This window comes from Rosa chinensis, chromosome 4 (assembly GCF_002994745.2).
Source record: "Rosa chinensis cultivar Old Blush chromosome 4, RchiOBHm-V2, whole genome shotgun sequence".
In the NCBI taxonomy this organism is placed as follows: Eukaryota; Viridiplantae; Streptophyta; class Magnoliopsida; order Rosales; family Rosaceae; genus Rosa; species Rosa chinensis.
In genome coordinates this window covers 21483353-21555441 of record NC_037091.1, presented here as the reverse complement: position 1 = coordinate 21555441, position 72089 = coordinate 21483353, and the positions used below count along the sequence as shown (strand labels likewise).

Below are 72089 nucleotides of genomic sequence, written 5' to 3'. Positions count from 1 at the left end.
GCTTAGAATATATTGATCTCACATCACAATAGCGAAGACAATAACAAACACGAACAAAACAGATAACTCTAATGCATTTGTAAATGAAAAGAAAAAGTAGTAACCCTTAGCATCCATTCCACTATGAAATCCAAAAATAAACAAATGACACAATTATCCATGGCATCTACCCCAAGTAAATAAGCACTAAGCATAATCCCTAACAACTGATATTATAACTAATGACATACTTCAAAAGTATAAACAGAAAGGCTAGTAAAAACATAAACAAAATGAAGAAATTATACCATGAAATTAGATTGCTAGTGAGGTAAATATGCAGTAACCCAACTTTAGATAACATAATTCTTGTATAAGTCAAGCTTTAGATAACCACTGTCTTTTCCTTGTTTTCTTCCTCACCAGAATTTGTTACCCACCCCCCCAAAAAAAAAAAAAAGGAAAGAGGAAATGCTTAATCACCACACAGAAAAAAGAAAAAGTACAATTATAATAGCATCAACCACTAAACCAGAACCAATGTATTACAATTAAGGAGTTACAATAGCCCATGGTACAACCTGACTCGTGAAGAAGAGTGTCGCGTGGCGTTCATCAGAGGTTGCTGGCGGAATCGCAACTTGCTGGATTTTCATCTCCTTACGGGCTGGGAGTTGTTGGTTGATCAACAACTGACTCGTGCCGTTGGTAAGCACTCTCCGCCATGTCGTACCCTTAAAGAGATTGCTCCATGCTGATGGTTTTGTTGTGTTTTTTTTTTTGTAGAAACTCCGCCGGGGAACAAAGCGAGCCGCGACGCTTTTGCGAAAGCCATGGATTATGCTGAGATCGACAACTTCTTGGAGGCCATGTACGCTTCTGGTCTGGCGGCGCAGAAGATGGTGGTGGACCCAGAGACGCTGGCGCTGAGCCCGTCTGAGGTTCCTGTGGTACTGCCAATGCCGCACCACTCTCATCTTGGCGGTGACGTGTTGCCTGCCGATCAGGCGGGGACCGGAGGGGTGAGTGAGGCGGCGCCGCGGAAAGAGAGAGCGCCGGCCATACGGCGTGGGGTGCAGAAGAAGACAGTGCGCCCAGCGGAGGGTGTCACCATAGCGGGGTTGGAGCCGCTAACAAGGGGTTCAAGGCCTGCCGTCGCTGGAAGCACGCGGCGCTTCAGCGAAAACGCCGTCAACCTGACTCCGGCGGGGAAGAGGAGGATGCCATGGAGATTACTGGGGCCCGCAAGCAGCCGAATAAGGCAAGGCAGGCCCCTCCCGAGGTTCCCGCGGACGTGGCGAAAGCGGCGGGCATGAGTGACCTGGACTCATTCGTCGCGTACGCCGAGTTCCTTAATGACGGTGAGCGGGAGTTCTTGTATCACTTCTGCGAGCGGCTGGGGTTCGGCGGCTTGGAAGGGATTGTACGGTCGACGGCCGTTAACCAATCGCCCTTCAGCACAGCATTTGGACACATCTCTGTCGGGCTGCATGAGATGTTCCTGGCGGCGTCAAAACAGCCCCTGGTTGAGCGGGAGCTCAGGGAGGAGGTGGTGGGCCTGCAGAGGGATTTGGCGGAGGCCCATGAGAGGTTGGCTGATGTGGAGCGACGCTTAACAAAGGCCGGCTGCGATGCAGCAGACGCTCGTGGCAAGCTGGCTGTTGCCATTGAGCGGGACCTGAAACGGAACAAACAATTTGCCAAATTAGGGCAAGATTTGTCCCTGCTGCAAGACCGGGTGGCCGCCAAAGATAAGAAGGTTGAGATCCTTCAGCGGGAGTCAGCCGCAAGGCAGGCCGAGGTTAAGCGGCTGGAGGGTGAAGTTGCTCGGCTGGGAGCTGAGGGAAGCCGTGCTGCGGCCGCCGCTGTGGAGTCATACAAGTAGTCGGCGGAATATAAGAAGGCGCTGACCAAAGCAGCGAAGGCCGGTGCCCTAGCTAATGTGGAAATGCTGCAGCAGAAGGGCGTCATCGACTGGGCAAAGGCGTCGATACTGGTTGTGCCGCCAGCGAAGAAAGCTCCGCCGACAACAAGTACCGCCCCTACTACCGCCCCTGGTCAGGTTGAAGGAGCCTGCTCAAGTAGTAGGGAGAGTGGCGGACTCCCCGAGGGCGACTCTCAGCGGACGCCTACCCAGTCCGAGGCGTCCAGTGCTGGGTTCCTGGAAGCCCACACTCGGGCGGATGGCACAATAGAGACCCCCAGTCCCACAGCCCGAGGGTCCGACCAGACGAGCCGTTCACATCCGCCGCAGGCCGCCAGTGGAGATGCTGAAGGTAGCGGAGCCAACCCCGCCAACCCCTGAAAATAGGAGTAGGAAAATTTTTGTAGCCGCTGAGGCGTAAACATTTGATGTAATTGACTTGGGATATATATGAATTTTCGGAACCTAGGCTCCTATTTTGTTGTTTTATTTTTTGTGATGATGTGTGTACCGCTAGAGGTTTTGACAGTTGCTTTTGCCAAAGAATGAAACATTAAAGGAATTAAAATTGGTCCAAGTGCACAATGTAGCGGACGTGGTCCGCTGACTGGCGTTGCCAGTTGCCCCTAGTGCTAGACTTGGTAACAATGGTTTGAATAATTCCTTGTTTCATTGATAGCTGCCTGAACAGCGTTTACAAAAGCGGGGTCGTACCCGTTGGGTAGCTTCCCTTAGCTAAATATTGAACAAAAATTTAGCTAAGTCAAGATGCTCTTGGGTAGCGGGATGACTATTTGTAGTAATACCGAAGGTGTTCGGTATTCCAAGGGTGGGTCGTTGTGACGCCATCCTTGTCCATTAAGTAGAAGGTGCCTGGGCTAACGACTTCTACAATTTTGTATGGACCTTCCCAAGTTGGGCGGAGTTTTGTTGGTAGTGGTATGACTTCCTTCATTACCCAGTCCCCCTGTTGCAGGTTGCGGGCTTTGACCCTGGCGTTGTAGAAACGCGATACCCGTTGCTTGTTCTGGAGATTGTGCAAATGGGCTGCGTTTCGTTTTTCCTCTAGGAGATCCCTGTCGAGGTTGACGCCGTCGCGGTTGGTCTCGGGGCCGTAGCCTTCGACCCTAGCGGTTGGTCGGGTTACCTCGATAGGCAGAACAGCCTCGGTTCCGAACATCATACAAAAGGGGGTTTCACCTGTGGCGGAAGTTGGGGATGTTCTGATGGCCCATAGAACTTCCAGAAGCTTCTCCGCCCACAAACCTTTTGCCTTATCGAGCTTCTTCTGTAACAGTTTCTTGATTATCTTGTTTGCCGCTTCGACCTGGCCGTTTGTTTGGGGGTGAGCGACTGATGCAAAACGCATCTTGGTACCCAGGTTGGCGGTGAAAGAGATGAATTCCTTGTTATTGAACTGTGTGCCGTTGTCTGTGATGATTGTATGCGGGACACAGTATCGACAATAGATGTTCTTCCAGAGGAAGTGAATTACTTTGGCGGTAGTTATTGCCGTCAGGGGCTCCGCCTCTATCCATTTGCTGTTATAGTCGATAGCAATGATGATGTATTTGAACTGGCCCTTTGCGGTTTGGAATTTGCCCATCAGATCAAGGCCCCATGTGGAGTGAATCCATGGACCAATGATGATCGATAGTGGTTCCGCCAGGGCATGTGGAAGATCAGCGTATTGTTGGCATTTGTGACAAGATTTCGATATCTGTCGGGCGTCGTCACCGAGTGTAGGCCAGAAGTAGCCCTATCGCATTGTGCGATTAGCCAAAGATCTGGCGCCTGAGTTTCCACATTCTTCGCCGTGTATCGTTGCCAGCACGACCTTTCCCTCCTCTGGGGTTAGACAGCGGAGGTTGGGGTGAGTGAATCCCTGGCGGTAAAGTTTCCCGCTCTGCATGTTGTAGCGGGTTGCTCTCCGCTGGAGCTGTCGTGCTTTGATCTTGTCCTCTGGCAATGTCCCGTTGCGCTTGTACTTAATAATTTCGTCCATCCAGCTAGGATTGGCCTCGATGTTGAAGATCTCCGCCAGGGTTTTTGTGATACTCGGCTTGTCCAGACACTCTACCCTTGTGTCCGCTGGACTCTGGTGTGGCTGGGCGGTTGCTAGTCTTGCCAGTGAATCAGCCTTGGTGTTCTTTTCCCTGGGGATCTGTGTGATGGTGTGGAACTTAAATTTTTTGAGCAGTGTCTTGACGTACCCTAAGTATGCCGCTAACTGCTGGTCCTTAGCCTGAAAACTGTCGTTGAATTAGTGAACGACCAACTGAGAGTCGCTGAAAATGTTGACACTGTCGGCCCCTGAATCAATGGCGAGGAGTAGGCCTGCAATGAGTGCCTCATATTCTGCCATGTTGTTAGAAGCTTTGAAGTTAAATTTCAGCGCGTATTCCGCGTTCAGCCCCCCAGGACCTGTTAAGATGATTCCGGCGCCGCTGGCCTTGGGACAAGAGGAGCCGTCCACGTGCAGGTTCCAGTCTGACTGCCGGGGAGATTGTTCCTCAGATACCACCATCTCAATTCCTGGTTGTGCTCCGACCTTGGATTCGGGTTGACGCTCGGTGAGCTCAGCGATAAAGTCTGCCACCGCCTGGCCTTTCATGGCGGTTCTTGGTTTGTAATCAATGTCAAATTCGCTGAGCTCAATGGTCCACTTGCTGAGGCAGCCCGAATGTTCAGGGTTCTGCATCACTTGTCTCAGCGATTGATTAGTTAACATATGGATTGTGTGGGCCTGGAAGTATTGGCGGAGGCATCTGGCGGCCACGATTAGTGCGAGAACGAGTTGTTCCAAGGGTGGGTACCTAGTTTCTGCTCCGTTCATGCCTCGGCCGACATAGAATACTGGGAGTTCGTCCTGGTTCTCCCGCGGGACGATGGCGCAGCTTACCGCTGATTGTGATACCGCTAGGTATATGTATAGTGTCTCGCCTTGCACAGGAATGGAAAGTAGTGGAACTACCGCCAGGTACTCCTTCAGGCCCTGGAACGCCGCCTGGCACTCTGGGTTCCAATTGATGACTTTCTTGTGGGTTGTTTTAAGGACTTTGAAAATGGGGCGCACCTGTCGGTCAGTCTGGAGATGACTCGAGACAGGGCGGTTAGCTTGCCTTGGAGGCATTGGACGTGTACTTTCCACTCTGGGTCCTTCAAGTCGAGGATGGCTTGCACCTTGTCAGGGTTAGCCTCGATGCCCCGTTCACTGACAATATACCCCAGAAATTTGTTGGCGGTGACGCCAAAGAAACATTTTTCTAGGTTGAGGCGCATACCGTAGGCCAAGAGGATGGTTATTATGATTTTTAGGTTTGCCACATGTCCGCTGGCCTTTAAACTCTTGACCAAGTCGTCTACGTAGACCTCGATTATCTTGCCCAGATGTTCTGCGAACATGGCTTTCATCAGCCGCTGATAAGTTGCCCCTGCGTTCTTCAGACCGAAAGGCATCACATTGTAACAATACAGGCCTTTGTCGGTGGTGAAGGTGGTGCACTCCTGGTCGTCGGGATGCATCCTGATCTGATTATAGCGGGAGAAAGCGTCCATCATGCTGAGGAGCATCAACCAGTTGATCAATGCGGGGTAGTGGGAAACTGTCTTTCGGGCATGCTTTGTTAAGATTTTTGAAGTCGACACACATTCGCCACTTGCCGCTAGGCTTTTTGACCATAACTAGGTTGGAGATCCACTGGGGATAGATGACTTGGCGGATGAACCCAATACTCTGTAGCTTGGCAACCTCTTCTCCTATAGCACTGTATTTGTCTTCGTCGAAGGCTCTGCGCTTCTGCTTGATAGGGTAGAAGGATGGTTTGATGCTTAACTTGTGCATGATGATTTCAAGGGAGATACCTGGCATGTCTGCATATGACCAGGCAAAGACCGCAGCGTTGTCACGTAGGAACCGAGTTAGTTCCGCCGCCAGCTCTGGGTCTAATTGAGCGCCTATGCGGACCGTCCGCTCAGGGTGCTCGTCAGAGATGCTGACAATTCTCAATGATGTTTCTGGGTTGACCGGCTCCTTCTTGACGTACTTCTTTTCGTCATCCCTGGGGTCCTCAAAGATATTTGGTGGCGATACCAGATTCCCTACCGCTAGGATCTCATGGCGGCGGGTTGATCGTGCTCTAGTAGTCGAATAACATTCGCGTGCCAACTGCTGACTTCCCCTGACACAGCCTGTGCCGTTGGGTGTGGGGAACTTCATGAGCAGCATGTACCCGGCGATGATGCACTTGAGTTTGTTGAGTGCTGGCCGACCAATGATGGCGTTATATGAGCTGAAACAATCGACATACATGGACTAGTATCGATAACTAGCCGCATGTAGTCAGAACCCAGCGGTTGCGTGACGTCACCAGAGAAGCTGAGCAGTGGTTCATGATCTTGGAGTAGTTTTCTGTTCCGCTTAAGGTCGTTGTAACAGCTACTAAATATGACGTTGACAGCGGATCCGCTATCAACAAGGATTCTTCCCACTGACATTTTGCCAAGAATGGCGGCGATCAAGAAAGGATCGTCATGGGGTAGATGTACTCCGCGTTCCTCCTCCTCTGAGAAGGTAATGGGCTCCCAACCAGACTTGCGGAGTTTTGCGGATCTCTCGTAGCGGATGTTACAGACTTCCTTTGGGTGGTTAGCCCGTGCATAACGCTTTCTTGCTCTGTGAGACATGTTGGTGATTGGAGCACCCCCGTCGATGGTGTTGATGCGGCCCATGGGCTCAATGTCGGCGATCACAGGTGGCGGTTGGGGCACCTTGAATTGCTCTAGCTTGCCATCACGGTACAATGTCTCAATGGCCGTTTTGAGAGCGTTGCAGCTGTTGGTATTGTGACCGCTGTCCTCGTGGTATTTGTACCACTTGCCGGTGTTTCTTTGCTTTCCTGTTTTTGGGTATTTTCCTGGGGGCGGCGGTGGAATCTGATCTTTGCACTGATTGTATATCTCCTCATACGAGGCCGTGAGGACTGTAAATACTGCATACCGCTGGGAAGACTCCGTATGTTTACTGCGGTTGTCCCAATGGGATGGGCGGTTTCCCTTGTAGTGTTGGTCCTTCTGCCGCTTGTTCTGGTACTGGCCCTGCTGCCACTCCCTCTTTTTGTCAGTTGGCGGTGCGCTGGAGGTTTTGTTAGCAGTCCCCTGCTGATTGGAGGAGGGTTGTGTGGACTTTGCTAGTGCTGCTGGTGGCGGTGGGGTTTCTCCATATGTGATGAATTTAGCTTGGGCATGAATGACCGCCTCACTCATGAGGTGGTCGTATACCGTATTTGGATGATTGTAGTTGAGGTGATAGAGGAATGGCCCTTTGAGGAGTCCCTGCTTAAAAGCCGCCGAAGCCATTGTTTTATCAAGATCACGGCATTGAGATGCTGCCGCTCGCCACCTTGTGACGAATGCCTTCAGTGTTTCCTCCGTACCCTGCTTGACGTTGAACAGTTGGCTTGTATTGTGGTGCCCGGCAGACAGTAGGATGAACCGAGAGAGGAAAGCATGTGACAATGCCTGGAATGAGTCAATGGATCCCGGCGGGCATTCGAAGAACCAATTCATTGCCTCATTGTCCAGCATTTCGCTGAACAAGTGGCACAGGGTGGCGTCATCGAATCCCTTGTTGTTGGTGACCTTCTTGAAGGTGTCCATATGTACGAAGGGGTCAGTCTTACAGCTGTAATGTGACATTTTTGGAGTCTTTCCGTACGCCGGTCTGACAGCCAGCAAAATAGCAGTAGTAAATGGTCCTGGCCTGGATGCGAAAAGTGGATTTAAAATTGGCGCTGGGGTGCCTGATTCTGCCCGGGCTAACCTTTGTTCCAACTGCTGCATCCTTTCCAGTATTTGAGCGGTTGCATCGCCGGCGGGGCCTAGCCGGGTACTCCGCTGAACTGATCCTCGCCTGGGAGCGGGTGGGTTTCCCTCGGTTCTTGCCCTAGGTCTCGAGCGGTGGGTGTGCAGTGATGACTCTGCCTCCTGTTCCAGCATTAGCTGGGGTACAGGGGGCAGCCCCATTTCCGCTAGCTCTGGTGGGTGTAGCAGGACCTGCATATGCACGACTGGTGCTGGTACCAATGCACCGGTACCAGGTCGACTGTGCCTGTGCTCCGTGACTGTTCGCTTCGTACCGGGTTGGCGGTTGCCTCCAGCGTTCTCTTTAGTTCGTCAAAGCATGACACAAGCGTGGCCACTTGCTTTTGGGCCTCGGCCTTTTCTTTGCGTTCTTGTTCATGCTCTCTGTTTGCTTTGTGAAGATCCGCCAGTGCCAGCTCATATAGAGAGGCAAGGTCTTGGCCTGGCGGGCGGCTGCTACTTGGGTTTGTCTCATCGCCGGGGTTTACAGGGGTGGTGAATAGAGCGCGGTTGATGCCTACCGCTGGGTTGGTGGGTTGGGGAATGGCGGACTGATCTGCCTGCTCTTCAGCATTTAGCCCGCTATCGTTAGTCATGGTGGTTGTGGTGGGATGACCTTTTGTTCAAGGCTTCCCACAGACGGCGCCAATGTTAATGCTCAAAGTCCGGCGGTAGCCGATCTTTCGTTTAACGAGGGTCCGGTGGGCGGACCGCTACTCTGAGGATCTGATGGCCTCCGCTAGCTGTCACACGAGACAGGGCGTCAGAGGGAGACCGCGTTGGGCGGTCTTCACTTCTCCGATGCCTAAGTCAGTCAATGTATGTAGGTAGCATAACAATAAATGAGTAGTAAATGCGTAATTAATGAGGAGAGAAGAGAGAACCTTTTATAGGTGAGGAAGGAGTTGATCTTCTTCATGTTTTCGATGTGGGATTGATATGCTTCAGTCCCCAGCTTCTGGAGCTTCTGATGCTGTCTTGGCGCGGCGTGTGGCGGCGCTTCAGCTGTGATCTGGGGGCAATCCCGGGCTCGGGCGGTAGCCCGCCTGGCGGTGTATCCACAGGTCATCCCCTTGGTGAGAGTCGGTACCTCTGGCAGTACAATGAGTGTGGCTCATTATAGCTAATTATGCTTGCAAACGTACATGTAGGTACATATGTCAACCCCTAATGTGATTTCCTTTGTTATGTGATTCGTAGAATGTGATTAGAAACTCCTTTCTAATCTCATTCAATTCTTTGGCCAAAGAGTCATTGAATAACATCTTTGAACATCCACCTTATTTACTTAAGGTTAGAGATTTCTTATTGTACACTCACATGTCTCTATGACCGAATTGATTACACCAATGAATGCATCAATCATATCCATTAAGGGACATAATATTATTGCATCATCAAGTGTTAATCCACTCACTCATAAGACAACCATGGTGTCTCAGGTCAAAGGACTAATTTGTATTATTGCAATTTAGAGTTCAAGTTTGACATGTAAGTAAAACTCCATACAAGAACTCTAACGATCGCGTTCAGTGTACCCTTTTCAATAAGAGCACCCACATACTTGGTATTAGTGTCTCCACACGAATGATAAGAGACATATCATCCTCCATATTGAGCATACATAGTATGTGCTAGTCTTTCCGGATTATCAATGTCCAAATGATAATCCTATGACTAGGAACCTTTTAGGATAAGAGTGTAAAAGAGTAAAGGTCTCACACATCTAACTCTTTAGATTACTTTCTCTTTAACTCATATTCCTTGAACCTTGTTCATTCAAATATCAAATATAAGCAACGAATAATAAACTTGCCCTTTTGATTAATAATCATTACAATAATAATTACATCAAAATGATTGTTTTAGGACACAACTCCTTCACAGAGAAAATAGTCACTTTAGTTCCAAGCAAATAAGATCTAAATTTCTCTAAAGCAAAAACAACAGCTAAAAGCTGTTTTTCTGTGGTGCAATAATTCAATTGAGCATCATTTAAAGTCTTCGAAGCATAGTATATGGCGTGAGGTCTATTGTCCTTGCGTTGACTAAGGACAGCTCCAACTACATAGTCAGAGGCGTCACACATGAGCTCAAATGGAAGGGACCAATCTGGTGGTTGCATGATAGGAGCGGTAGTCAACAACTCCTTGAGCTTTTCGAAACCTTGCTTGCATTCCTCATCAAAAACAAACGCCACATCCTTTTGCAACAACTTGCATAGGGGTCTTGAGATTTGAGAGAAGTCCTTGATAAAGCGCCTGTAAAATCCTGCATGTCCAAGAAAAGAACGTACCTCTCTCACAGATGTGGGAGGGGGTAAGTATCTAACATAGTCAGAGGGCGTCACACATGAGCTCAAATGGAAGGGACCAATCTGGTGGTTGCATGATAGGAGCGGTAGTCAACAACTCCTTGAGCTTTTCGAAACCTTGCTTGCATTCCTCATCAAAAACAAACGCCACTATCCTAAGTAGGGCGACACACCGAGACTTTGGAGTCCCCACCTCTCCAGGAAAATGCGAACTCCAACACCACCTCCTTTTCTCCTTTTGATTCAATGTATTTTGCAACTGCCCTCGTGCAGTAATGAATGAAATTCTCTTCCCACAATGAATACAATGCATTCATAATGAATGAAACGCTCTTACTTGCCATACTTTTCACCGCTTCGCGAGTGCCAACGATTATCTCCATTTGATCCTTAAATTGTCATATCGTATCCCTATGCCGGCCCCCATAATGATTACACGCAACAGGCACAAGCACGCTGTATAGCAATCCCAACTTATTGCTTATGCGTTCTCTGTAACGCAAATGCGATATCGCTTTTTGTCGGGTTCTGCTGATACAGCACGATGTTGTCCCTTGCTAACCCTTACCCAGCCGGATGTGATCAAATGAATGAATGTCAACGATACACGATACACCGCGTTAAATAAATGAATGCGATCAAATGAATGAATGTCAACGATATATGACACATCGCAGCAAATGAACAAATGCCTCCAACGACATGAATGATTGTTAATGCTATGCGGTGTATCGCCACAAAAGACAATGCTCATCGATGAAAATGGAACGTAACACGCCGCGATAACGTGATGAAGGAATGAATGCCAAAGTTACGCGATATGTCACCGATAATGACTGAGCAACGATACGTGTCACCTACCAAAGGTGGCACAATCTCAGTCGCCACGAGGCGCGATAAACGATGAAAAAAGAACACAGCGAAAAGGCGAGTACAGAAATGAAAGACAATAGCATAATGAAAGGTGATACATTTTTTCCTCCATAATGGTATACAAAGGAATTTTATTACAGGCTTTGCAGCCAATAGCAATACACCAACTGTTACTCCATGCAAATGCGATACACAATGAAAATGCGTTGCATCTTAATACAAAAGCGATACACGCCCTCGCACACGAGTGCGATACACAATAACTATCTTTATCACCCCTCCAGCCAAGTCTGATTCTTTGGAATATGAGGAGCTCCGGAAGAAGATCACTGAATTGGAAGATTGAAGGGCCAGTCAAGCTCTAGCGGGAAAGACTGGGGGGAGGTACTAATCTCATCCACTCTCCACCCTATCACCACCCGATCTCCACCATTGTAGCCTCTCCGCACCGCCAGCAATAGGTGTCCTTGGGTTTCTGATGTAGGACGAGAATGAACCCAATTTAGCCGAAAAACCATAAAAGTAAAGAAGAGGCGTAGAATCAAGAAAAGTGATTGGAAAATAGGTAACTCACGCGTAATCAGGTTACTAGCCGCTGGAATATTCAAGAAGATTTGGTTTTGGACTTTTCGGGTTTCTCGTGCTAAAAGTCAGATTTTGATTTTAAATCAAATTTGACTAACTTTTGGCCAGAATGTCCGTTTGAGACGCATAATACCTTTCCAGAATGGGAACGACGAGATCTTCAAGACTCACTTTAGTGAGCCCTATCAGATTTAGGCCAAAATGTATAGTCTTAATTATCCGATTCGTGATTTAATATTTTTAGGCTAGTTTTACATTCTTTTTATTTTAGGTTTTCTAGTTTATTTTGGATTTGTTTTGTTTTAATCCGTGGGTTTTAGGATTTCATTGTTAGTCGCCCTAGGGTTTCTTTTTCCATATATAAGCAACCTTAAATGGCTGCAGAACTATCTTTCAACTTTTAATCAATAAAATAGAGATTTTCTCTTTATTCTCTTGTGGACTCCAGAATCCTTTTGTTAGGTTTATTGCTGGTAAACCTAGTTATCAATCCGACTGCGTCAGTTTCTCACTTGACCGGAGACTCAGTTTAGCAGGAGCACCGACTGCTCAACCCGCCAGGGGATGGCGACGCAAAGCCTGCCTGAGATTAGGCTATAAAGCCTATTACCCAGGCATGAGATTAAGCTATAAAGCCCAGAATTCTGGAAAAGCAAACTGCCAAATAGGAGAAAAGATTTCAGAAGCAGAAGCACAATGAAGAACAAGGAGAAGACCATGTTGAAAATGTGATCAACCCACTTCCCTCACTCTGCCTATTTATAAGGGAAAGCCACTGCCATTAACCACCCTCAGATGACAAATGGTCACTCTGCTTTAATGACCTGCAATAATGACAAGGCACCAATCGACAAAGCAATAAATATATTCAACGCACGGGGGACTATCGCTCAAAACTATCGCTCCCAATAAATTTTCCAAATTCCCAACGCAAAACGGACATTCCAGAAAGCAGACCAATTGGTCAATGTCTCAACAAAATTTAAAGCATTTACAAGTCAAGAAAGCCTATCGCTGGCAGAGCAAAAATAGAAAGAGAAATTATGTCTCACCCTCGGCACTGTGCGCCTGCTCCCCTACTCCGTCTCACTCCTCAACATTCTCGCCCTGCAGCTCACCCTCGACATCCACACGCACTTCCCCTTGTTCGCCAACATCGCCACCCACCACCTCGGGATCGCCAGTCTAACCCGAGACATGCTCTGTAGCAGTAGCATGTTCGCGGATCACAACCCCTATGCCACTACCACCACTCACGGCACTGGTTTGCGATCTCGCTGCCTTCTTCGCCTGCATATCCCGAACCATCTTCTCCTGGTCAATCCAACTAGTGGGCAATACCATCGTGGATCGAGTGCTGGTCCTCATCAGAGAAGTTCTTATTCATCTTCTCTTGAAAGGGTGTCGACCGAAGATAGGTATCCACATCCTTATCCGCGCCCTTTCGCTTGGTATCCACATCCTCATCTTTATCAACATGTGTCTCGGTAGTTGCACGCAGTCGAGAGCACTCATCGACAAAGTCACTAGCCCGAGTTCACTGCTCAGCCAACTCCTTCCTCAATTGCTCCAACTCTGCCTCCCTCTCACCAGCCTGGCGGTCAGCTTCTCCTTGCAAAATCCCAACCTGCCCCTCCAACTCCACAACGCGATTGGGATAGGGAGCCAAACTCTCTAGGGCAGCATCACGAAGCTCTAACTCAGCATCCTGCTCTGGGACCTGCCTCCCCAGCTCTTGCAGAGGCTCTTCAGCTTTGAGAACCTGGGCTCTGACCTCCTCTAAGGCTTTTTACCTAACCTCTGCCCTCTGCAACTTCCTGGTCAGGCCCAGGTTTGACTCCCTCAGAGGGGCAACATCATTCTTGGCCTCTTGCTGACGAGACTCCTCCACGGCAAGCGATCGCTCCAACTCCATCCTCCTTGCGATGCCCTCGTTAATCGCCCGCTTCATATCCTCGCGCTCCACTTGTTGCGATCCAACGCATCTTGAAGCTTGCGAGCTGGCTCCCGTCTGCATTCAACTCCCCCTGCAGTCAGGCGATCTCTCGATCGAAATTCGCAAGCAACTCGGCGAAGGTTTGATAATACATGTTCACAGCCTACATCGTACGCCACACAATTAGAACATTCAAACAAATGAAATTATGAATGATGAAAGGAAATGAAGGCATGCAAAATAGTAGCGGTACATACCCTCATTAACCTCTCCTGAGCTTCCCGATACCCAAAGCGAGGATCCTCAGCATTGACACGGCTGCGATCGCAATGGTAATTGCACAAATCGGCAACCATATATAGAATGGCCCCATCTATGATCCCAATCTCGCCAAGGATGCATGTGAAACCCCCAGCAAACTCGTCACGAGACACCCCAGAACCCTTACTAGTAGATCTCGAGCGCGTTACTCCATCAATCCGAGACCTCTTACCTCCACAGGTATCAACACTAACACCCACTGGGGGACTCCCGAGACGAAGCTGCGAAGCAACCCTTTTCCTTGACCCAGCTCCATCAGTGCGAGTATAAGTATCAGACACTCGGGTCCCGTCCACCTCACCAGCCTGGGCAGGGGTCTTCGTCTTGGCAACCTGCGTACCCCTGACATCGCCCTCTCCAACCTCCTGTTGCACTTTAGGAGCCTTAACAACCTGTATTGCATCACCAGCAGCTTGGCTAGTCACCTCAGCTTCACCGCTGTCGACAGTAATAATGTCTCGCGACACCGGACCCCCAATGTCGCCACCAAAAACGGCATCTAGCTGCTCCAAAACAGCATCTTGTACCAAGCTAGCCCTGGCACAAGATGCTGTTTTGGAGCAGGATCTCCATTTCGGTCACCGGCTCCGATGGTTGATTCACGGCGCCACGCTCCACCCCTCCCATCGAGACTCGGGGGGACTGCCTTACACCTTCCTGAATCTCAAGGGACTGGTGCTAATCAACGAGTGCCTGGGAACACTGACACGCCTCACCCCCTCACTTCAGATAATGCATCCCAATCTCAGCACCCCGCTCTTGATGGCCCTAAGCTATATTTCCTTCAACACCTACCTCCTCCTCGGTTCGCTGGTTGAGATACTCCAACACAATATATGGAAACCTAAGGTACATCTCATCAGGTAGTAGCATATTCAACTAATGACCAGTCACATGTACCTCCTTACCCGGAAGCTCGACGTCACACCGCCTTGCCGTCTCCGATTCTCGCAACAACTCAATGATAATGACATCGGTATCCACCTTAGCGTATGGCGCTTCGCTCTTGCTAGCAGCCTCACTAGGCATATCGGCTACAAAACAAACAAACAATGTTAGCGAAATCACAAATGAATGAACAAACATACATGAACAATGAAACAGCCCCTCATCCAGACGCCTCCCAAGTTCAAACCTCTCGTATATCGGAAACCTACACAGGTAATAGAACCCCTTTTTCCCCATGGGGAACACGCCCAAATCCCTAGCCTGGCGCCGCAACATCAAATCCAACCAAGCCCCAAATTTACCCTCCCTAAAGATTAACCGAACCCACAACAGCCTAAAGCCTACCGGTAACTCTCACCTCCGGCAAACGACCCCTCAACAAAACCCACACTACCACACAAATGTTCTCAGACAGAAACCCAGGAAAGTTAAGAGACAGCGTACCTGTTCACTCCTCCAACCAAAAAACAGTGACAACGACGCCAACAAAACGGAATCCCGACCACCAATCACAAGATTCAAGCTTTCTGAACACTAAAGGCCCTAACTTTACTCACCTCTTATCTCAATCTCCAACAAAAACAGAGGAACAATAACCACCCCATCTCCCTCCTCTGTCCATATATAGAGACCTCAAGAGTACAGGGACCGTTGGACGTGCAAGGACGACGACACCAGATCTCACCACGTGTCCGACATCTCTGCGCGGTCCAGAGGTCATGCGCCGTCGCCTTGAATCCTTACCACTAAGCCATTATTACATGTTACGGACTCCAGTACACCAAACTTCCCGCACACGATGAAACCCTAACACAATTGGCAATAGCGACACAATGACGATTGCGAGAACGATCTCCTCACCCCAGCCAAGACTCCTCTTATGTGGGGACTTGGGGGACTCGGGGTAATGGTTGTACGGAAGCCAAGTGGCATAAACTTTCCTTGAACTTCCGATACTTTTACTAGAGACAAACTCCCCACCCAAGAGAACTCTTGGCCGGGGACTTAGGGGACTTGTTGGTATGCATATACCTCCTAGGCATAAGTATCGGAAGCACAAGACTCTTATCGCCAATACAAAAGTAAGGAAAGCTCCCAACTGAGGGTCTCGATACCCCTCGGGGCGATATCGGGAACCCCAATCATCCCACACCGAAAGAAACAAAACCAGGTTCCCACATATCTGCTATATTAAGGTCATCTATAACAACCCAAATAGGTAACTGTTTACTATGCTTTCCATTATCATTATCTTATAACGATACTGACTTAGACATCAGAGAGTTGAAGGCCGGCACACCCGGTCTTCCCTCTGACCTTTGTCTATTTTACATATAGGCGAGACCGATAGCGATAGTTGTAGACCTAGACATCTCGTGGTTTAGCTGGATCAGACCCTCTCGAGACAGCTGAAACATTGTCGACATAGCAAGAGATCCTTCTTCAAGTCTGTCTTCTCAGATGATCCAAATCCCTCTGATGACGACTGAAACTCACTCAGCTTAAACGACGATGTCCCTAGAGCTTCAGAGGTCTTGTGATGACCCTGGTGACAAAGTATAATAGCAATTGCACTTCAACACTCAGTATACCCACTCGTCAGCATAAAAAATGTATAAAAAAAAAATTCACAAAAATAAGTTCAAGTTTGTATGGCCGAGCTTCATGTATACTCATCTCCAAAGGGTAACCTGGTGGTTGTGTACAAGATGGACTATAAAAGGTTCAACTGAGAGATAAAGTATTATTGTGCTCGTTAAGCTGTACAAGATGGACTATATTTGTTTGTCCTTTGCAAAATAATGTTCTTATTTATGTGAATCTATGACTACTATAGGTTTTCAATTCATTGACAGTAGCTTTTTCAGACGTTGGTAGTAGCTTTTCAATCAATAACAACAGTTGTTTGAATACAGTGCGGTGACATTTTTATAAATATTTATATTTCTTATATTTTTGTGGCTTTAGGAGGGACGAAAACATATGTGGCTTAATTGATAATATAAGTTTCAATATAAGTTTTAGTTATGATTAATTTACTATTTCTTTGTATTTCATCAAATATTAATTTAAATATTCGTCGGCCCTAATGGAATTCTAGATAAACTATTAGCTTATGCATTTACTGAGGTTATTATCTTAGTACACTGGCTCAAGTTGGAATCGAAGAAATTTATCATATAACCGAGGTTATTAATTTATCAAGGTTTAACTGGTACACTTACAGGTTTAATTATTGAGGTTATTAATTAATATTGTAGACATTAAAATTAGCAAATAAATCACAAATAAAAGCGGTTTCAATGATAATTTGTACTTTCAAAAAAGGAGTATTGACCATTTACATAATTTGAGCCTAAAAATTGTCCACTTGCTCTACTAAGAGTTTTTTACTCACATTTACCCAATTTAACATTTATTGACGATTTTGCCCTCATGATAATTAATAAACTACACTTCTCTCAGACTCTCTCTCTCTCTCTCTCTCTCTCTCTCTCCACCGTCGCTAGACTTCGGCCAGAAATTCGACTCCAGACCAGAACTAGACGTCGCCAGATCACCAGACTACAACCTAGACCACTGGAAAACCTATTTCTGCTCCACTCCGGCATGATCCAACAAATGCTCGACGCCGACGACTACGCAGACCTCGATCAGCCTGCTATCGATCTCAGGCGCCGATGATTCCTAGCCGCCGACGGCCACCTGTATCTCCTCCTTTCTCCTGAATCTGCTTCATCCCAAACGACGCATTGTCCACATCGCCCGAGATCCACCGGAGCAGTGACTGGTCTTGACCCGAAGACACTGCCGTCTCGGATAGCCTGGTCTCCCAATCCTCCAACCCAAGCCGGTGGCATCTTCCGTCACCCAATCCGGTCACGACCTCTAAATCGCCGCTAGGGGAGTAGACAATCTCGAAGTCAGAGCTTCGAAGCACCGACAAAAAAAATGAGCCAGTCTCACACTCCAATGAGTGCCTAGAGCATTTTCTGGGTGGCCAAATTTTTTTTGTTTTTGGTAAACTGTGACCTCCGAGAATGGGGAAGAAAAGAAAAAAAAAGTGAACATGTAGAATTGTACATATAAATTGATCAATTTGGTTTTGGGAGTTTATGCAATTTACTGGAGAGCAATAATATGATGATTGGAGGGTAATAATATGATTATTGGGGGCACTAATATGATTATTAGGGGTAATAATATGATTATTGGGAGGCAATAAAAAGAGTATTGGGGGGCAATAAAATTGGACGCCGGAATCCAGCCACCAATCCGATGGCCGGATTTAGGTCACCAGTTGCCGGATTCTGGTCACCGGAGTCCAGCAAGGTCTCTGATGACTTCTCTCTCTAAGTGACAAAGAAGAAGATGGTAAAATTGTCCTAAAAATAAATAATAAATAAAATAAAATTCTTAATTGGGTATTAGGGCAAACTATATATAAAATATTGTGTAAGTGGGTAATCTCTTTGGGTGTTTGGGTAAGTGAGGTTAATTAACCCCAAAATTGGGTAAATGATCATTTTCCCTTAAAAAGAAACATATGAGTTTCATACAAGATACCTCCCACTATGCATGGAGGATTTGCAACATCACCAAGCATAAGTAACACCCTCTTTGGAACACCCACAAGCCATGGTGAGGCCCAACCGAAACATGCATCCCATAGCCCTATGTTCAAGCTACGCTACGGTATCCGGAAGTGGCAAATACGTCGCCAGGAAGCCACCTTCCCGGCCTTGCCAAGTTGCCTTCACAAACATGCTTTCTAGACTAGAATAGTGATTTCTACATTCCATATCTAAGAAAATGTAAAGGAGATGGCTTCCTTCACCTATAAAAGGAACTCTCCTCCCACATAAACTCCATCCAATTACATCTCTTGTAATCTCTCTTGGGCCGCAAGGCTCAACACACTAGTTAAACATTCAAGTGGACGTAGTCTCCCGTTAAGGCGGGAGACGAACCACTATACTTCTCATGTGTGTCTCTCTCTTGCTCTCTTTCTTTCTCTAAAACTAATTAGAGACCCCCTCGGAACCCTAACGTTAACATTGGCGCCGTCTGTGGGAAGCCAACACAAAGGCTTCGTCATGTACCGTGAACTTTTGGTCCGCTAGCGAGTCCCGCGGCGACATTTTTCACTAGCAAGTTCGGCAACGACTCCGGCGGTGGCATCTTCCGCTAGTGAGTCCGCGGCGACATCTCCTGCTATCGTTTACGGAGGCGACATATCCCGTGAGAGAGTCTAGCGAGTCTGGCGGCGACATATTCCGCTAGCAACTTCGGCAGCGACTCCGGCGGTGGCATCTTCCGCTAGCGACTCCGGCGGTGGCATCTTCCTCTAGCGAGTCCAGCGGCGACATATTGCTCTAGCGAGTCTGGCGGAGACATTTTCCGCTAGCGAGTTCGCAGCGACATATTCCTCCAGTGAGGCTAGCGTGTCCGGAGGCGACATCTTCCGCTAGCAAATCCTGCGATGACATCTTCTGCTAGCGTGTCCCGCGATGATATTTTCCGCTAGCGAGTCTGACGGTGGCATCTTCTGCTAGAGAATCCGCGACAACATTTCCCTCTATCGTTTCCGGCGGTGACATATTCCGCAAGCGAGTCTAACTTGTCCGGCTGCTACATTTTCCGCTAGCGAGTTCGGAAGCGACATTTTCCACTAGCGAGTCCGGCAGCGACATATTCCTCTAGCAAGTCTGGCGGAGACATTTTCAGCTAGCAAGTCCGATGGCGACATCTTCCGCTAGCGAATCCTGCGATAGCATCTTTCTCTAGCGTGTTCCGCGACGACATCTTCCGCTAGCGAGTCCGGCGATAGCATCTTCGACTAGCGAGTCCGGCGGTGACATATTCCCCTAGCGAGTCCGGCGGAGACATTTTCCGCTAGTGAGTCCGCGGCGACATATTCCTCCGGTGAGGCTAGCGTGGCCGGCGGCGACATCTTCCGCTAGCGAATCCTGCGATGGCATCTTCTGCTAGCGTGTCCCGCGACAACATTTTCCTCTAGCGAGTCCGCGGCGACATATTCTTCTAGTGAGGCTAGCGTGTCCGACGGCGACATCTTCAGCTTGCGAATCCTGCGATGGTATCTTCTGCTAGCGTGTCCCGCGATGACATTTTCCGCTAGCGAGTCCGGCGGCGACATATTCGGCTAGCGAGTCCGGCGGAGACATTTTCAGCTAGTGATTCCGCGACTACATATTCCTCCAGTGAGGCTAGCATGTCCGGCGGCCACATCTTCCGCTAGCGAATCCTGCGATGGCATCTTCTGCTAGAGTGTCCCGCGACAACATTTTTCGTTAACGAGTCCGGCGGAAAACCGAGACAACATTTTTCACTAGCGAGTCCGGCAGAAAATTTTCCGCTAGCGAGTCTGCGGCGACATATTCCTCCAGTGAGACTAGCATGTCCGGCGGCGACATCTTCAGCTAGTGAATCCTGCGATGGCATTTTCTGCTAGCGTGTCTCGCGACGACATTTTCTGCTAGCGATTCCGGCGGAAACATTTTCCGCTAGTGAGTCCGCGGCAACATTTCCCGCTATCATTTCTGACGGCGACATATTCCGCGAGCGAGTCTAGCAAGTCCGGCGGCGACATATTCCTCTACTAGCGAGGCTAGGACAACTCCAGCATAATTTGGGCACTTACATCAATTCCAATGCCTACTCGCTCCAAATCGGCATAAGATAAGTAACTATATCTTCCTTTGCTCTTTCAATTTGAGCTAGTGCCATGCCAATGCCATACTTTTACTACTTCTAAGCATGCCTACAATATATCACACTTGATATGCATTTACATGTCTTCATGATCCTTAAGCATGTTCACAAAAATGCAAAAATGTTATTAGCAACTTTACTACAAGTACATGCTATACAAATATGCCATGCTTCTATTTAATTGCAACTCAATTAAATAAACATGTGACACTTTGCTTAAACAAACTATGCCATGCTTATTTGTTGTTCATACAATTAGCAAGATTTACATGTACACTGTGTCAATACTTTGTCTGGCCTCTTGGCCACCATATGTTGCCAAACTTTCCCCACGGGAAAGAGACCTAAACCGGTCTAGACTCCACGAGTCTATGGTCTACGACCAACCGCCATGCGGTAAGGTAACGCCTCATGCTTGGATATCAAAGATTAGGTTCGCTACCTAACACCCACTGCTTAAACGCAGTTCCCCTCATCAAACAATTTTCCGACCATACGAAGGTCTATAGCCAGGAATTGGGGACTCCTTGGAGGGCCCAGCAGGGGCCCACCCGAAAGGGTATAAGCGCTCACTCCGACCAATTCTAGATGGACGATGCACTTGCACTAATGATGCTCGCAATACGGCACAAAGCCACGCTTTGGTATCAACCCCGCTGAAAACCTTCCTTGATCGGGGACTTCGGGGACTTTTACATACAGCCCAGCATAATTAGCAACGATTACGCTCATGCCACACGGCATCACCTTCGAGCTACCTGTTAATGCCTCAGTGGCATCCTTGAGCTTTCACGCTCCTGCCTCAGCGGCATCTTCGAGCTTCCGCTCATGCCTTCGCGGCAACCCCGAGCTTCCACTCACGCCTTCTCGGCAACCCCGAGCTTCCGCTCATGCCTTTGAGGCACCCTCGAGCTTCCGCTCACGCCTTCGTGACACCCCTGAGCTTTCCGCTCATGCCTTCGCGGCAACCCCCGAGCTTCCCGCTTGCATCTTCGCGGCACCCCCGATCTTTCCGCTCATGCCTTCGCTGAAACCCCGAGCTCCGCTCACTCCTTCACGACACCCTGAGCTTCCCGCTCGAGCCTTCGCGGCACCCCTGAGCTTCTCACTCAAGAACTTCTGCTCACGCCTTCGCAGTACCCCCTAGCTTTCCACTCATGCCTTCGCGGCAACCTCAAGCTTCCGCTCACGTCTTCGCTGCACCGTCGAGCTTCCCCCTCTCGCCTTCGCGGTACCCCCGAGCTTTCCACTCCCGAGCTTCCGCTCATGCCTTTGCGGAAACCTAAGCTTCAGTTCACGCCTTCGCGGCACCTCGAGCTTCCCGCTCACGAGTTTCTGCTCACGCCTTTGAGGCAACCCGGAGCTTTTGCTCATGCCTTCGCGGCAACCCTCGAGCTTCTGCTCACGCCTTCGCGGCACCCCCGAGCTTCCCAATCATGCCTTCCCAGTAACCCTCGAGCTTCCCGCTCACGCCTTCCCGGCAACCCTCGAGCTTCCCGCTCACGCCTTCTCGGCAACCCCCGAGCTTCTGCTCGCGCCTTCGCGGCACCCCCAAGCTTCCGCTCACGCCTTTGAGGCAACCACGAGCTTCGGCTCACGCCTTTGCGTTACCCCCGAGCTTCCCGCTCATGCCTTCCCGGCAACCCTCGAGCTTCCCTCTCACACCTTCCGGGCAACACCCGAGCTTCCGCTCAAGCCTTCGCGGCACCCCCGAGCTTCCGCTCATGCCTTCGCAGCAACCCTCGAGCTTCCCGCTCACGCCTTCCCGGTACCCCCGAGCTTCCCGCTCACGAGCTTCCGCTCACGCCTTCCCAGCAACCCCAGAGCTTCCCACTCTTGCCTTCGAGGCACCCCGAGCTTCCCGCTCATGCCTTCCCGTGAACCCTCGAGCTCCCTGCTCATGCCTTTTCGACAACCCCCGAGCTCCCTGCTCATGCCTTTTCGGCAACCCCCGAGCTTCCCACTCACGTCTTCCCAGCACCCCCGAGCTTTCATGCTCTTGCCATCCGGCATTCCCAACCTTTAGTCTCACATCCACTTGACATCATACACATTAATGGAACATTGAATTTTTCTACCATTTGTCGCTCGCGACAAATTGAATTCTTTTCACGTTCCATTAATACGAGCAACAACTAAACAAACACAAGTGTTCGCGTATTCATCATTCACGAATTACAAACACTTGCCTTCATGGCATTCATGCAACTTACACCAAGCGTAACCTCGTCAAACTCGACCCCGTTCTTTTTCTGGCGCGCATCACGCATTTATCATATGCAATCCGTTTGCTCACACAACTATATGCGTTCTCGAGTTTCTACGTCATAATCGATCATACTCGGCGCCATTTACGTGCATACATTAATATGTATCATGCACCTCGTACATTCATATATGCCATTGCATATCAATGCAACTCACATACGTTGCTCAAAACGACAAGCATTCTCCATATGCGTGTTTTTGTCTTTGTTGTGCAGGTTAACAAGTCCCTTCTTGCTTACGGAGTTCGGGGACTTGTAGGTGCTCCGTGCCACTCGGTTACTTATGCTTGATGACTTCATGATTATAACTCCCCAACCAAGAAGATCCTCTTACTTGGAGACTTCGGGGACTTGTAGATACCTCCCACTATGCATGGAGGATTTGCTACATCACCAAGCATAAGTAACACCCTCTTTGGAACACCCACAAGCCATGGTGAGGCCCAACTGAAACATGCATCCCGTAGCCCTATGTTCAAGCTACGCTACGGTATCCGGAAGTGGCAAATACGTCGCCGGGAAGCCACCTTCCCAGCCTTGCCAAGTTGCCTTCACAAACATGCTTTCTAGACTAGAATAGTGATTTCTACATCCCACATCTAAGAAAATGTAAAGGAGATGGCTTCCTTCACCTATAAAAGGAACTCTCCTCCTACATAAACTCCATCCCATTACATCTCTTGTAATCTCTCTTGGGCCGCAAGGCCCAACACACTAGTTAAACATTCAAGTAGACGTAGTCTCCCGCTAAGGCGGGAGACGAACCACTATACTTCTCATGTGTGCCTCTCTCTTACTCTCTCTCTTTCTCTAAAGCTAACTAGAGACCCCCTCGGATCCCTAACGTTAACAATACCCATCTCAAATGACTCATCAAATGAACTACCTTAACTAACTCAATTAAATCCAATCAAGCTACTAAATCAACATACTTTTTTTTTTTAAAGATGATCAAAGGATTTCACTACTATCTCATGATGGCTTGAAACCATGACCTCTATTTTAGGTAATGAGTTCTCTAACCACTGAGCTAACACCACTTTCACTAAATCAACATACTCCAAATCAAATAAGATCAAGGTTGAATTACATTAAATCTGCATGGCTTCATCGACACGATATATATTCTACTCACAATTTGCTTACCCTTAATTGATTTTTTTAGGTTTTGAAACAGAAAATGGAAATGATCAAACGATCATAGAAATAATATATAATTTTTCAAATACAATCACATAAAATCATCCATTATTCTTCAATTTAGCATGAGCACTTAATGGCAATTCCCACCCTATACCTTAGTGTGGCACATCCTTACCAATTCAGAAGTTTTCATGCTCCATGAATAATTTCAACCACCTATTCCGTATAATAAATATATAAACCCCGTCTCATCTATAAAAATGCTTCACTTGATAAAGAGATCGAAAAGAATTTTAGAAATAGATATGAAATTTGTGACATATTACATAACTCACTCACCTTGATTCCAAAAATAATTTCTGAGCATAACAATGATATACGCTTCTAATAATAATCACAAAAATGACTACAACTTCACATGCATGGGAATATATTTATCTAGATGGATAGATCTTGTCAATATGAATATGTAGGCGAAAATGGATCGTAAATCAAACTTTTACCATTCTAAAGATATGTTAAAAACAAATTCTAGAGAGAGAAAATGAGGTGAGATAAATTCATCTCCGACAACTGTTCAAACATAAAAATTCGCAGTTTTAAAAAAGTACTCATAAGATCTAATATGTACAAGGCATGATGTTTACCCACAGAAGTACAAAACTTCTAAAGAAAAAAGATTGATGAGTTGGTTATAAAATTAATAACCCAAAGCATGGACAAAACTCTTCTTGCATGCATGTTGTCAATGTCAAATTCAAACCAGCTGGAGTCATTCAAAATTTCAAAAGGTGTTGATTTATTTAGATCATGATCAGCCCACCTCTTGGAATTAATATTAAAATTCAAATATATGCAAGGTGAGAAGTATGGTGGCTTAGAACTCATACACGTTGCAATGATAAGGAGATAGGAAGCTATCTAGCTCAACTTCAAGATAAACGGTTGCTCAAGATTAGAGATTTAAAATTTGAACAATTCAAATTCAAAGTTGAAGATATAGCTTATCCTGGCTGAGCTTGAGTGCCTATATATAGAGTGCCTTCAGATACGGACGAAAAAAAAAAAAGAGGAGGAGGAAGGCACTGAATGGCTAAAAAAATAGATAGTGAAGAGCATAAAAGAAGAAGAAGGGAGGCGAAAGAAACAGAGTAATCCAACAGGAGCCGAAGCGCTACAGTCCTTATTTACAAGCTTTCTATTTCTGTGTGAGAATACAGAACGAGAACTAAGTATGAGGCAAGGTAGAGAGGGAGAGAGAAATGACACAAGCATGTATAGTGGTTCACCTTGCCCTTGAGGCAAGGCTACGTCCACTTAGATATTTTACTATGAGTGAGGCCAAGTAGCCTTTGAAGTGATACAAGTATGGGGATCATGGATCCATCCTTTTCCAAGAAGGGGAGGACTTCCTCTTATAGCTAAAGGAAGTCTCCATCTAGTTTACATTTCCGATGTGGGACATAATACACCTATTTACTTCTCTTGAAGGCTTTTGTAGAGCATGGGAGGGTGGCCTCCTGGCAAGATATCGGCCGACCTCCACCATGGTGAGGTAGCTCGGGTGTCAGTCTACCGGATGCATATCGTAGGCGGGACCTACCATGTCGTGGGGACCACGTACGAGGTCATTGTTTATGCTTGGAGGTATGTACACTTTCTGAGAGAAGCTGTTCACCGAAAACCCACATTCCAAGAGCAAAAACTTCTAGTAAATCACAAGTATATGATCTTGGCTATCACCTAAAATTACTTATCTTTTCTTTCATGATGCAGACAAAAGAAAAGACGTGTTCCTTCTATGCTCTGCTCTCTCTAGCAATGAAGTCGTTTGTTACTTTCGTCTTCATAAATCTCTACCAATGATCAATGGTTTTTGGGAAAGATACGAAGTCTACATCAAGCCCTCATTCACAACTACAATGTCATTTTCACGCTCGCTTTATTTTTTGATGTCTATATGGCGGTGCGTCCTGCATATAGGCGGCGAAAGCAAAGTATGAACCCATTGAAGGGACCACGTGATAGACGGCTTCCTGGCAAGACACAAAGTCGACATCAAGCTCTCATTCACAACCGCAGTGTCATTCCATGCTCACTTTATTTTTTGATGTCTATATGGCGATGCGTCCTGCGTATAAGCGGCGAAAGCAAAGTGAATTAAACCTAGCATGGTGGATGATGCCTCTCCTTCAACCACATGATCATCCATTGCACGACGACTACATAAATGCCTAGCTTGTACGGAGGATTGAACATGTCTATTCAATCCTAGCAAAATACATGTCAAAGCCTCAAAATTGTGGGACTACCTCTGTGAAGCAATGGCTAGCATAGTGTCTGCAAAAAGCAAGTCAGAATGGTGTTCGCTTCATGATGTTCTCTATACACCAAGGCTATATAATAACAAAGAAATAAACAACAATTGGAAAGCAAGAAGACCAACCATGAATCTTGCGTGGCTTTTCTACTCTTTGTTCAAATGATAGGGATGAGCATAATCAATTTAATGGCAGCAAGTCACTTGTTGAGAAGCCACACTTACATTCAGCATCATTATCCACTTGCACACCAAAAACAAAAACTGCAATCATGCATTACTTTAATTAAAAGAGCTGGAGTGGCCTCTTGCTTTAATGCTCAAGCGGTTGAATCTCTCGAAGACTCTTGAAGTCATGGTGCCGCAAAGCAAATCAATCAAATGGGTGAACAAATTGGCTATTTAATTGTCAACACTCTGTCGGTTTTATTAACCAAGTCAAACTACTATAGTCACAAAAATGGAGGCGAAAAATAAAAAAAAAGTGAAGGTGTCTCCTTTTGAGTCAAGTTTAACTGATAAGGTGTTACAAGGCAACTAAGCATAAGTTATCGTATAATTTGAAAAAGCTCAAGTCAAAACTTTGTGACTAATTGGCATTTACAAATTTGGAAGCAAACCCAGCTCGTCAGTTACGAGAAGCTGGCCCATTTCAAGTTAAGTTGGGGCCCCAATTCAAATTGTCATCTCGATGGTGTCCAAATCAAATACCCATCGCAACCTTCGGAATCCACAATGCCAAACAGTTCATCAAAACTGGGGTGTCCACCAAAATGTTCAACTGACAGATCCACCAAAAATATATGTTAGTTACTCGGTACAAAACCAAAAAATTCATATTCAATAAACTACAGTGGTTTGATCTCTTCATAGGGTATGTAGGCAGTCTAGCGACCCACTAGGTGCAACCACAACTCCAAACAGAATCGCTGACTCCGCCAGTCAAATTCAGCCAGTCCCAAATGAATCACTGACAGACTGACTCCAGTCAAATTCTCCCAACACCAGAAAGTCAAATCATTTTCAAACCACACAAAATCCAAAGGCTCTAAACCTTTCAAATGTCCCAAAGACAAATTCTAAGTAAATTGGTCATCTACCCATTTAAATCCCAAACACTAGAACTACATGTGGTTTGATCCCGCAAAGGGTATGTAGGCAATCTAGAACCAAATCTATCTAGATGCAACTACATCCTAAATACAAAATCGAATCCCCGGTCCACTTCAACCAAATTCGTCTCAAATACTATTCTCACTCCAAAATCAAAGTTTTCCAATGAGTCATCCACTCATTGGAACTCTTGAACTACGAGTGGTTTGATCCCTCTCCAAGGGTACGTAGGCAACCCATTCAAATATCTGAGAGCAGCCAAAAACAAACAAACACACATCCCATCAATTAGTTTCTTCATAAATGGAATTAAAGGGTGTTTCCCTGTAACAAGGGACTGTAATTAAGAGACACATTCTGTCTTGAATGGGTCGAACCCAAAATAATAAAAGCTCTATTCTTTTAATGAATACGAGTGAAATTATGTTGGGTGACATTTTCGCTCACTATGTGCGAATTTTACAGAACAATAACATTAGAAAAATGATTAAAACTTGTTACTCCCTGTACTTTGCCCCATAAAACAGTACGTTCATTCCAAAATTTTAAAATTAAACATGTTAGTCCTTATTCTCTCTAATTCTAAGACAATACATCCAAATTCTCACACAATAAGTCCAAAATGACTATTTTACCCCTAAGTCCTCTTTTTTTTAAAAAAAAATTCTCTCTTTTATTTATTTATTTTTCTGCCTCTCTCTCTCTCTCTCTCTCTCTCTCTCTCTCTCTCTCTCTCTCTCTCTGTGAGATTGATTCTTGTTCTTTGGTCTCGCTAATCTCCGGAAGATCCATTTGTATGAGAGAAGCTTGCGAGGGAGAAGAAAAAAGGGTCTCTGATTGATTCAAGCTTTTTTTTCGGATCGCGACAAAGCTCAGTTAGAATTTCAATCTCTGCCTACTTTTCAATGGTGGCCTCATTGGACTTTACCGCCGCCGCATTTGGGTGGGCTAGGGTTTTGCTCACTGATGTCGACTCTTCCTCCACCATGGCTGGTATTCGAAACAATCAAAAAACCTTTTTTCTTCTCCCTAACAAGCTTTCTCAAAGCGGAGCCTGGGCTAGTGCCTCTCGTCGATGGGATGAAGTCACATAAGGAGGAGGAGTCGACGACTACACCGAAGATGAAGACGAGGTCGTTGAGGAGGTGGAAGCTAATGTTGTGGCTAGGTCCGATCAACGATCTACGTTGACCAAAAAATAGGTCACCATCTGTAGTGTGGATAAACTCGAGGTTAGAGACAAACTTGGGGAGAGAGAGAGAAGGGGAGAGAGAGAGAGAGAGATCTGTTTAATTTTGGAGAGAAAAAAAGAGAAAAAGAAAAAGTTTAAAAAAAAAAAAAGTGAGGGGTAAAATAGTCACTTTGGACCTGTTGTGTGAGAATTAAAGAGAATAAGGACTAAATTGTTTAATTTAAAAGGTGAGGGACTAAACTGTTTTACGGGGCAAAGTACAGGGAGTAACAAGTATTTAATCCTTAAAAAAAATAGTTGATCTTGGATGCCCTATTTATGGGGTCGAGTTGCCGACATAATGGGTCGGTTTCGCATGGATGGCCCAATGGAGAGAAGCCATGTGTCCTCATCATCTCAAATTTTGGATTAGTGGATGCCACATTTCAAATTATCATCAATGGGTTTGCCATTACTAGACACATGTCTAATGACTAATTAGGATATGCCTGCTAGAATAGCTGCACCAACACATGCATGTCTCCTTTGAGCCGATCGACGCTTGCCATGCCAACATATCTAATTTCTTCAAATGAAACTTACAGAAATTCATTAAGAGCAAGTTCACTCGTTGGGTCACTAGGCCAGAACATTGTTCACTAATACTGGACGTCTGTTTTCTCCCGTTGTGTCTAAGTCACTAAGTCAGTTACTGTTTATTGAATACTTTATTAATTTGTTATTATGAATGAGAAATATATGATTCAAATAAACAGTAATGCTGAACATTTTGAAAAAATACCAACAAAACCATTAATAATATAGAGAAAAAATTATAAATTTTCATTATCACTGCAATAATTTTTGGAGAACTTATCTCTATCCCTTTTTTAGTTATTCTGAAGGTCTATTTGATGATTCTTGATTCATATACGACTTGATCCTTATCCTTTTTTTCTCTCTTTTTTTTCGTTAAAAAGAAAATTTATCTTCTATTTAATCTTCATCCTATACATGCAAAGTTTACACAAAGTGAATAAACACAAAGTGAATAAAATTAATCTTCTATTTGTTCTGCACATCTATGTTACACGAGATGAAATTGGAGAATCAATAAGTGGTTATTCGTGGTGACGTGCTGCTCTCTTTCCATCACTACGCCACAAAAATCCTTTTTCACGCGCCTTAGATAATTTTAGCTCTAGAAGACAAGAGAATCACCTTCACGTTGTTGCCATGGCAGGTCTGTTCAGGTGTCCTTCCTTTGGGCCACGTTGGAGGCCCAAGTCAGTCTGGGTTATGATCTGGGTCAACAACTTGACCTGGGATGTGGCCTGGGGTCTTCAACTGTTGGGTTGCCCCAAGGCCATGGAAGCTTGATTTTGAAAAATTTTCTGACCTGGGACAAGATCTGACGTGGTGCCCATGGCAAGATCCCTCCCGCTGGACTTACTCTAAAGTCTAAAATAGCTCGAAAGTCTGCAGAATAAACTAAAAAATACCATGAACTCTTGAAAATTACCATGAACTCTTAAAAATATTGATCTACTTTTTTTATATGTTTAATAACCCGAATGTCAGTATTAATTCCGGATGAATTTATGAAATTAATAAGTGGTTAATTAGTGTGATCATTAGCTTTATGGTGAAGCGAAAGTGTTTCGGACGAATAATTACTCGAAATGTTTTATTTCCGAGGGGTCAAGGGTTGGCTTTTTAGTCGTTGAGTTTCTCCAAATACTTTCTTCGCGGAAATCGTAGGGTGTGATGATACGAGTTCATGGATAAGTGTACGCATCTAAAGAGTTGACCGTTTTATTCGATGTCAAAATGACAACATAATGAGTTAATTTTTTTACACAATACTTATTAATACATTATAAATAGATGGGTAATGTCAAATTTTTTTATTATCAATTTTGATTATTTGGATCGCACAAAATCCTTACTTGTCTACTAATGTTGTCTAACTTGTTTATTAGTTGTGTTAAATAATATACATTCCATGAGGAACAACGTGGAGGAAATAGATTTTATCAAAATTGACCGTTGGATGTTACCATAATAAGAAGAAATGATCATGGTCAAAATTTCAGCTATTTTTGTCGTTATTTGGGTCTTCATCTACTAGGTCAACCCTAAACCTAAAATACTACATAAAACTAAGATGCTCATAATTGCTCATTCGCAACTTATTTTTTCGATCTGTCAACTCTTACACTCTCGTGGGTATGAGTTATATAACCTAATGTACAAATTTTGGGAATTTTATCTCTTCATGATTCAGCTCTCCTTAGGGAAGTAAAAGTGGATAAAGGATTGACCGATATATTTAATGTCGAAATGACGGCTGATCGAGTTAATTTTTTTAAACAGTACCTAATAATACACTATAAATAGATTGATAATGTCAAATTAATCGATTTTCAATTTCGATTATTTGGATCGCACAAAATGCTTACATTCCGACTAATGTAGTCCACATATTTTTTTAGTTATATGTTAAAGTATACCTTCCATGACAAACCAAGTGGAGGAAATATAATTTATCAAATTAGACCATTAGATATTATCATGACATAAAGAAATGGTTATGGTCAAAATTTCAATTTTTTTCGTCGTCGTTTGGGTCTCGATCTACGTGATCAGCCGTAAACCCTAAATACACATAAAACTAATATGCACATAACCACTTATACACAACTTCTTTTTTCGAGCTGTCAGCTCTCACATTCTTGTGGACGTGAGCTATATCAATTAATGTAAAAGTTTTAGAAATTTTATCTTCTCGTTGTTTTGCTCTCCTTAGATAAGTATAAGCCTATAAAGGGTTGACCCTTTTTTTCGATGTCAAAATGACAGCGGAGCGGGTTAATTAATTTTACACAGTACCTACAAATACGCTATAAATAGAACTATATATAATGTCAAATTTATTAATTTTCAATTTGGATCCCACAAAATCCCTATATGTCTATTAATGTGGGCTAACTTGTATATTAGTTGTATCAAATAGTATATTGTGAGTCCCGAAAAATAGTTAAGAAGTGGAAATGCAATTAGTCGAGATTGATTTTACGATCTTGGTAATTATAAAAGGTGCTTGAGAATATTTTCAGAATTTTTCACAAGGTGAAATCCTCGATTTAAAAGTTGGATAATAAAGAACACAACACTATGAGTTCATGGGAAATTTTTCGGATACCCGAGCTATTTATAGTGATTTTTCAAAGTTTTGGAATTATGGAAGATCATTTAAGAAAAACAGAAACTATCGCGGTGCAATCTGAGCCATTGAAATTATTCCTCGCTTGATCTTAACCGTCGAAATTCATTTTAGAAAGGGGTATTTAAAGACCAGATGGGAACGTACGACCTAGAACCTTCGAGCGTCTCGAACCCGATCTCACGACCCGGCCATGCTGAAACTTGAACCGACCACATCTCTCAATTCCGGCCACCTTACATCTACAGACCATTGGCGATTGAACCCTCTCGGCGGCATGGTACGAACTATGACCTCAGATAATCCAATTGGCGACGGTACGATGTCGAGAAGCCGCTGCAACTCCAGCTAGTTTTCTAGCAATTTCTGACGACTCCCGCAACGGTTCGGCTTGCAAGGTATACAAAAGTTGGTCTACTCCTCGTGCTCTACACATCTATGTAAGTAGTTTTTCGATTCGATTAAGTTTTGGGTGCTTCGGACTTTTACTGTGATTTTGGTTTCCTGCAACAATTCAAGACTTGTGACTCTTATCTGGTAGTTATCATGGTCACAGAAGTGGGAAGGATGATAGGTCGAACCCAGATCGTTGGCCAAGCTGAGTTGATGATTTGTGTTGTGAGTTGTCTATTGATATTTGGTTGAATTCATAAACACAAAATTCGTTAAGTTTGGAAAAGGAGAGCAAAGGGAGAAGACACACGAAAGCGGCCAAAGATTCAAACTATGGTCGAACCCAATTACAAATGTTCGGAGGAAGTTGAGTCATGAGACCCTTCCAAGGAGGTGATTCAGGCAATATAGTAATAACCTTTATAGCTATCTGTCCAAGAATCAGACCGTTCTTCCACATAGCTTCTGGGTAATAACCTTTAAATGACCATTTCACCCCCCTCTGTTGAGAGGGATGGTGCCACAGTAAAGAGTTTTTTACCCACTGCAACTACCTTGTCGTTTGTGAAATATTTAATAACCATATTGTCCCTCTGTTAACGTCCGTTTGTGATGCACCCTACGTAAGGGATGAAATCAGCTGTCCTCATTATTCTATCATAATTATGTCCCCCCCAATATGATTGGTCCACATATATTAAAAAAAAAAAATTTCTTAATTTTTTGTTCTATTTTTTAATCTCTGTAGACCAATCATGTTGAGGTGACAGAATTGAGACATAGAAATCTGGACAGCTGATTTCATCCCTACGGAGGGTGCATTCCAGAAATTGCCAAACTGCATATCAAATAATAATGGCATCAAATAAATGAGACAGTTGGGCGCGGGGCAGATTTGTGATGGAACTCTATTCTATATATAGAACAGAGTCAAGTTTCAGTTCTCATTACTGAAAACAAAGAAATTAATTAAATGTACGTTATCTTTCACCATCAATTGGTAGCCAGGTAGCTGCTAGCTGGAATCCATCAAATTCATATATATGAACCTTGATCTGGTATGCAGCTGGGGACACCAACATGCAACAGTAATTGTAAATCTGATTCGATCAGCTACTTTTATCGTCAATCATTTCTTCACGAGTATCACAGGATCCCACTGTTCAACTGTTCAAGCTAGCTAAGACAGTTGGGTTCCGAGTTCTTTTTTTTTTTCAATGGCCTTTAATTTTTGTTTTTGAGTTACATCGGAGGGAAATTGAACCCTAACCTAATTTAATGCTAACTTAATTTTCAACCCTTCTTCATCCTTGGCGTTAACACTAAAGACTATGAGTCAGGTTTAATCGACTCAAAACGATGACTCTCTTTTTTTCTTCAAATGAGAAAAACTCGAAAAACTTTGTCATCAGGGTCTTAAAATGTTTCCTTCTTAGACAATGACTTTTTGTTTACATTATAGACCAGCAATAAAGTGCCAATTAATAGAGAAAAAAAGTAGGCGACCTAACATATATGAATATATGATCATGACTTCTCCACCAATCACCATCTTTTATTTATTTGATCACCATAATGAATGTTTTTCGATACTCTAATATATGAAATAATTTGTTAGGATAGCATGTAGAGCAGTAGAGGGTAGAGACTACGTTCAACTTAAACTAATTAGCTATATAACTATGATTGGAGATGCATGCTAAGGATACTATATATAGGAGGCCGGCTAATGTAATCTAGTTCCATGTGCATGTACACATATACATTATACGTACACATTTTATAACGAACATCTTATTGTTGGACAAATTTTTTTTTTCTTTTGAGTAAGCCAAATATTTAAATGTAAAATTTCTCAACCACTGCTGTTATAAAACACGCGCAACATCTTTCTTGACTTCTAAAAACTATACGTAGACAAGAAATTAATATCGATCATTTGTTTTTTTGTCCTTCAAAAAAATATCGATCATTTATTGGTTATTACAACAAACGCTAGCTAAAGAAGAGTATACAAATGTATTTGTTTGTTTACTTTTAGCAAAGAGTTAAAAGAAAAGAGAGAGAGAATAGAGGAAACCTTAAGAGAGGAATTCTGCTCGTCCGGCTGCTCCGCCATGCCTGGGCTGGCCTATGGTCTCGCCGGCGTGCGCCGAGTGTAGTCGGACGGGATGTTGGTGTAGATAGTCAGATTTTTGGGTCGGGGGGATTTCTTTTGCCTAGTTTCCAGTCGATGGAGGTGGCTGCACTGGTTTTGGTTTCGGGGCTGATGGTGATCGGTTGTGTGGGTGGGGTGCGTACCGGATCTGGATCTCGATCATGGGTTTGTGGATGGTTCCACTCGGATCTCGCTGCAAATCTGGTGGAGATTGGTGGCTTGGTGTCCGATCAAGCAGCAGAGGGCGGCGGTGGCTGTTTCAGTGCGGGTTTCGCTCTCTAGGTCATGGCCTCGAGGATTGGGGCGGTGTTGGTGGGGGACGTGATCTACTTGTTCTCTATCGGCAGCATCTGTGCTATGCTGTAATCGAGTTTCAGATCGAGTTATCTTTCCGTTGTGTCACCGCTGTAAAGCAAATAGAGTCGCCTGTAGAGCGCTCTTTGCTAATTGGTGCGTAATTGAATACAATTGTTTAGTAGAGAGTCATGATATTATGTCAGGATGTTCTCTAGGTGCCGATTGTAATCAGGGGTTTAGGCTCAATGTCCCTCCCCTTTATATTCGATAGTTTCATTAATCAAGACTTGAGGGCAGCCGCACCACCCTTTTATTAAAAAAAAAAAAAATGAGTATAGAAATACATCAGTGATGAATCGGTGTTTCATTTAATTAATATGTGGGACTCAACAATAAACTCTGCACAACGTGGACATTTTCGTCACCAATTAAGGCTGTCCGCAAGTTGGCATGCATCCCAGCACTTAATAAATGGAGCCATGAAGCTAGCGCACTTTAATTAGAAGTTTAGAACAATGGATTAGATATGAGTAGTTCAGAACCATTACTTTGAGAAAATGAAGTATCACATGGAGAACACAGAAGCCTTCCTGAGGCTCTCTTCAGTTATCCTCTTGGTCCTCACTGCGTTACTAGTAGGACTTGATCACCAGACCAAATTTGTCTTCTTCGCTTACAGAAAAGCTTCTTTCGACGAGGTCAATGCCCTCCTGTAAGAACTCTCTCTCTCTCTCTCTCTCTCTCTCTCTCTCTCTCCCTCTCTCTCTCTCTCCACCATGAAAGTGAATTTGGTTTGTTGGTAAATACATATAGGGTTCTAGTTTATGTTGATGCTGTGGTTGCTGGATACAATCTGGTTCGACTGTTTGGCAAGTGTTCAATGTCAGCTGGTTTAGTCAAACAAAATCCACAAGGGTCCAGCCTATACCTAGCTTGGCTTTCTCTATTGCTCGATCAGGTATTACACTTCGTCACTTCCCTGGCTCCTACTCTGTTTACTCTTAGCCATAATACCACTGAGGGCTTCTTCATACAGTTACCGGAAGGGTTGACAATTCCGGTTAATCGCACCTGATAATTCTCCGTGTATTACTTCAAACGGAGATAACTAAAAATGATAACCGACTTTTTGGGGAATAGTAAAATATTCATTTTTTCAAAATTAATCGACACTTCTTAAAAAGAAAATGTTCATCTTATCCTTAATGATCATTCATCTTATCAAAAGCTCTCATACCACATGTATAAAGAAAGTCATCCACGCGTGAAGTTTTCGTCTCATTGGTAACATTTTTAACATCGAGAAAGTTTTTTACAAATGTGCGACTTACAGAATCCTTATGCTCAGCTATCAAATTTCTAATAAAAAAGTTAATTACTAAAAATAAAGTAAAAAGATATCGTCAAAAAAGTGTTATGAATTTTTCACTTTTGATCTATTTTTTATTTTCTAAAGTTCATGGTATACCAAATCTTTACCCTGACCCTTTTTCTTCTATGAAATTGGTAGCTTGGTTGCGACCAAAATCACAAATGGTCACTGAGTTATGACACATTCGACACTTAACTCACTGTATTTTCAACAATATCACTTAACACACTCACTTTTACATCCGTCTTTCACTTAACCAACTGTCGTTAATTCTACCGTTAAAAACTATTAAAATTGAGGGTGTGTTTCTAAACACTAAAAAAATGCATTTCTAATTCTTGAATGGGGAAGTTTTCTATCCCATCATCTTTTGTAAACTTTCTGACGAAGGTCCGAAAAAGAAAAATTGAAACTACTTGATTACGTAATTGTTTATAGGACAAAAATACTTTCAAGTCATTTGGTGGCTAAGAGTTCATAGTTATTAATCATTACATTTATCATTAATGGTATAGATTAGATTTATTCAGGTTTAGAAATCAATCGTTAATCTTAAATCTTAGGTAGATATGTCTCTACATTTTTTAGCCCTTTGATGACTAAAAGATCATTACTTTACAAGATCAACCTCAGAATATGGTCTTTATACTCGTTGAGTAATAACAAGTACTCTAGAATATTTTAGTTTAATTGTAACTCAATTTCCCAACCTCCCTTGCTTACCTTAAGAACTCAATAATATATTGATAATTCGAACTCTTCCCTGATGTTTTGATATTAGACGTGCGAGGTTTCTCTAAATAAGTTTTGTTTTATTTATAACTGTAGATTAACTCTAGACCAAGCTCTAAAGCAATTATCAAATTAAAAATCAATCCCAAGAAAACAGATTATCCAGTTTCTACATACGATCAGGATTTTAACCTACAAATTGAAATGCATGAATACTAGGCAACCTGCAGGGGAGTAGCTGGTTAGTGGTTACATGCTGTTTTGGTCTGAGCAGTTATGCATAGATCGCTAGATTCAAGACATGTAGTTTCTTTTCTTGATGAAGAAACTTGTGTTAGTTTAATTATTAGAAGCATATGATTATACAGATGAATTGAAATTATGAATTCGACCACAGATAGCAGTATATGTGGCGTTTGGGGCAAACTCAGCTGCGTTTCAGGCTTCAGTGATAGCATTAACAGGCATATCAGAATTTCAGTGGATGAAGTTGTGCAACAAATACTCCAGATTCTGCCTTCAAATGGGTGGAGCCTTGTCATGTGGATACCTAGCATGCCTTCTCTTGATTTTCATATCCTTCATCACTGCCTTTAATCTGTTTAGGCTTTACTCACCGAAGAAACTGTTTCTCTTAAAGAGCATATCAGGGTGAGACCAATATCTGTATGCATATAATTTCTGTTATGAAAGAAATAATTTTATCCTATCAGCAGGTTGAACTACATATATATTTTGTATAATTAATTAATTATACGAGTATTAGAATTTTCTGTGCTTGAATGTTTTTGGAATTTAATCTTACCATTTCTTCACAAATTTAAGGGTGTCTGGATAAAGGAAAAATATACAAACTAATTAATGTACAATTATTAGAACTTATAATGAACTTATGCACTAAGGCCTGATGGAATGGGACTGTTTGTTAAATACTTATGCAAATTGATTTGTGGTATTTCTCTCACATTGTCGAAAATGTTCAAATCCTAGCTTGAAGACTTAGTTCCTACACCTCCTCTCCCACTGCTGCCTCTGAAAGCCACGCTCATTTGTTTGAAAATTCAAGAATTTCTAGTAGCGGTAGAGGTGACAAACGGGCCGCTAGTCCAGACTCCGGTAAGTTTAAAATTAGCCCGGCAGAGCCCAAGAATTATTAAAGGTGGACAACGTCCAGCTGGCCCAAGGTATATTAGCCATGCCTAGCTAGCCCAAGGTATATTAGCCCATGAGTTGGCCCGGCCCGAGTTTGTTATAGGCTCAGTAGGGCCTGAGCACGATATATCACAGGTCGGCCCATTACAAACATAAAATTCCATTTACTTCTAAAATATAAAAAATTTACATAATGAGATTTGAACATTAGACCTCTCTGGTCAACATTTCTTGACAATTTGTCCAATGCAATTCCATTAATGTTAACAAAGTAGTGAAATAAATCATTATATTTTTGTTTTAACATTTGTCGATCCCGTTTCCAAGAACCTTACCATGTCATTGATTGATGATGTCATTGCTTCCTTGGCCTTAGCCGAATCCAACGTCATTGACATCTTGCACAAAATTGGAAGAGCACAGCAACGTGCAACGTAGTCGTACCTGGTGGCGCGACCCCTTGCACCTCAGCCTGCAACTCTGAACGATCTTTGGCTCTTTTTCAAGCGTGTTTGGGCCTTATATTGTGGCTTCAAGATTCAGGAATGAGCACACAATCACTTCATTCTTGCTTTTGATCTGCTACGGCATCGCAACAATGTCATACATGGAGGACCTTGGCGTTTCAACCAAGCCTCCATCGTGCTCCAAAAATATGACGGAGTGGTTCCATTGCAATCTCTTGTCCTAGATTCACTCTTCTTCTGGGTCTACAGCTCCAACATCCCTTCATTGTTTGAGGTACCCAAAAACTTCCCTAATATCGCTTCTATTGCTGGAGATATATCGAATATGATGACAAGCTGTTTACAAATCGAGGCAAGGTGAGAGTTAGGATTTCACATGAAATATCGAAACTTGTTCTTTTTTTTTTTTTTTTTTCCTTTTTTCAAAAACCCTAAAATTGGTGCCTAGGGTGGAAGCTGAAATCGACTTCTTGTTGAAAACCTTGTGGGGAAGTGTAACCTTTGCAATATGATCGATTTACCATGAGGAAGGCATATGTCACTACACCAATTTTTCAATCAGACGACAGTGTTTTTCACTGTCGTCTAATAATAGGCGCTGCTGTTGTCTATCTCAATGCCGTCTGATACATGAATCAGACAATACCACAAAACTGTCGTCTGACAAAGTTTACTACAACAGCAGCTACTACACTGTCTGTTGTCTGAATACCACGAAGAACAATAGCAATTGGTACCGGAACTCTTGTGCAAAGTAATTTCAGATGGCAGACCCTGGAAGAATGTTGACATGTAATGAATATTTAGAGAACATTGATTTGTACAAAAACTTTTGTCTGAATGAAGCTTGTAGATCAGCAATGTAATTGAATACTATTGACTGACTTTGAACAAGACAACAGGAAAACTATTAAAGCTATTGTGTGTCATTGCTTCAGACAACAGTTTTTTCTTTCTTTTTTCTTTATGTTCCTTTGTTAGACAATGGTTTGCGATTGGTATTGAATTGTCTGAGATAGAAAAGAAGATATACATTCTGCACAATTGAACAACATATCCTTAATTCCAAAAACCATTTCATTCCATCAGCAGTATTCATCCTAACATTTACATAGGAATTAAGATTGCCCAAGTGCCTATATCTATTTCATTAGCTTAACAAGCTTTCAAGTTTCATGAGCTTTACATGATAATAAAAAAGAATACAATTTGCTTGATCTCCCAAGATAGTTGTAAGCAAAATCACTGCAAGCTTGAAGCCCATTCCTTTAGTATTGTACCACTAAGATAGTTGTAAGCAAAATCACTACAAGGAAAGAAAAGTAGATGCAATTAATGAACTGTCAAAACAAGTTACAAATGTAGATCATAATCAATTTCCACCTCTTGCCAACTGTTATCATGTAGAAGAGATGTAATAGTTGCAAATATGCACTAGTTTATAACAGTTCTAAGCGTACAAATGCAGCAAATACAATTTGATGTACCAATTCTCTTGTTCTCCAGCTAGAGTTCTCACATCCAAAAATCCTGCACATAATAAATTGCAGGTTATAGATGACATATAATCTTAACAGGAAATTGAGACAGCTAAATTATGTGCCTGAACCAATATATAAAAGTCAATGAAACTAGGATAAAAAATAGAAACCACACACACAAATTTGTTTTAGTTTCAGTAGTTTCGTAAATGATGTGTCATACTATATCCCTTAACAAAAACATAAACACAGAGCCCGAGCAAAGCCTTAAAAAAATCAGAAGCATACCAGTATCAAAACTAGGAAAAAAAGAGGGAGTAGCACAAGTGCGAGTGGGAGCAGCCAACAGGTGCTTTTGCCTTGATATCTACATTGATAATTACAAGAAAGAAAAAAAAAAGGTGCTGATGTCAGAACCCAATAAGACTATTGAATAATAACAAATATATGAACAGAAAGTCATAACAACAAAAATGCATCTTTGGTTTAATGTACAAATGAATTTACGAATGCAATGAAATTAATCAATGATCTCATCAACAATATCTAGTTTGGTCAGAGAAGGTATCTACACAACAATTATTATGCAATGCATCATGCACTAACAAAGAATGGCTTCCTCATAAACCTCCTAAAACCAAAGTCAAGAGCATACTAGGAGCACTCCTGATAAGAATTTATCAAAAGAGAAAGGTTCACTAGGAGCAGCCTTTAGTTCTTCAGTCTTGCTACCCATTTGCTAACAGTCCTACATACTTCAAGTTATAGCTAACAATTCAATTCAATCATAGCTTGTTCAACTACAACCAGTGTTCAATGCAATGCCTAAAGAATAACCATTGGGGGGGGGGGGGACAAAGTCAAAAGCATGCCATGAGCTAGGGAAAAGCAGGAGTAGAATTAGTGCCCGCCATTGTTTCTGGAGCCTTCACCGTTTCTATTTGCAGTAAACAATTACATTCATATTAGCTTTCGTCATGCAACTAGCCTCATGCTTCAATCATTTGACTCAGACAAAACCCAAGAATAAACTGAAACAATGAAACTTCATAATCTAAGCTAACAATCAGCCAAGTATCTATTGTCAACTAAGCAATCAACATAACCAAATCGAGCCATAAACCCTAACCAAAATCCAATAAAATCTACAATTAACAACAAAATAAAATGACAAAATCAAGTAAAACTACCTTGGTGGTTACTCGGTAGGAGAAGTAGGCCTGCACGCCATTGCCCAATTACACAGAAATAGTAACAGAGACTGACAGGAACGGCTGCGATGACGGCAATCCAAGGGCTCGTCAATATACTTGTCTGCTACTCCATTCAACCCAATTGCAATTAAGATCAACCCAAACTCAAATTTACAAACAAATTCATAAAATCAAGGCCAAATTGGGGAAGGGAGAGTGGTAGATTGTAATTACCGTGACAAACGCGAGCTTCAGGATTGAGGCCAAACCTTTGAAAGGGTTCGATGATGAACTGCTTCTTGCCTGGCTGAGGGGGCCGGGTCTTTTTGAGGGACAAATTGTTGGGCTGGCACGGCGGCTGTCATCGTAAATGTCAGAGTGGTTATGGTAGCGTTGGGAGAGCCAGAGGCGGTCCATATCAGCTAGAGAGATTAGATCTGAGAGAGGTTTACGATGATAGGCCCTTCCCCCTTCCTTGTGCGGCCGCCCTCTCGAACACCTGATGCTTAGATCTAATCTTGTTCAGTATAAGAGAGAGAGATAAGAGGCAGATGACTGGCAATTTGGGCGAGGATAAAGAGAAGAAGAGAAAGAGAGATATAGAGGTATATGAATTCGTGAGAGGGAAATTAGAATTCGTGGTCTGGTCATCTCGATCGACGAAGGGATGGCTGGGTTTTGTTCTCCGTTGCCTAGGTTATCTTTTGGTGGTGGCGGTGTCAAAAGATGACATACGGAAGTCGAGCTTTCCAGCGTGACAGAGAGAAGATGAGAGGAAAGGGGAGAGAGAGAGAGAGGGAGAGAGAGAGGTCTGCGGCCCGAGCAAGGAAGAAGGAGCAAAGGAGGAAAGGCTAGGTTTACATTTCCCTTATATACTGCTCAAACATTTCACCAAAATTTGGTCGGACGGAGGGAAGTGAAATTTGAAAATTTAATAAAGTGTTAAAAGCCAATTATTGGGCGCCAACATATATATTGAACCCTAAAACTCACACAACATAAACTCAAGTGCATTTTCTGAAAAAGAGTGGCACAACAGAAAACTAAAAACTATTGTGTGAATCAAAACAATCACACAACATCTTTTAGCAGGCAGATGACTGGCAATTTGGGCGAGGATAAAAAGAAGAAGAGAAAGGGAGATATAGAGGTATATGAATTTGCGAGAGGGAAATTAGAATTCGTGGTCTGGTCATCTCGATCAACAGAGGGGTGGCTGGGTTTTGTTCTCCGTTGCCTAGGCTATCTTTTGGTGGTGGCGGTGTCAAAAGACAACATATGGAAGTCGAGCTTTCCGGCGTGACAGAGAGAAGATGAGAGGAAAGGGGAGAGAGAGAAAGAGAGAGAGAGGTCTGTAGCCCGAGCGAGGAAGAAGGAGCAAAGGAGGAAAGGCTAGGTTTACATTTCCCTTATATACTGCTCAAACATTTCACCAAAATTTGGTCGAACGGAGGGAAGTAAAATTTGAAAATTTAATAAAGTGTTAAAAGCCAATTATTGGGCGCCAACATATATATTGAACCCTAAAACTCACACAACATAAACTCAAGTGCATTGTCTGAAAAAGAGTGGCACAACAGAAAACTAAAAACTATTGTGTGAATCAAAACAATCACACAACATCTTTCAGCAAGCATTGACTTAAAATATATCAGACAACAGACACCTAATAACAGTTGTGTGATTGAAAATAATCAGACAACAGCAAAAATCAACCATTGTATAAATGAACCTTGGACAACATCACATAATAACTGTTGTCTGAATTAATTCATTCAGACAACATTAAAAAATTCAACCATTATCTGAAATGCTATTGCACAGGAGCTAACAAAAAACTGTTGTTGGATTCGAAAACTTAGATGACAAAATATTTCTTGCTGTCGTCTGATTATTTCATACGACAGTTAAAATGTTTGATGTCGTCTGATATGTGTTGTCTGATTCCGAAATTGGTGTAGTGTGTCTTAGCTCTGGGAATATAACTGAACCAACCCTGATGCACAAATCAGGAGAGAAGAGATTGGAGATTACCAGTCCATCCATCAGCTTCACTGCAAACCAATTTGTTAATGGAACTTTTAAGTTTCAGAGCCTTCAAACTCCTATTCTGCCTCCAGTGGGAAGAAGTCTGTTTGGCAAGGAACATAGTAGTGGACGCAAGCCACTGGTGATATGCGGGAAAGGTAGCAATGGCAGCTTAGATGACACGCTGGCCATTGTACCCATTGAGCAAACTAGGTCGGAAGTGCAAGTTACTAGGGTCGTGGGCTCTGAAACTAAACTAGTGTCTCTGGATGATGGTAAAAAGAGAGGCAGACCAACTTCCCATTATTCCTGCCCTAAAAAGGTAAAAATTCTTCGTCATGAGTTATTCCAAAAAACTTTAGTCTATGGCACTTCCCAGGAACTTTGTTTTGCCTATCTTATAAAACCTCCTAGCCCTAGTGTGAAGGGCAAGGAGAAAATTTAAGTTTATTTTTTCTGTTGACTTAGCTTATCTACTGTGTGTTCTTCATAGTTATAGGATCACATTAATAAGTGAGCATTGGATGTTTGAATGAGTTGTGCCTTTTATGTGCCATTTTTTTCTAGTCACCGTATTGAGCAATGGAAAGGTATGTAGCATTGCCATTTTGACTTGAGTTAATGAAAATCGTTGTGATTTGATTCAAAAAAAAGAAAAAAAAAACATAAGTATTTTTTTCTAAATATTAAATATATGTTTATTAAAGAAGATTAATCTCACAATAATACAATTATAGAATTTCAATAAAAAAAATATGATAATGATTCACTTTTAATTGAGCTGTACTCGCCAAACAAGGTTGGAGAATATTGCAGAGGCCCGATTCTATTATGTTGAAGCTTCTGAAGGCTAAGTACTTTCCCTCCACAGATTTGTGAAGGCTAATTGCATCTTATGCATGGAGAAGTATTCTAGCTGGATGTGAAGTCTTGTTCAAGGAAAAATTCAGTTTCAAGTTGGTGGTCGCTATAGCATAGCGATTTGGAAGGATCCTTGGCTCCCCCTTCCTCCTCATTTCAGACCATATTCATTGCCAAAGGAGGGCACAGAGGACTGGAGAGTTAGTGATTTAATTGATACAGAGACAATGGAATGGAATATGGTTCTTTTATAGGAGCTTTTCACGGTGGAGGAGGTTAACACCATTTCTCGTATCCTACTGAGCGTAAGACGGTTGAATGATAGGCTGTTGTGGCACTTTGATAGACATGGCTCCTACAGCATAAAAAGTGGGTATCATCTTGAAAGGTAGGTTGCGCAGCTCTCGGTCTATGCCTGGCCATTAGGTATTTCAACCAAGCTGGCTTGAAGCTTCTGGAACAAGGTCTGGAGGATCAGGGTACCACCTAAGGTCTGGAGCTTCGTCTGGGCACTATGTAAAGATGTCCTTCCTACTAGGGCAGCCTTATGTAAGTGCATCTCTATCCCTAATACGAGGTGTGTATTCTGTCATGATGGTAATGAAACTAGTATGCACTTATTTCGTGAATGCACAGTTATGAGATGTTTTTGGGCACATATCCCTCTACACCTCAAGCCTTTGACATTTTTGGCTTCTACTATTGTCGATTGGGTGTTCTTGATCATGGATTCCCTCACTTCTCAACTGCTGGAGATTTTTTTCATATCTCTGTGGGCTACTTAGTGTGAAAGAAACAATATTTTGTGGCGAGAAGGTGACTGTAATCCCATTCACATGTCTGTATGGGCTCTTAAGCTCCTGGATGACTACAAGATGGTCCATCTGATCAATGTCAAAAAGAGTTGCAAACTCAAGGCTAAGTGATTCTACCCCTCAAGTGGGAGGCTTAAAATCACTATAGATGGGGCATTTATGGTGGATTATGGAAAGGGAAATTTTTAAGAACGGAACATGAACTTAAGGCCACTCCGAATTAAGGTGGCCAACTTTTATATAACTCAACATAAGTACATGGACTATGAAACCCGACACACTTTGTGTGCATGTCGTTATCTCCTCCGTTAACCCTCATGCCATTATTTATTTTTCAAGGGGTAATTTAGTACTTTCGTCTCTCCCTCTCTCTCTCTCTCTCTGTGATGCCAACGGAAACCAAAACTCATATCCTCTCTCTCTCTCTCTAATGCCAACACAAACCAAAACTCATATCCTCTCTCTGTCTCTTTCTTTCTGATGCCAACACAAACCAAAACCCATATCCTCTCTCTCTCTCTCTCTCTCTCTTTCTGATGCCAACACAAACCAAAACCCATCTTCAAAATTGGATCGAACCAAAAACCCATCTACCTCCTAACGAGATCGAGACGAGTTGGGTGTCGTAGCGATATGGTGTCCGTGACGACAATGCATGGCTAGGTTCCAGTAGGTTTCAAGGCACGTCACCGGCATCAATTGAAGGCGGAGGATATGCACCAGTGAGGCCGGCTATGCAAATATTCTACAGGGACGCCGGAGAAATTTCTTTTCTAGGCTCAAAGGCCAATTGGGATTGTATTTTTAGTCTAATTGGTTAGTGATGGTTTGGTATTTTGATTAGAAAATATGGGTTGAGGGTTGATGTCGGTGTTGTGTATTGGATTTGAGTGACTAAATGAGTGAGATTGTTGGAATGGTTTATGTGGATTGAAGGGTATATGGAGTTGTTGCGGTTCAAAAATAACGGCAGGATTGGTTGAGGGTATATTTCGGCAGTTTGATATTGGAGTGGAGAAGTGTGGAGTTTCTGTTTCCCATTGGTTCGACAACAAAAATTGGTAAGAGATGGTGGTTGTTACTTGTTAGGGTGAGTTTGGAGTGTGGAGTGGACGAGATCGGTGACGAGTTCGGTTTGGATATGAATCTGAAATTGGGGCAAATCTCACGTTTTTGGTGCTCCGACGCCGTGCTCGACGGGTTTTGACTAAGACTGGCGGTTGCGGTCTTCAATTGAGGCCATCGATAACAAAAGTCACAGTTAGGTTTGATTTGGTTTTGCGGGAAAGCTTGTGAGGCTGAGTCGGAAGCCACCTCCACCACCAAACCCGAAGCCACCGCCACCGTCAAACCCAAAGCCACCCCAATTCTTGATTTCGTGCTGGGATGTACTGAAGGAAGATGGTGAGGAGAGAGAGAATTGGGTGTAATGTCCATAGCAATTGCTACACACATACCAGTTTTTTTTTTTTTTTTTCAATCAAACTTGAAGAGACCAAATTGCCCTTGTAAATATGACAGGTGGCACCCTCCGTAATAGAGGAGATAATGGCATGTACACAAAGTGTGTCGGGTTTCATAGTCCATGTACTTATGTTGAGTTATATAAAAGTTGACCACCTTAATTAGGAGTGGCCTTAAGTTCATGTACCGTTCTTAAAATTTCCCTTATGGAAATGGAGGTATTCGAGTGGTAGCCAGGGATGAGTTTGGGAATTATGCTGCTGCCCTAGCTCGTCATATGCCCTTTGCAAATTTTGCACTATATATGGAGGTTGAGGAGCTGCGTGCTGGTCTGCTCATTGCTATTGATCGAGGTTGGACTTATGTGGAAATTGAAGGAGACTGTGTGGTCCTCTTACATGCTATGGCTACTGCGAATATGGATTTGTCTGAGGTTAGTTCAATTCTAAATGATTGTCACTATTACCTACAAGACTTTCATTTTATTTTGATCAGGCATATCTTTTGGGAAGCAAATGGTGTTGCAAATAGACTTGCGCACCTTGCTCTTAATTTTACAAGAGGTTTAGGCTCTATGTCCCCTTCATTGTATTCTCCTATTAATAATATAAATATAGGTCGGGGTGACTCTACTCCTTCCTAGCGGGCAGCTTCACCAGCTTTCCAAAAAAAAAAAAATATATATATATATATATATAAGAGGGAAAATTTCACAAATGGTCACTCAACTATGACTCATTCGACACTTTGGTCACTGAAGTTTCAAATATATCACTTTGGTCACTCAACTATTACATTGTCAATCACTTAAGTCACTTTGTTAATTTTTTTCATTAAAAAAAATTATAAAAAATACTCTTTGGGTGACTTAAGTGATTGATAGTGTAATAGCTGAGTGACCAAAGTGATATATTTGAAACTTCAATGAACAAAGGGTCGAATGAGTCATAGTTGAGTGACCATTTGTGGAATTCTCCCTCCCTATATATAATACTAAATCTTTTGAGTTTTGAGTTTCCTTTCTTTCTTTCTTATAGTAGAATATAAAAACTATAAGAAAACTAATCTTAAAAAACTAAGATTTGAAAAACTGTCTGAGCTTTTTTTCTTTTACTTTTTTTTTAGGTGAATAATGAGGTCAATATTTTATTGAAGTAATGCAAAATTAAGAACTACGAAGTTCAGCTGCTATTACAGCAGTAAGAAAAGAAGGGACAAAATTGAAAGCCAAAGATTATCCTAAAATACTAGGTTGAGCAGCCACCAGATGTGCTGCCATGTTGCCTTTTCTATTGACATGGGTAATGCGTACAGTTGGCAAGTCAGCCAATTGCACCATTAAATCCTCATAAACACGTCCCGACAAAGAAGAGTTGGAGTCCCCTTTAGTGGTTAATTGTTGTTGCACAACCAATAAATCCGTTTCCAAAATCACAGGTTGAACAACTTGCTCCATGATAAACTCCACTGCACATTTACAAGCAAGCAGCTCAGCATGCTCTACTGACAACAAACCAACAAGTAGTATACCGATTCCAGTTATCAAATGTCCAGAAGCATCCCTGAGCATCAAACCGGTGCCCCCTGTTTTGGTCTGCGAGTTGTATGCACTATCCACATTTATTTTTACACATCCACTCAAAGGACAACTCCATTTTGTCACTCTCCCACTCTGCCTTGCACCTTCCATCTTCTTTTGGTTATGGAAAGTATAATCCTTAAGTCTAGAAGTGGCCATTAATACCACATCACAATCATTCTCACCCAAACTCTATAATTTCTCTCCCTCCACACACTAGCTCCAAAGCAAGAAAATTAAGAGTGAGAAATGAGTAGCATCTAACCTTGTAGAGCAATAGTTAAGCCAAGCCAAAGCAGTCATATCTTCTGTTGCTGAGGTAAAGCAAGTTTGCCTTGGAATTAAATTAGAACAAATGATTTCCCTAGAATAAGCACAGTCTCTACACAAATGTAGTATTGTTTCATCATTGTCATCACATAGCACACAACTTTGAGATTCAATCTGAACTTGTTTAGATGCTAGTCGGTCCTTTGTGGGAAGTATAAATATTCTGACATATTTTCCAAGTGTTCACCTGAGCTGTATTTGGGATCTTAGAATGCCAAATTTTTTTCCAAAAGCAAGATGTAATATTTCCCAAAGCATTTGCCCATTCTATAGAATTAGAGTAAGCATTTGCTTCTTTTTATTTTTTTAAGTAGTTAAATAAAATTAATTTTCAATTACAAATAAATATACTCAAATTAAAAATTTTAAATTGTGCCTAATTTTGAGATGGCCTGTGCACGGCCCGTTTATTTGCCCGACAAGAGCCCGAGCTAGATAATAAATGGGCTAGTCAGAGCACTACACGAAGCACGAATATGCCTGCTTTAAATGGGCTGTGCCGGGCCAAACAAGCCCATTTGCCACCTCTAGGCAGCGGTAGGGGTGGAGAGCTAAAGAGGGATCAAAGTTATTGTTCTTGATCTAGACCCAGGCCTAAATAGCATCGTCTTACCGTCCACATCTTTTTTATGGAAGTTCTTGTGGCAATCACAAGTGACTCATTTTAGCGCTTTGAGGCCATAAGGCTTTGACAAAGCCAAAGACATTCCAAAATGAATTCAATCTAAGATGGCGTCAAATTAGAAATTGAATTAAAGGAGAGAAGATAGATACATACTCGAATCAACAAATTTAAACCAGTGCCTGTAAATATTCTACTGTTATTCCGAGAATGATCTGAACAGATTTGACCCAATCTCCATTTCAAACGACAATAAAGAGACGTAGGCAGAGGTGGAGGTGAAGTTGGTAGAAAGTCAGTGTCGTGGAACAGAGAGAGAGAGAGAGAAGGGGGGGGGACAATAAAGTTGTTCATAAGCAACAATTAGGGCTGTATTTGGAAAAATAAAATGAAAGTTAGCTTTGACAATACTGATATCATAATTTTGAGTGAAATAGGAGGACACGTGGCAATAAATAAGTAACTAATATAAAAAGAAAAAAATAGATGAGAAAGTTACTAGCATTTCTCTTATATAATACAATAGAATAGGTAATGAGAAGCCAATATGATGTAAATGCAATCAATTATTTCTTTTTATGTTGTAAATGCAATTAATGACTAAAGACATTTGATCATTTATATTTGACTAATCGATCAAAAATAAAAATTTATAATTTGTATAAGATGCTGAAAATCCTAGCAACTAGAGAGAAAAGGAAAAGAAAAAAACAAGTCTAGCCTCATCCCTCATTCTTTTCATTCGGCGACACTTATTTGCATTATCAGACGGACTATCCCTATGAGATGTGGTATCAATTTGATGTTGTTTGCTGTCGGAGGTGATTTGTAGATAGAGAGTGAGATGTCGGACAGGAAACTATAGAAATTGGTGGATTTGCAAGTGCAGTTCACGATTTGTATAAAGCAGTTTGAAGAACCTGTGGTGATCGGTGGATCAACAAGTGCAGATCATGAATTGTATGGTATAGATCGACGTGGCCTGGGGTAGTTGAATCTAGAAATTGTTATCGATCGGTAGCTTGTACGAATCAAATAGAGTATAATAAGATAAAGGCGTCTTTTCAGTTTATACTTAATTATTGTTTGTGTGAGGTTTTAAGTTATCTTTAGTTTTTTTATCAATGTCAGATCTCAAATAAGTTCATACTCTTTCAAGTTAAGGTTATCATCATGGATTTTGGTGGGTGTCGTGATTTGGGTAGCTGGTTTATTGTCAATAAAACCCAGTTTTCTACTTTTAAGATTGTGTGTTTCATTACCTGCTTGCGTTGATGTGATCAGGAGACCTTGGGATCACCGGCTCAATAGTCTCTACTGTGGTCATTATCTCAGATACTGCTGATTATTTTTGTCAATCTAGCTTAGTTAGTTGCTCAATGATGTCCTCATCATTAGATCTAATGATATGTCACTCTATCCTCTTTCGAGTGACGATATTTAGTTTTAATTTATTGATGTCTATTGTTGGTTGTAATCTCTCAGTGGGTGTTGTGGTCAGTTTATAATTGCAGTTTATTGAAATGAAATTTCTTTAGATTAAAAAACAAAAATATATGTGTAATGGGGTAGCGTAGAAGAGATGCCTGTTATTATTCGGGGCGTTCTCTATGAGGATATGTGTAATGGTTCTAGGGGTTCAGGCAATATGTCTCTCTCCCCCCCCCCCCCCCCCCCCCCCCCCCCCCCCCCCCATTGTACTCTTCCCCTATTATTAATAATATGAACTAGGCACCTAGCTAGATTGGTGCCTCTGCTATTTTCAAAACAAAAAACAAAAAATTTATTCAAATATAGAAAAAAAATTTAGTAAAATTGTTGGAGCAAATTTCAAAAATGTTATCTAAAATAACTTCAATCTATATATATATATATATATATATATATATTTTAAAGGGGTTTGGAACTCAACCTAGCTGGGAGGATCAGCCACACACCCGGTTCCATTTATTATATTAATATTAGTACTTTGCAACAGGGGGGACATAAAACCTGAACCCCATGTGATACGCTCAATTTGAGTGTCAATTTAAAACCCTATCAATGTAGTAAGAATAAGTAGGGATCGTTCTCAACCGGAGATTAGGGCCTAATTAATTCCTGAAAAATAAAACGTTAGTAAAACAAATGAAAGAATACACACACACACACACACACACATTATTTACGAAAAATATAAATAAGGGGATTTAAGATTTATTTTATCTAACAACTAAGTATTTATCTACATGTGACACATCAAAACCAAGAATCAAATCGAAATTAAATGAATGGAACGAAAACAATATGTAATTAACTACTACTAACACGTTGGCAAGGTTTCAAACATTAAATCACGAATCAAAATATGTTTAAGCATAGAATTAATCAAGAACAAAGATGAATGCATACAAAGTTCTTTTTACTTCCTTTAATTAAATTAACTAGATGAACGCACCATAGTTAACCCTATTAATCATGCAATCACTAGTGGTAGCTAATCACTAACAAAAACACTCATAATGCGTTAAGAATCATGAAAGTTTGATCAATTCAAGTCAAGAACACAAGTTAGAACGCTAATCAAGCAAAACTCATTATTAATTCACCTAAGTATTTTTAGATTTTCCACCGAAATTATTAAAGCCTAGAACGCTAGCATCTTAATATGGATTCAATTACATGTTCATCAACCTAAGTATGCATCCAAAGATCAATTAACACATAAAAGATGAGATTGAAGTTCGAAATTAACAATTATGCAAGCATATAATGAAATCGCAATTTTTCTTTTGAAAACATAAAACCGAATTCATGCTTCATAGTATTTGGAAATCACATAACTAAATTCAATCTTTCATCAACACAAGTAATCGCAAATCACCAATCCAAAACAGAAAATAAAATCGCAAGTTCCATAAAACCCGAAATAGAATTCTCATACAAAACCGAAAACATAAGTGAGGTTCCATGGTTACACTTTTTGATCCTCAAGAATGCAAGAAGCTTCAAAAGGTGGTGTAATGGATGAGAGCTACGGCAAGGATGCTTGAATGGATGAATGGATGCTTCACGGCCTTGAACTTTGGATTTCTTGAATGTTGCCGAAACTTGGAAGAGAAAGGGAAGTGTTTGTGTAATTTGATTTTGAATTTTGTGGTGTGTAGAATGTCTTCACAAACTCCCTTAATATAATGAACGGCAAGGGCTTGAGAATCTAGGTCGAAATCTTCCTGTGACATCATTCAACCAATAAGAAAATTGCATTAGAAGTAGAGAACAAGTCACCTCCTTGCTTTGCCGAATTCTTCCATGTACTTAGAGTCAATTTCGGCCTCCTTGAATGTAGAGTCATAAATCAATTCTTATTCCTCTATTTCCTCTCATAAAATCCCAAGAAAATCTAATAATATCCCATAATATCTTTTGCCGAAAATCCTTGAATATTTCTTTTATATATTACTGCAAAAAGCATGTAGAATGGGCCAAGAATACCTCAAGACGTCAAGGAAGGTTCTGGAGACTCATGTGCAAGTCACATGCTTCAAACTTTGGGCCAAACTCTCCTAAAATGGGCCAATTAAAAATTAATCTTCATATTGCCGAAATTCCTTCTTTATTCTAGAACATTCTTGAACTATCTTGAGTCATCTTCAAGACACAGCATCTTCTAGCACCACCAGGACTCCTAGTGTGAGCAAGTTTCCTAGTCCAATTAGGACTCTGTCATTTCTCATTTCCGAACATCATTTTTCCGAGCTCACTCCGAATTGTATTAGAATTCCTACTTCAACTGGGATTCCTTCTCCTAGTAGAATTGGGAAAGCTTCATTTCTCCATTTCTTTGTCATTTCTAAGCCACATTTCCTCCTTGCCTTCATTTCTATCATTTCTAGCTCTTCTTAGCTCATTTCCTGCGTTTGAAGCTCAAATGTACCTAAAAACACAAAACTAAGTCAGAAATGATATTGTTAAGAGAATAACTAAGTAAAATGTAGAGGAAATGATACTAAAAACATAGAAAATATTACTCCGATCGCCGTATAGAAGCATCACAATAATCCTCGTAGAGAACATCCTGAATAATAGCGCGCATGAGTTTGATCTAACCAAACATGATCAATCAACAAAGAGCTAGCAAGGTGTGCAAGCCTATGTGCAACACCATTTGTTTCACGGAAAATATGTCGAATTTCAACATATTCAAAAGCAGATAAATAATCTTTACAATCGTCAAAAACTCGACTTACCTCCAAGAAATTATCCTCCTCACTCTTGAGTACAGCAATCAGAAGGGCAGAGTCGCTCTCAATAACTACATCAGACCAACCTTGGGGAATACCAAGAATAATACCCACTCGGCATGCCTTGGCCTCCATATTAATCGCCGAGTGAGCATGCAAAAAAGGCTTAGCCATAGCGGCAATACCCATGCCCAAGTCATCTCTAACCACCACACCAATGCCTCCAACACCACTCTCCACTTGAAACGCTCCATCAATATTAATCTTAAGTCTACCTCGAGGGGGGCCACTGCCATTTTGTCAATGGCCTCTTCTTTTTACAAGCAACTTTCTGGTGATATTTTTGGAACTCCTCCAAGATTCTAGTGCACTATTGGATCATGTGCATGGGTTGAAAACTCCCATTATTCCACACTATTTTGTTCCTTTCAGTCCACACCGACCAAAGAGCCATGAAGAGAAAGTCAATCACTACTACACAAAGTGAATCAGACAACAGTCAAAAGCCTGTTGTCTGAATGAAAATGGAGATGTTGTAAACTGGCCTGCCGTCTGATCTCCCTCATCAGACAACATTTTTTTTTAATTGTCTCTCTGGTCATTCACACAACATTTGTACCTAAATATGTGTTGTCTAAATTCACCAAATTTCAATTTATGACAGTAGTCTGTTGTCAGGTATGAACTCAGACAACAACTTACTGCCGGGGTGTTGAGTGAAATTCACCAAGCACAACAATCTTTCCAAGCCAGTGTTGTCCCCTAAATATCTTCAACGGCAATAATGTACGAGACCTGATATGTGAAGCAGACATCAAACAAGCATTTTTGATTACCAGATGTTGTGTCAAATGCATTACAAATATCAATTTGCTCGAAATGGTGTTGTCTTGAATGAACCTCAGACTACACTTTCGATTACCTTATGTTTTCTACATCTTATCTAAGATAACAATTTTATGGATTCCGGTGTTGTCTGAAATTCAATTAATATGACTAGCTCTTGGATGCATGTGTTGTACCGGATGAATTTCAGACAACACATTTTATTTTTCTTGTTGTCTGAATTAACGTTATATAACAAGTTTGAGGATGTCAATGTTGTTTGAATGTTATTTAAGATAACATTAACGTTGATGCATTTGTTGTCTTGAATGAACCTCATACCACACTTTGCTGGATGCCAATGTTGTCTGAATAGTTTTAAGGTGACAAGTTGCTAGATAATGTTGTCTGAATTTTCCGCAGACAATATGTGTTATGCCTTTTTGCTCTTTTGTGTTGTGTGATAGTTTGCATTACAACAATTACTAATCCTATACATGTTGGAATCGAATCTACACAATTGATATGGAAATAGGCTGATATGAAATTCGAAGTTCCAATGTCATTGACTACATTCTCATACATCATTCTCACAAACCTTACATTATCAATTCAATGTACTAGCATCAACTCATGTCCAACCAAATCTAAAGAACAAAGTCTCAACTGAACTAAAAAAAGATATGCATGGGTACCCAAGTACCAAGCACAATGCTTACATATGTCTTTGACTAATACCCGATATAATCGACTAAAAACACACTCCCCTATTTCACATTTTCGGTACAAGATACTTTTTATTGCGAAAATATAATTCAATTCAGGCCAGACCTTTCATTGCAGGGCAGTACTATTCCTTCTTAAAGAAAGAGAGAACAAGGTCCGTATGTACAGAAAAGGGTTGGGTGTCCACGAAAAGCTGCATCGCAATAAGGGGGGGGGGGGGGAAGATATATTAATAAGCCTTCAGCTTTATACCATTTAATTTAAAGAGCACCCAGAATAAGCATTGAAGCAAGATTACAAATCACTGTCAAAAGTAAAGATTGCGGAGGTTAGTATCGGGCATAATATCTACATGAATTAATTTAAAACTTATTTTATTCATTGTGACATCTTACTGGAGTCATTCAAAAAAATAATACAGAAACGAACACCATCAATTCTTGGCCAAGGCTATGGCCCAATTTCAGAAAGATGAACTGGGTTGTGTCTCTTATTTATTTTCTTTTGGCAATATTAATTTTAGAAATCACGAAAAAGCTATAGTATTGTGTTCATACATGCATGCATTTAAAACAATTATATATATATATAGATATATATATATATATATATATATAGAGAGAGAGAGAGAGAGAGAGAGAGAGAGAATACATAACAACTAGCAAATTCTCCAAGTTAAGACGATAAGCAGTTTAAGTTTGATCATAGTCAACAAGAGAAAATGTCAAGGAACACACCTTCATAAATGGTCGATCACGACTAGGAAATGAGTCAATGAAACTCTCTTTCAAAAGTAGTGACACCTCTAATTGAAGTGTGTGTCAGATATGCAGCACTTAATTTGATTATTTGATAAATCAAGTACATGATCATACTATGAATATGCCTATACATAGTGTTCACTGCATCTGCAAGTTGACAATTTTCAAATTCAATCGGAATAGGCTATTTGATCTGCATTTTATTCTGTACAACATTAGGACCCAAACAACTAGTATATGCAAGATGCCAAGGTTCCATAAACTGACACTCCTCCATGATTATATATGCCTATCCCTGTGAAACTTTACGTCAGAAAGTAAAGCATAGAAATGTACCTATCTGTTGTATTTTTTGGCTCGTTGATATAATCTGGAAATTAGGATGCAGAATTCAAATCCAATCTAGAAAGGAAAGAGGTTTGCGCGCAGCGTTTCTATAAGTTCTAGGAAAGTTAGTCTTTCAAGTTCTATTAGGATTTGTATTATAGGCTTAGAAAGGCTTAGTCTATTAGGATTAGGAATCCTAATCCCATGTTGTATCAGCAGCCTCTATGTCCTATAAATAGGAGCTGCAGTGGGTTTTCTAGAATTAAAACAGAGAGTGCAGGAAACTGAGAGTCAAGGTGATAGAGAGATAAGAACTAGTCTAAGGGGTTTGAGGGATCTAAGTACTTGTAAACACCTAAATTCTTTATAGTGCTAGTGAATCCTCAAGAGAGATCACGAAGTGGACGTAGGCTAAAGTTTTGGCTGAACCACTCTAAAATCTGCTGTGTTGTTTCTGTTTTCAGTTCATCTATTTTTTTATTTTGCTTTAGTAAAACACAAAGATCCTAAAGGGGGCTTACACAATAAGTGGTATCAGAGCTTAGGCTCAAGGTGTTTTGCGATGGTGAACAGCAAAGTCATTGTCAAAGCAGGAGATGTGAAACCGTCCATTAAGCCCTTTAATGGCAAGGACAACTTCACGCTTTGGCAGAGGAAGATGAAGAACGTTCTGGTTCAACAAGAGGTTGATGAGGCAATTGGAGATAAGCCTGCAACAATAACTGAAGCAGATTATACGAAGAAGAATAAGAAAGCAAAGAGCTCCATTGATATATTAATAAGCCTTCAGCTTTATACCATTTAATTTAAAGAGCACCCAGAATAAGCATTGAAGCAAGATTACAAATCACTGTCAAAAGTAAAGAGTACAGAGGTTAGTATCAGGCATAATATCTACATGAATTAATTTAAAACTTATTTTATTCATTGTGACATCTTACTGGAGTCGTTCAAAAAAATAATACAGAAACGAACACCATCAATTCTTGGCCAAGGCTATGGCCCAATTTCAGAAATATGAACTGGGTTGTGTCTCTTATTTATTTTCTTTTGTCAATATTAATTTTAGAAATCACGAAAAAGCTATAGTATTGTGTTCATACATGCATGCATTTAAAACAATTATATATATATATATATATAGAGAGAGAGAGAGAGAGAGAGAATACATAACAACTAGCAAATTCTCCAAGTTAAGACGATAAGCAGTTTAAGTTTGATCATAGTCAACAAGAGAAAATGTCAAGCTAGGAACACACCTTCATAAATGGTCGATCACGACTAGGAAATGAGTCAATGAAACTCTCTTTCAAAAGTAGTGACACCTCTAATTGAAGTGTGTGTCAGATCTGCAGCACTTAATTTAATTATTTGATAAATCAAGTACATGATCATACTATGAATATGCCTATACATAGTGTTCACTGCATCTGCAAGTTGACAATTTTCAAATTCAATCGGAATAGGCTATTTGATCTGCATTTTATTCTGTACAACATTATGACCCAAACAACTGGTATATGCAAGATGCCAAGGTTCCATAAACTGACACTCCTCCATGATTATATATGCCTATCCCTGTGAAACTTTACGTCACAAAGTAAAGCATAGAAATGTACCTATCTGTTGTATTTTTTGGCTCGTTGATATAATCTGGAAATTAGGATGCAGAATTCAAATCCAATCTAGAAAGGAAAGAGGTTTGCACGCAGCTTTTCTATAAGTTCTAGGAAAGTTAGTCTTCCAAGTTCTATTAGGATTTGTATTATAGGCTTAGAAAGGCTTAGTCTATTAGGATTAGGAATCCTAATCCCATGTTGTATCAGCAGCCTCTATGTCCTATAAATAGGAGCTGCAGTGGGTTTTCTTGAATTAAAACAGAGAGTGCAGGAAACTGAGAGTCAAGGTGATAGAGAGATAAGAACTAGTCTAAGGGGTTTGAGGGATCTAAGTACTTGTAAACACCTAAATTCTTCATAGTGCTAGTAAATCTCTCAAGAAAGATCACAAGGTGGACGTAGGCTAAAGTTTTGGCTGAACCACTTTAAAATCTGCTGTGTTGTTTCTGTTTCCAGTTCATCTATTTTCTTATTTTGCTTTAGTAAAACACAAAGATCCTAAAGGGGGCTTACTCAATAAGTGGTATCAGAGCTTAGGCTCAAGGTGTTTTGCGATGGTGAACAGCAAAGTCATTGTTGAAGCAAGAGATGTGAAACCGTCCATTAAGCCCTTTAATGGCAAGGACAACTTCACGCTTTGGCAGAGGAAGATGAAGAACATTCTGGTTCAGCAAGAGGTTGATGAGGCAATTGGAGATAAGCCTGCAACAATGATTGAAGCAGATTATATGAAGAAGAATAAGAAAGCAAAGAGCTCCATTGAGCTGCATCTTGCTGATAATGTCCTGCTTCATATTGGTGAGAATATGACTGCAAATGAAGCATGGGAGAAGCTTGGAAGCGTCTACTGGGGTAAAACTATTAGCAGCAAGCTACTCTTGAAGAAACAGCTTTTTGGCCTCAAGATGGAGGAAGGGGATGATCTTAATGATCACATATGCAAATTTCAGAATTGCATATCAAACTTGGAGAAGGTTGGAGCAAAGATGGATGACGAAGACACGGCTGTCATGTTACTTCATTTGCTTCCACCTTCATTCAAGCACTTCAAAACCACCATGATATTCAAATATACTATCACAATTTCTAAAGTGTGTGAGAACCTGGAATCATATGTCAAAATGGACAAAGAAGAAGAAAGTTCTCAAGCACGGGGACTTCATGTCAGAGGCAAGGAGAGAGGAAGGTCCAGGAATAGAGGTGGTGGATTTAAAGAAAGAGGCAGGTCTAAATCCAAGGGAAAAGGCAAAGAAAAGAAGAATGGTTGCTTCGAATGTGGTTCACTTGACCACTAGAAAAGGAATTGCAAACAATGGAAGGAGAAAAAGGCGCAGATGTTAGGAGAAAGCTCCAAGTCAGCCAATGTCGTTGCTGGAAATTATAGTGATGATGGAGAACTTCTTGCAGTAACACAACCAGCTCCAGCGCTCATAAATATTGGACCTTGGATACAGCCTGCACATTTCATATGTGTGTGCACAGAGATTGGTACGTCACATATGAAGAGAGGAACACCGGGGAAGTGTTGATGGGAGATGATTCACCTTGTAGAATCATGGGAATTGGAACAGTCAAGATCAAGATGCATGATGGAATTGTTAGAACGCTGGGAAACGTCCGACATGTCCCAAAATTAGCAGAAACCTGATTTCATTGAGCACTTTGGATAGGGCTGGATTTTGGTATAAATATGAAAAAGGAAAGCTCAAGGTAGGAAATGGACAAATGGTCTTCATGAGGAGTGTGATGCAACCAGATAACATGTATAAACTTATAGGTTCTAAGGTGGTTGGTGGAGCTGTAGTTTGTACAGAGGAAGACAAGACTAAGCTTTGGCATAGACAGCTAGGGCACATGAGTCAGAGAGGGTTACAAGAATTACACAAAAGGGATCAGCTGGAAGGTGTAATGAGCTGCAAACTTGAATTTTGCAAGTATTGCACACTTAGAAAGCAGACCAAGGTGACGTTCAATGTGGGCAGCAGTGAGAACAAATCCAAAGGAGTATTGGACTATATTCACACAGATGTTTGGGGGCCTACACCAACAAAATCAAAGGGTGGAGCCATATATTTTGTCTCTTTTATAGTTGATTTTTCAAGGAAGGTTTGGGTATACTTTATGAAAACTAAAGACAGGTTTTCACTAAGTTCAAGGAGTGGAAAGCTGAAGTTGAAAACCAAACAGGCAGAAAAATCAAGTGTATGAGAAGCGACAATAGAGGTGAATATAGATATAATCAATTCTTACAGCTGTGCAAGGATGCAGGCATCATAAGACACTTTATTGTTAAGAAGACTCCTCAACAAAACAGTGTTGCAGAAAGGATGAACAGAACTCTCATGGAGAGAGAAAGAAGCATGAGACTTCATGCGGGGTTGCCTGAAACTGTTTTGGCAGAAGCGGTTAATCATGCATGTTATTTGATTAATCGATCACCTTCTAGGGCTATTAACTTTAAGTGTGCAGAGGAGGTATGGTCTGGAAAGCCAGTTGATTATTCCAACTTGAGAGTGTTTGGTTGCAGTGCTTATGCACATATTCCCAGCGATGAAAGAACCAAACTGAAACCAAAGTCCCATGAGTGCTTGTTCATTGGCTTTGAGAAAGGGGTGAAAGGTTATAAGTTGTGGGATATAGTCAACGACAAAAGAGTGATCAGCAGGGATGTAATCTTTGATGAGAAGACTATGCCGTTAAATGAGGAGGTTACTAGCAAGAGGGAGAAGAGGGCTGTTGTTGAAGAAGAAGCAATCAAGATTTCATTAGCTAAACCATCAGATGAAGATTCCTAAGCTCAGGTGGAGCAAATTGAGCAAGTAAGGAATGATCAAGAAGCTATTGAAGAAACAGAGCAGCAGCAAAAGTCACAAGTTAGGGCTCAGGTGGAGCAATCCCCACAGAGGGGTCAAAATTCCCTATCCCACAAGCACTTGAGTCTTTTAAAAGATGCATAGAACTTGACAAACCTAAGAGGAATCCAAAAAAAATACAAAGGTTTGGGTTCGAACAGGAAGAAGATGTGAGTCATGCTCTGAGTATAAGTCAAGGAGATCCAACTACTTATCAAGATGCCATAGAAAGCGAAGAACGGGCAGGTTGGATTGGTGCTATGACAGAAGAGATGGAATCTTTGCATAAGAATTCTGTGTGGGAGTTGGTTCCTAAGCCCAAAGAAAGAAAACTTATTAGGTGCAAGTGAGTGTTTAGGAAGAAAGAAGGATACATGATGCTGATGCCATAAAGTACAAAGCACGTTTGGTGGCAAAAGGGTATTCGCAGAAAGAGGGAGTGGATTATGACTAGATTTTCTCTCCGGTCGTCAAACACACTTCAATTCGGTTATTTTTGTCTATAGTAGCTCAATATGATATGGAGATTGAGCAGATGGATGTGAAAACTGCGTTTCTTCATGGGGACCTCGAAGAAGACATTTATATGTCGCAGCCGGAGGGTTTTGTTGAAACAGGAAAAGAGGATCTGTTTTGTCGGTTAAGGAAGTCCCTATATGGACTTAAGTAATCACCGAGGCAGTGGTATAAGCGTTTCAACACATACATGCTGATAATACGTTACACAAGGTGTCTATATGACTGCCGCATTTACTACCATGTATTTGAAGATGGGGAGATTATTCTACTACTTTTGTATGTAGATGACATGCTAATTGCATGCAAGGATATGTCGAAAATTCAAGAGCTTAAGAAGAAATTAGGAGCTGAATTCGACGTGAAGGGTCTAGGAGCTGCACAAAAGATCCTTGGAATTGAAATAATGCGGGATAGAAAAGATGGTAAAATTTGGCCGTCACAAGAAAAGTACATTCTGAGGGTACTTGAACTGTTCAACATGGATGGAGATAAGGTTGTTTCTATCCCATTAGCTGCACATTATCAGTTAAGTGCAAAGCAAAGGCCGTCAAGTCAAAAAGAGATTGACGCGATGAAGGATGTTCCATATGCAAGCTCAGTAGGGGTCTCATATATGCGATGATTTGCACAAGACCAGATTTAGCTCAAGCATTGAGCGTTGTCTCTAAGTACATGTCAAATCCGGGTAAGCCCCACTAGGAAGCAGTGAAGTGGATTTTGAGGTATTTAAAAGGGACTAGGCAGCTTGGAATCATGTTTGAGAGAAAACAAGAAGTAGCATGTGTGTCTGGTTTTGTGGATGCAGATTATGCAGGAGAATTAGATAGAAGGAGGTCCACAACAGGTTATGTTTTTTACTTGTGGAGGAGGACCTGTGAGTTGAAAATCAACTCTTCAAGCAGTCACAGATCTATCTACTACTGAGGCAGAATATATGGCATTAACAGAAGCTTCAAAGGAAGCTATTTGGTTGAATGGGTTGGCAAGTGAATTTGGAATTCACCAAGAAGGCGTGGTAGTGAAGAGTGACAGTCAAAGTACCATTCACTTGGCAAACAATCAAGTGTTTCATGCAAAGACAAAACACATTGATGTTTGCTATCACAGGATCAGAGATTGGGTAGAATCTGGAAATATTATTGTGGATAAGGTTCACACAGATGACAATGCTGTTGATTGTTTTACCAAGCCCGTTGTTGCAAAGAAGTTCAAGCATTGCTTGAACTTGCTCAGTGTCACAACATGTTGAGTTGTGGTGGAGCACCTCCTCACTTGAGGTGCGTTGAGGCAAGAAGAGTCTTGCCAAGGTGAAGGTTCTTGAAGGTTTGTTCTGGATTACTTCAAGAAGTACAAGACATCCTGAAGGTTGCAGCAATCATTTTGGTATCAACTCACCAAGGTGGAGATTGTTGTGTTTTTTGGCTGGTTGATACAATCTGGAAATTAGGATGCAGAATTCAAATCCAAGTCTAGAAAGGAAAGTGGTTTGCGCGCGCAGCTTTTCTATAAGTTCTAGGAAAGTTAGTCTTTCAAGTTCTATTAGGATTTGTATTATAGGCTTAGAAATGCTTAGTCTACTAGGATTAGGAATCCTAATCCCATGTTATATCAGCAGCCTCTATATCCTATAAATAGGAGCCGCAGTAGGTTTTCTGGAATTAAGACAGAGAGTGCAGGAAACTTAGAGTCAAGGTGATAGAGAGATAAGAACTAGTCTGAAGGGGTTTGAGGGATCTGCAGTAAACACCTAAACTCTTCATAGTGCTAGTGAATCTCTCAAGAGAGATCACGAAGTGGACGTAGGCTAAAGTTTTGGCTGAACCACTCTAAAATCTGTTGTGTTGTTTCTGTTTTCAGTTCATCTATTTTCTGATTTTGCTTTAGTAAAACACAAAGATCCTAAAGGGGGCTTACACAATACTATCCCCATGAATTGGAAAACTAGCATTAGCCAACTCTACTCTGAAATATAGCCTAAATACAGAAAATTGTAGTACATTTCCAGAATGTCATATATAGCCTAAATACATCAGACGAATATCATTATCGTGGAATTCACCTTATTGTCATTCGATTGTACATTTGTAATTATGTGTGAATGAAGATTAGAGCAAAGAGAACTCAAGTAAGTTCTTAAGACTCCTAGGAAACCTTTGGCAGCTTCAACCTACACACAACAAATAAAGGCATTAATGAAAAGAAAGGGAATACTCTGACAAAAAGAAAAAAGCAGAAAATACATGTTCATTTGTGCACTCATACACTGGTCTTTTCCTACAAAAAATTCTCTTCCACAAGCTTTGCATGATAAGGACTTAATGCTGAAAATAATTCCCAATGTTGTGGTAAATGAGGTATTGTTGGTGACTTCACCTATCCCATCATCATGCAATTGGAAAAGAATCAGATTCTAGCATAATTATTTATTTTATTTTTTTCTCTTTCACGACCTTTTTCTTCTCCTTTCATGTCCTTTGTCTATTTATCAAAGTGGGAAGAAAGGGTCATCTTTAACAGAGGACCCAGAGAATTGTGATGGAGCATAGGAAGTTGAGGTCGCAGAGGTAGAGAGAAATTATACTCTGTCGATGAGGCTGAAAGACGAAGTAGCTGGATTTAATTTCAGATCTGATGGTGACATATCTGAAATGAACGCCTCTGTCGACGGCTTTTGCAAGCATGAGGTTGAGGGATTGGATAGGTTGGGTCTGGAAATGAATTTGGGTACTTGGAGTGAGGTAGAATAAGAGAGTCATTATACAACAGGAATCAAAATATCAATAGGTCAAACATTATGTAAAATACAAGCAATAAAATTTTTGTGATGATTAGAGTCATTATACAACAGGCGAGTAAGTACTCAAAGATAACATATGTACGTACTCAGGGAGTCTTGACAAATAGACCACTGTAAAGCAGCAAGCCCATGAAGCTCACTCTGTAAAAACAATTTTGCATGTAGAAATATAAGAATAATCAACAAAAGACATAAAGGACAACTGGACGTTTGAATAATGGCGTGCTTGAAGAGAAAGACCTTAATGTAATGCAACGCAATGGATCATCTTAATACATATCTTGATTTTTAATGGCAGTACTAGCTAAATTTAGAGACAGGTAATAGTAGAACTAAGGATGGAGCCCTTGTCAACATTTGTATGGGTTTCAATGTCCTTGGTGTTGAGGAATACTAAAATAGCTCATTTGTCCCTGATTACTTAGATTGCAATACTATTGTGGTGCTACTGCTAAGTTTTTCTTTCTTCTTTCTTTGGTGCTATTGCTGGTATATCTAGTGAGTTCTTCTCCATGGATATCTTTTCCACTGTAGATTTTCTTTTTAATCAGTAATAATCTGCACCTTCAAAACCCAAAAAAAACAAAAAAAAAAAAGGTAGTGTAATCTTTGACAAACTCATTAATTGGCCCAATACTAGGACTATGCAAAGTAAAACAGTCATTGTACATAAACATGAATATTGGATATTTAAAATTTCACCATTTCAAGTTTTCCCAAAATATGTTGACACCAGAATGATACTCAACTATCACAGGACCAAGCATGTTAGTAATGATGAAATATAGCAGACTTACTAATCAGGACTCAAACATGGCTGAATTGCTTTGAACCAAACTATATCGTTTATGACATTAAAATTGTTGTTCAAGATAGATATTAATTTGTACTAGGAATACCATGAAAAATTAGAACCAAAGTAGCTATTTAGTGGGCCAGTGATGAAGTGCAAACCAATAATTGACCAAGCCGTATTAGCATTAAAAAAGCTAAATACAGTCAAAGAATCTCCCAACATCGCATGGAAGTCTTGACCAAGGATGGTGACATTCACAAAAACTAATTTCCAATATAATTAGATGCAATATAATCCCAAACATTCAACTGCAATCTTGAATCCATCTGTAGGTGCACTTTACCATTACATCACATATCCCTATTTCCACTAACATCCAATTTGCAAAAAAAAATAAACCAGACCACTTAGAAAATTCTCTAATTTCATCTTCCTTTTACTTAAATAAAAAACATAATGTGAAGCAAGACCCAGTTTCATTTTGTCTATAAAATCCAACCAAGTGCGAAACCAAAATAAGAAGAAGAAGATGAAGACAGACAAGAGGAGAAGAACATAGACAATTCACCTGAACAAGAAGTGGAGTCGGGTACTTCCTGAACACCACCCACTTCACGTTCTGCAGAAAAGCTGAACAAATCAAAAATAAAAAAACCAGAGCGGCAAAAAGCTGCTCCATTAGCACTTGTATCAGCATACTCATCATATTCAAATTCAATTGCCAATAGTCGAAGATCACGTAAATCTAACGGGGTACCAGAGATTGTCCATGCCTCACTGTGAAGCAAAAGATAAAAGGTCAAAACAGACAATGTCTACACCATATTGGCCTGAAGATTGTAATACAAAGAGCACTATCATATATATACATCCTCCCATCTTTCCAAAATTTAATTCTGAAACCAAAAGAAAAAAAAAATCCCATAATGTAAATTGTGGGATTGTGAACCTCGGTAAAAGGCCTATGTAAATTGTGAACTTGCCTGATGTCAACAGTAGTGTCGTCAGACTGAGGGGGAGGTGATGGGGCAGTATAACCAGGTTGGTAAGGCTGCATCAAAAGAACTTTTTCATCATAGAGAACACAAACTGTGCAATTCATGACTGGAGAAGATTCAAATAAATCATTTGAAATCATCAAAGTTACCAGAAAATGGTCACATGCTAGAATAAATTACATAGATGATAGTTAATTGATATGAAACAATATATTCTCATGATACATCGAATAGCAATAAAAGAAGTGGGAAAGCATGACAATGATAGCTTCTAAATAAACGAAGCTGCTTTACTTATATGAATATAAGGAATTTCCAAAATTTCTAATCCCTAACTTAGAAATGGAATCAAACAGATTTTATAAAAGATCATGAAAATGACACCTGCATATGCAAAGGAATGAAAGCATTCTAGCGAATTACCTGATGACAGATTTCACAAATGATATCTCCCTTCTCATTGCACCACCTATGGACACATTTTCTATGAGCATACTGGAATTGTAGAAGAAACAGTTAGAGGCTTGGATAAAATATTTATATCAAACGATTGATTTGTAATACAACAAGGTAGTGCAATTGTTCAGTAAATATAGGACAAAAAGCATAATATCCAGTGGATAGTGAAAAACAAAAGGAGAAATAAAATCAGGAAGAAAAGTACATGAGCTAAGATCCTTCAGCATAACCAAAACATAAAGAAAAAGGACACATTTCAGATAGTACCTCAAGCCCACGAAACTGATTCCAGAATAAAGGATGACACTAACTACTTGGGAGAAAAGAATATGTGAACTAACAACAACCAAACTAAAATGCTCAAGAACAACCTACTTCAAGAATTTATCTCTTGAAAGTCTGAATTACTAACCGATTAGTCAAATATAATGAGATTGAGAGAATGAATTTTCAGATATTTTATTCATCTCACAGTGGAGGTATATAAAGAAGATTACAGGAATACAACAGGTAAGTACTAACTATGCAATAATTACAATATATTCTATTCCTAACGTTAAGCCATGACTCACACTAACACTCCCCCTCAAGTTGGCGCATACACAACAACCATGCCCAACTTGCTTAGTGAGTCATAAAATGCCTTCCTGGAAACTCTTTTGGTAAGTATATCTGCAAGTTGCTCTTCAGTCGGAATAAAAGGAAAGCTAATAATTTTGGCATCTAGCTTCTCCTTTATAAAGTGCCGATCAACCTCCACATGCTTAGTACGATCATGTTGTTCTGGATTCTGTGATATGTCAATAACTGCCTTGTTGTCACAATACAACTACATAGTACTTTTGAGTTTGAAACCTAGATCACGTAACAGATTTCTTAGCCACAGCAATTCACACACTCCGTGAGCCATACTTCTATATTTGGCCTTAGCATTAGATCGTGCCACAACTTTCTGTTTTTTACTCTTCCATGTAACCAAATTACCTCCCACAAAGGTAAAGTAACCTGATGTTGACCTCCTGTCTGTAATATTTCCAGCCCAATCTGCATCTGTAAAGCCACAAACCTCAAGGATGTTGTTGTGTTTAGAAAACAATACTCCCCTTCCTGAAGCTGACTTCAGGTACTTTAAAATTCTCATAACAGCATCCATATGACTTTCACTCGGGTTATGCATGAACTGACTCACCACACTCACTGCATATGCAACATCTGGTCTAGTATGAGCCAAATAAATCAAGTGCCCAACTAACCTCTGATAGCGAGCTCGATCAGTAGGTACCTGATCTGGATACTCAGCTAAACAATGATTCTGCTCAATAGGAGTATTAATAGGTCTGCAATCCAACAAACCTGTCTTTGTTAGCAAGTCAAGAACGTACTTCCTCTGGCACAGGTAGATCCCTCCTCTCCCCCTGGCTACCTCAATTCCTAAGAAGTACCTAAGTTCACCCAAGTCTTTCATCTCGAACTCAGAGGCTAGCTGTCTCTGCAGTCTATCTATCTCAACAGTATCATTGCCGGTGATTACCATATCATCCACATAAATAATTAGAACTGTTACCTTCCCTTGTTGATTCTTGAGAAACAAGGTATGATCTGAGTTGCTATGTTTGTAACCAACCTTCCGCATGAACTGTGAAAATCTCCCAAACCAATCACGAGGCGACTGTTTGAGACCATACAGAGACTTTCTCAACTTGCATACAAAATAAACAGGAGAAGCAACTACATACCCAGGTGGAAGGCTCATGTACACTTCCTCGGCTAACTCTCCATGAAGAAATGCATTCTTGACATCAAACTGTCAGAGCGGCCAGTTTAAACTAGCAGCAAACGAGAGCAGAACCCAAATAGTGTTCATCTTGGCAATAGGAGCAAATGTTTCATCATAGTCTATACCATACGTCTGAGTGAACCCCTTTGCTACAAGGTGTGCTTTGTACCGATTCACTGATCCATCTGCATTATGTTTCACAGTAAACACCCAACGACAACCTACAACCTTCTTGCCTTGTGGTGGAGGCACAAGTTGCCAAGTATTGTTCTTCTGCAATGCCTCCATCTCTTCCTCCATTGCCTTCCTCCACTTCGGATCCCCCAATGCATCCTTCATTCTGTTAGGTACTGATACAGCAGATATTTGATTCACAAATGATTCATATGACTTAGACAACCTCCTAGTGGACATATAATTGACTATTGGGTATTTTGATTTCGCAGTAAGAGTAGGTTCATATCTTTTGGCTGATTGACCTCGAGTAGTCCTATTTGGTAACACATATTGCTCAACATTAGACTCACTATTGCCAGTACCAATGGGGGGACATACCTCAAATGAGTGATCTTCAGTACCAGGAAGTTGTGGGTCAGGGGTAGAAGTGATGGCAGGAGGGGCAGTTGTGGGTCAGGGGTAGAAGTAATGGCAGGAGGGGCAGTTGTGTCTTCAACTGCATGTTCAATGATTGAAACTGGTGTCTGGATGTCTGGAGCTTCTGCTTCTAGAGGTGATGAGCCAATGCTCTCAACTGGATCCGTCAAAATACCTCCTGCCTGTGCAACTTCTTCTCCGCTTTCTGATTCCTCCCCATCTCCATGATACAGCTCTTCAAAATATGAATTCTCCCCCTGAAGAACTGTATCTGAGGAAGAAAAATAACTCATGTCCTCAAAGAAAGTAACATCCATAGTACTTTCTGGTTGGTGGATGATAGCACTTGTACCCTTTCTGATAAGCTCCGTAGCCCACAAACACACATTTAAGCACTCGGGCACCCAACTTAGACCGCTGGTTTTTAGGAATATGGACAAAAACAACACAACCAAAGACACGAGCTGGAAGGTTATGAAATGAAGGTAAGGAAACATGAGATCCAAGAACCTCAAATGGAATTTTTCGCTGAAGGACACTAGATGGAAGACGATTGATAAGATCTGAGAAAGCATGAATAGCATCGCCCCAAAGATACTTAGACATATGAGCACTAAAGAGAAGGGCACGAGCCATATCAAGTAAACGACTATTTTTTCTTTCAGACACTCCATTTTGCTCTGGTGTTTGTGGACATATGGTTTGGTGAACAATCGCATGGGTTTTGAAAAACTCTTGGAAAACATGATTAACATATTCTCACCCATTATCAGAATGAAGGACTTTAATGGTGCTATGGTATTGTTGTGGTGACCCGAGAGAAGGGTCCCACAGCGCCGCGACCCCGAGCCAATAAGAAACTGACATGTCACGAATGACATCCCAATAACTCATCAACCCGAAATCGCAAGGCCTTTTGGGTTTAGACTGTTGGTTCACAAAACACTTTCTTATTTATAATTTTTCTCAAGCATTTAACCAAATCACCGCTTTCATTCCTAAGTCACACTTCAAAATTGGATCAAGCTTACAAATAAAATTCACAAGACCAATTTTCGACATAAGTGACAAAACAAAACTTGTCCGATTAACACCATCTATAACTCGAGCAACAAATACCAATTTCATTATCATTTTCTCAAAAAATTGTGATTACTTAATCTCCTTGACTTCATTCAACACATCGAGCTTTAGTTCTCAATTACCACCAAATTAGACTCGTTTGCAAAATGACATTTCCAAACCAGACACATCTTCTTAATTTGCAAAACCAACTCTGTCCATACATTCAATCAATTTCATCTCAAGTATTCAATCAATTTCATCTCAAGTAATCCACGAAGCCATAACTTCACTATGTACAAACATTTCGCTGCATAACAAATTTCCAAGTACCAACACCCTTATCATCATTCTTTTCCAACTTAGAAGCAAAATTGTTGAAGTTGCGCCCTACCACCATTAATCCTCCAGATTCCCTAGTACGCAAAATAAGATCAAAATTAACCTTCAAAAAATTTCTTATTCCACACAGAATCTGCACATGGTCCTTACCTCTTCCAGTTTCAATTGAAACTGACCCAGCAGTCTCCTCCTTCTCTGAAACTCCAAAAACGCAGATTCCACAAACCTCATACCCCAAATCAAACAATAGGTTATTAGGGTTCACTCCACTCAAACTAGAAGCTGCAGCTAAACGGATTCATGAAATTACCTAATCGAGAAGTCCTGACGATTTCCGGCGACCGTGAGGGACGAAGCTACGGTGCGAGTGCAGCACGTACGGAGGCTCCAGTATGAATCGAAGGTCGGGGTCCTAGGGCTATGATGCACCGTGAAGCCTTGATTCCAGCTACGGAGGTTACTTAGCTCGATTCGAGCTGGAGATCAGAAAACGAGGGCCTGCAGGGCCGAGGCCTCTGACGATGCTGTACGGCGGTCTCCTGGCATCGATGGTGATGATGCTCATAGGTTTCACTCTTCCTTGTCTACTGATTCGGACGGTGGTGTATGGTTGGAAATTGAAGAAAGTAGAGGAGCAGTAGTGTTGCGAATGTGGTGGTCGTGTACAGTGGCTATGAGCGATGCATGTCAAAAGGTGAGGCTCGAGTTTGGTCGGTTTTGGGTGCTGGATCGAGTGGTGGTGGCGGTGAGTGGAGAAAGTGATCAAAAGTACCCTTTCCGGCTATGCATGGTGGCAGAAACTGTGGTGGTTGCATGCGGTAGCTGGAGGCGGCGCGTGCCAGTGATTCTTGCTGGGTTTAGGTCGGAATTGGGTCCTGTTTCGACTGGTGATGGTGGTGACTAAAGGTGGTGGCCGGAGCTGGGGTCTCTGGTGGTGGCAGAGGGAAGAAGAAGAGAGAACACGGGGAGAAGGGGAGAGAAGAGAACGACTGAGTGTGAGGGATAGAGTGTTTGGGATTTTAGGGTTCTTGTTCCTATTTATACTTGTACATGTGAAATGACAAATATACCCCTGCGACGAATTCAACCTATTATTGAGTAGGGTTTTGAGCTCGCTTCTGTATTCGTTTTTGTTACTAATGTTCTTAGTCGACTCCGTCGTATGCCCAAAACTCGAATTACTAAAAACTCAATTTATATCCTTCCATAATAATCCCGAAAATCTTTTGCTTCAACAAACCTTAGTAATTCTTTAGGCCCAATTGGAAGGACATTGGGCCAAACTTTAGTTTTCGGCCCAAACTTAATTCAAATAGCCCAATTGGTAGTCTCGATACCTAAAAATGTCCAAAATCGATTCCTTCACTAAAATCACGTTGTGCGAAAATCTTATTTTCATAAAATTACCTTCTAAAAATTAAACAAAATTTTCGGGGGCTCACACTCCACCCCCCTTAAAATAAATTTTGTCCTCGAAATTTTCCCAATGCATAAATGAGAAAGGTTACTTCCTATCACCTCGGACTCGAGTGTTCACAAGATATAGTTTCACCTTCCTCTGATACTTTTTGAACCTTTACCTCCTATCAAATCGCAATTTTCCTCAACCACATTGTGTGTGTATACGCATGCATTTGATTTCATTGTCTCATCCAACTCCTCTGAGCTCAATACCATAGGCAATGACATTATCGCTTCAACATTTCTGAAAAATTCAAAGAATCTTAAAACAAATCGAGGACTAACACTTAGTCACCCACTAATCTCAATAACAACATACTGCAATGCAGTGCTAAATCCACTTATCAAACTCATTGCCACAACTAAATAACCAACATTTTAGTGTAAGAATTTCCAAGCATTACTTGTAAACAATTCGCGTAGAATGCCCTATCACGCATTATCTTACACAACACAATGACATACGTAAAACTTTCACAATTCGTGCTCCCATTAATTTCATACCCCCATTTCGGAGCTATCTTTATCAATTCAGTAAGTGTTCCTGTCATACGTTCCATAGGATACACTTTATTCTGTGAATCATGCTTCTTTTCAAACAATAACTCGCTGAATAGCAACTTCGTTGCAACCATGCAATAATAGCTTACTTCTCAAAATTACTGGAAGCAAATCAACGTCTACACCCAATTCCCATTTAACGAGAGTAGGAAAATTAGTTGGGAATTTGAACCTTAAATATGAGTAGCAACCAAGAAAGGAAACAAAGCTTTCTTTGCATGCCTAACATAAATAAGTTTCGTAGAACGTCACTACGAATGACACGTCAACGACGTCATCACTGACGTCAGCCTCGTAGTTATCAACGATCTTGGTTGTCAAACCTCATACACCCTAATTCGTAGCTTAGCGGATATTATTTACTCCATCACTACTAGAATTATGCCATCAGACATCACCACTATTAAATCGGTCGGAATTGCACGCGATGTAAAAAATACATCCTAACATCAGTTTGTGAAAAATCGATTTCTATTGTGATTATAAACATCGGTCGTTAAATTAACCGATGTGTAAAGTCTCGTTCAAAATTTTTGAAAAACGCGGAGGGACTAACTTAAAACATTTGAGAGGCGCGGGGACCAAATTTTCATTCCCCCCAACACTTGGTATTTTTCAGACAAAAACTCTCCAACCCTAGCTAATAACGACTCCCACTTTTGACTTCGCGCAGTTCCTTCACCTTGGCCGACCTCGTTCTCCCCGACCTCGTTCTACGACCTGAGCTCGTT

General features: G+C 41.6%; 2 protein-coding genes across 2 annotated transcripts; both read left to right on the top strand.

Annotated features, from left to right (window-relative positions):
- The first annotated feature begins 35057 nt into the window (after positions 1 to 35057).
- LOC112200123 (CASP-like protein 2C1) lies at positions 35058 to 37450 on the top strand. Its single transcript, XM_024341135.2, has 3 exons — positions 35058 to 35275; positions 35377 to 35521; positions 37065 to 37450. Exons 1-3 carry the CDS (start codon positions 35121 to 35123, stop codon positions 37320 to 37322), a joined length of 558 nt encoding a protein of 185 aa, XP_024196903.1. The 5' UTR covers positions 35058 to 35120; the 3' UTR covers positions 37323 to 37450.
- A 20244-nt stretch (positions 37451 to 57694) lies between these two features.
- LOC112198981 lies at positions 57695 to 58435 on the top strand. The gene has a single exon (XM_024340056.1). The coding sequence runs from the start codon at positions 57695 to 57697 to the stop codon at positions 58433 to 58435; it is 741 nt and encodes a 246-aa protein (XP_024195824.1).
- The last annotated feature ends 13654 nt before the right edge of the window (positions 58436 to 72089 follow it).

Excerpts from the sequence above, each read along its gene's own strand:
- LOC112200123 (XM_024341135.2), top strand. The coding sequence starts at position 35,121 with ATGAAGTATCACATGGAGAACACAGAAGCCTTCCTGAGGCTCTCTTCA. Across the intron at positions 35,276-35,376 it reads GACGAGGTCAATGCCCTCCT|GGTTCTAGTTTATGTTGATG; the intron begins GTAAGAACTCTC and ends AAATACATATAG. Across the intron at positions 35,522-37,064 it reads TTTCTCTATTGCTCGATCAG|ATAGCAGTATATGTGGCGTT; the intron begins GTATTACACTTC and ends ATTCGACCACAG.
- LOC112198981 (XM_024340056.1), top strand. The coding sequence starts at position 57,695 with ATGGTGAACAGCAAAGTCATTGTTGAAGCAAGAGATGTGAAACCGTCC.